The sequence below is a fragment of the Uloborus diversus genome, chromosome 6 (genome assembly GCF_026930045.1).
Source record: "Uloborus diversus isolate 005 chromosome 6, Udiv.v.3.1, whole genome shotgun sequence".
Taxonomy (NCBI): Eukaryota; Metazoa; Arthropoda; class Arachnida; order Araneae; family Uloboridae; genus Uloborus; species Uloborus diversus.
Window position 1 is genome coordinate 158,129,068 of NC_072736.1, and position 72,089 is coordinate 158,201,156.

The window sequence follows — 72,089 nt, forward strand, 5'->3', positions numbered from 1 at the left end:
GTAGGTGTATGTGTTTGTGTGTGCGCGTGTGTGTGTGTGTGTGTGTGTGTGTGTGTAGCTGTGTATGTGTGCGCGTGTGTGTTGGACATGGATGCAACCTGGAGACGGTTTTCGCTATAGGAGCAGCATCGTGAGGAGCCGGTCGACAGTGATGCTGCAGAGGATGCTGGCGGGAAAATAAAATGATAGCACATCAAAACAGTCAAGTGAGAACAATAAGCAATTGTGATTGCTCAAACAAAATGTAATAATAATATACATAGTGTAATATTTCTTCTGTTGTGAACATTAAAAAGGAATACAATTCTTATCTGGCTTTTGAAAATTATAGGGGGAAAACTGATTCCTGGAAATGAGGATGCTACTTCACATAATGTGCACAATATGAAAATAAACGTGTGAATTTAATGAAGTTTTTAGGCAACTAACACAATTATATTGAAATCATCATTAGTTATATAAGTTATGAAACACTACTAAATAAGTTCTTACCTACAATAATGGCCCGAAAAAATGTAAATGGTAATAAGTAAAGTTTTGAAGATACATTTTAAAAAACACATAATTTTTTCAAATTAAATATTGCAAAACGAGAAGAAACCGCGATGATGAAGGAAAAACACGTTCTACAATTTTAAAACATACACAAATAGTATTGGACGGGGAAAAAGTGAAATATAAATACAGGTGTCCCTCGAATAAACACGGTTAATTTGTTCCGTGTGGTATCGAAACCGTGTTACACGAGACCTTTTTAAAAATAACACTTTTACTTATTTTTAATACTAATTATGTATGTGCATGAGAAAAATCAGGTTATATAAGATGTATCGTGTTATATCGAAACCGTGTTCTGTGTTATATCGAGACCGTGTTCCATGTTATATCGAAACCGTGTTCCGTGCTATATCGAAATCGTGTTATACAAGGCTTGGAAATAATCAAAATCAAAGGATGTGTACCGTGTTGTATCGAAACCAAGTTTCATAAAAACAAAGTAAAGTATTAGAGTTATTAGCAAAAATTAACAGATTGAATTAAACGATAGTGAAGTTCTATCTTTTTTAAACATAGCATTCGAGTTACATCAAAACCATGAGGCATTGAATTCAAATTTCGTATCGTGTAATATCGAAACCGTGTTATAATAATCGCAAATACCGTGTTAGACGAGGAACGCCTGTATTGAAAAAAAAAAAAACTTTGAAGATAAAATTGAATAAGTCAATTATGAATATTTTATGCCTTCAGGCATTAGATCCAATCAGTTTAAGTGAAAGAGCAATTCTTTACCCTTTTGCGAAAAAACAAGAAAACTTTTTTTTATTATTTTTATACTTGTTTCTAAGACACCCACACTAAGTTTTCCTTCTTTGACCTTTGTTTGACCGAAAGTTTTCCATTCGGCTTAAAAATCCAATTTCGCATTCTTCGGTTACATAAAATGATAAAAATTTTATTGAGTGAGGCATGAGAATATAAAAGGAATAAAATTCTGCAGTCTTTCAATTTCTAGCTGAGTACGAAAAAGGTTAAAATATTAATTTTAAAATGGTTTTAATGATATTGTTTAACTCAACTATCGAAAACAAATATTAAATGGCATCCTGGAAAATAGTTCTTCCCTTAAGTAGCCCCCCCCCCCACCCCACGCAACAAAACAGAGATATAACAATGTTTCGTTTTTCAGTTTTTATATGTTAAAACTTTTTACGTGTAGAAATTTCAATACAAACCTTTATTTGGAAAAAACATAAATTAAATAATAACAATTACTATTATCTAAAGAAACACAAAACATAAGAACATCTTGTAAGTAAAAGCTATAATGGCAAAAAAATAAATAAATAAATGAATAAATAAATAAAATTTATATTCATTCAATAGCTGAATTTAAATAATATCTAAAATAGAAAATTAAAAATTGCTGACGATACTTCTTAACTTTACGTATTTATAAAACATATGTTACATGGCGCCGTTATTTAGGGACGTTTTCTTAAATAACAGCAAGGGCGCCCATATAGGGGGCAAAGGGGGGGGGGGCTTGGGTCCCCCCCCCCTAGAAATGAAAACTTCCTTGTTTTTAGTACTTTTTTTCTTTGCAAAAATGTGAAAATATTTTTTCTCCAGCCATTAATGAATAAGTAATTAAAAATGTCCAATTTTAATGACTCTAATCTGCCCTGAAATTGTTTTTTATGGGGAAAATATCATGCTAAACCATGGTTAAAATGACTGAACACCCCCCCTCACAATTTTGCATATGGGCACCCATGAATAACAGTTCTGCTTTTGAACAAAACGGAGACTTACATGGAAGTATTTCACTGATCATTCATAGTAAACGTTCAAAAGACGTAGTATTATTTCAAGAGGTGGGCAAAGGGAAAATTACGTTTTTGAAATGATAGGCTATTAGAATATCTGCACATTAGAAAACGTTGGGTTTAAAAATTTTCATTGTAAGGTTAATTTTTAACTTTAAAAAAATGTGGCAGAAAAATAGCATTTTCTTTATTTCATTAGTTTTTGTTGTCTGTACACATGATGATTTGGGGCAACCTCATTCAAGAACCAGCAAAGCATTTTCGAAATGTAAATGGTATTCCATATGACACCATTCTATACTGCTGACCGCCTTTTGTCTTGTTGTCCGAGAAGTCGGACTACGGATGGGGGGGGGGGGGGGGTGTCTGGATTCGAATCAAGGCTCGGGCATGAATGTACATTCCCTCTCCTGTCCTCGTCCATTATTTTAGTGAATGTGTTGTTGTTCTGTGAATGGTTGCCTACCCTTTAAACGGGTCTTAATGGCATGTGTGTACTGTGGAGGTCGGCTTCACACCAAATTACAGTTCAGTTGAAGAAAAGAAACAGCGCACACCAAATTGCCTGCCTAGCTTGAAAGTACAGTCGAAAAAAAGAAACAGCGCACACCAAATTGCCTGCCTAGCTTGCACAAGACAACAACAGCTATCCTGTAATCTATAAATGAACAGACAGATAAAACATGTAGATAGTTACTGCTTAAAATCATTTTAGAAAGTATTCTGAAATTTGAAAGTGTAAATCCCGGACTTTCCCCTTTTTCGCTTTATTTATTTATTTATTTTTGAAATAAATATCAGAGACTGTTGTATTTTCTAGTCTTAAGTATAACTAACACCTTTCTATTTCTACACCAATTTAACAGTGCTAACTGCTGAAGAAGTTTTTTAAAGCCGTAAAATACAATTAAAGTATTATTAAAAACAAGAAAAGAATCATAGATACTCTTGCTATCTCTCTTGTAAGATTAGTCTCACCCCCCCCCCCCCCTGTTTTGCAAAATGAATCACTAACTGATTCAAAAAGTACACAGCTTACTCCACCACACATCATGAAAACAAGTTATACAACTTTCCTAAAGAATGGTTTCGTTCAGGAAGAGTTTAAATAAACATCTATAAACAAAATCAGATTCCAGGCCTAATAGTAAAACTTTTCTTTTGCGCATGGAAAAAAATGGAAATAGCACAGACCATGAGAATAGTTTGATCATGGTTTGAAAATATCATGATATTTTCGACAATATCGAAAATATCCGATATTTTGATACGTATGGGTCATTCTTCAAAAAGTGTAACTTTTCTATCACACGCCTTTTACAGAAAATATTTTAAGGAACAATTCACTTAACAATGCTTTTTAATTTCATCAAAAATATATCTATTTAAACCTGACAACATTTTTTTATAATAATTTTTATTTTAGTATATTTTTGGTTCACAACATGTGAATTCTCACCTCCGTGACATGTCACACACCTTGTGTGACTGTTTATGTTGCTTAATAACTTGTTTAATTAAAAGTATATACTTATTCATTTATTATTCCTTTCACAAGTGTCTCAAATACTAATTGTTTAAATATATTTAATTTTTTAATATTGTGTTTTAGTTCGTTTTAGTAGGGTAAGGAGTCATGTCACACGATAAATTCTCACCTCCGTTACCTAAACACAAAATGCTACTCCTCATTAACACGTGGCAGTAATGGCATCAAATTTTTATTTTCCATGATACAAAGGGGGGCCCCTTGTGTATTTTCAGCTATAGTTGAATTTGTGAGATTTTTGTCGAGAAACAAGAGGATAGATTTTGCTTTAAAAACTTAGTGTGATTATTCTGATTTCTCACCTCTGTGAACTTGAATTTCAGGGATGTAAATTAATGTAAAAAAAAAAAAGTGAACATGCTTTCATATGCTTAACATGAGCAGATTGTAGCAACGAAGAAAAATCATTTCCCTAAAAAATGTATCCATTAGGCCTATATTAATGGATAATTCCTCACCTCCGTGACATACCTTATCAATGTCATTATTTCTGAGGTGAAAATAAATGATGGAGGGGAAATACATCAATAATGAGCATTCTACCAAAATTATAAATTGCCAGTATATCCTCAAATTTACTAAATACTATTTTTTATCATACATATGAAAATTACTAATTAAGCCGTACTTTAATTAAGAGAACTTAATATTATATTCCCACTAATCATTAAAATATTTGATTGTTTGCAAAATTAAACAAAATGACTACCTTGATACTAAATTGGCCTCAATTTTTAAATATTAAAAGCTTTTTTCTTTTTTTTTAAATTTCCGTGAACAAGGCATTTTTTAATTTTTTTTATTTATGAGTAAAATAATTGGAACTTAGCTGGGCCATTGTACAGGTGGTTTCTACCGTCCAAAACTGTCTAAAACTGTCCAAAAGTGTCCGAAACTGTCTTAAACTGTCCAAAAGTATGCTAAAGCTAAAGGGGTGTAATCTAATTAATTCGTAATGCATAAACTTAGATATTAATGAGGTTTAATTAATGAATATTTGGTAATATTTATCTCCAAAATGTTCATTTAGAAATATCTTTAAACAAATTGCCAATAACTCTATTACATAAAAACTTCTTTATGTAATAGTTGGTAGAGTTATGAAAGGAAATTTACAACACTACCAAGACAGCTAATTTCAGTTCTATTTGTAACTCAAAGGAATGTTATTAAACGTGCAATATTTAGGTCCAAAAAAAGTTTAGTTTTTTTAATGGCATTTGAAAATAAGTTTTACATGACATTTTAATGAAAATTATTTTTTAAATCAGATTAAAGAAGAACAAGAAATTGATGATTGAACACTTATATTCTGAAACTTATGCTACTCTTTTTTTAGTTCATATTTTGAATATAATACATTCTGTAAATACAAAAAATTGTGATTTATTGCATTCAAGTCAATTACTGAATTATATTTTGAACACTTTCTTTTGCATAAATGTCGAAAAATTTGGTTTAAGCTCATGGGTATAAATTGAAATTTTTAATGAAGAATTTAGTTTCTACTTAACTAGATTAAAGTCAGCTGTATAGATAAGTTACACATATATTTATACTTGAATGTTCACATTGAATAAAAATATTAACTAAATATAATTTTGGCATTTTGTTCTTTCTGTTAATATTTTCTCATAAAATTTAGTTTCCCAAAAAATAGTCTTGGATAGTTTTGGACACAAGGGTTTTGAACAGGATGGTGAAAAGCTTGTCAACCCTGCTTTGATTTGCACATGCATAAACATAGAGAAATTTAGTTACTACTATCAATTAAAAAATATAAATAAATGAAATCATGCATACAAATTGAAGTTTTAATCAAGACTTCAACTTTTATGTAACTAGATTAAAATCAGCTGCATAAATAAGTTGAATGTTCACATTGAATAAATGTTCAATATAAAACATTACTTTGATACATTTTTTGTTTTTGATGTTTTCTCAAAAAATACAATTTCTCTAAAAATATAGTTTTGGGCACTTTCGGACAGTTTTGAACACAAGGGTTTTGGACAAGACGGTAAAAACCAGGGTTTTTACCGTGGTTTTTACCCTTGTGTCCAAAACCTCGCCAACCCTGTAGGTAACACTTTCATGTAAGAATGAAAAGAAAAAAAAAGAAAACAAAAGATTTCGAAATTAAAAAATATTTGCGTTCAAAAGTTACGTGTTCTGGAGAATGACACATATCCGATAGTTTCATTTAGTCTAAACTAAAGTCCTCAAAATAGTAAATACATCCTCAAACCTCTATTTTCTTGTATTATTATTAAAACAATATGACGACTTAAAATTAAGGTTTCTTCCATTATTAATACCTATTATCTCATTTTTCATTTTCATCAATTTTAATAGAGTTAATTTAGCATTAGCTGTGTTATACTCATTTCTCTTCTGTTAGCTACGTTTACACAGTTATGTGATTCAGTAGTTAAAAATATGCATTAATGAGGGCAGTCATAAGACATTTTCTTCTTTTCTTTCTTTCTTTTTTTGAACAATGTTTAAGGCAATTTTAATCGCAATCAAAATTGTTACATTGCTTATAATTTTACGAATGTAAAATAATAAAGGAATATTACATTAATGATGTATTAACACATCATAAAAATAAAGCACACAACTTTTTGGTTATTTTAAATAATAAATTAACAGTATTAATTTGATAAATATAATTTTTATGATGAAAATACCGTAGTTGAAAAAATAAATATGGAAAATATCATGATATATATCGTGATATATATCGACATATATATCTGCGAACCCTGATTTTGAAGATTCATTTGTTTTAAAAAACTTGGATTCTAGCAAAATATTCTGTTTTACAGGACTTAACAGTATACGATGCGGAAAAATTTTACCTTACTAGAAGATACCAGGCTGCCACTAAAATACAAGCTTGCTTAAGGGGTTACATAACACGGAAGCACTTCATGGAAGAAATTCATATCGCGAACTACGCAGCAACCGTCATTCAGTCAGCCTTCAGAGGATACTGTGTGAGAAAAATGATAAATTTTAAGCTAAAAAACAACGTAAGTAGCTCTTAAATTTTAAATGCATTCTACTAGGTTGAGTCAAAAGTGTTTTCGTATTTTCGCCCACAAAAGAAATGCACAACGAGCCCCAGTTGGGGGAGGTGTCGATTGATGGTACTTTGGGAAGGATCAAGTTTTGCTGATAAGGCTCGGGGGCTAAATCTCGGCCGGTGTTGGATAGTTCTATAGCTTGACCACGAAAAGAAGGCGGATGACTTTGAAGCAAAAACATCATTTGTATCATTTGTAACAGGTTGTTAATTATTATTTTGGGATAGATAGGATTAGCGAGTTCATGCCTCTTGCTATTCGGTGCTTTCTGGCAGATTCTACAAATGGTACCGATGATGTTTCGCTTCAAGCTCATCCGCCTTCTTTTCGTGGTCAAGCTTTAGCAAATCTTCGTTATCGACAACAGATCTTGGTTTCACTTCAAGAGGCGTATCACCTTCCTTGAAACGCTTAAACCAATTTCAAGCAGTGCGCTCATTCACAGTACCTGGGACCTCAACATCATTAATTTCTTTTGCCGCTGCCCTTGCGCTAAGACCTATTTTTCCAGAGGAAATGCAAAATGACACGAATTGCTAGCTTATCATCCGCCTTTTCAAGATACTTATTCAGGGTCCCCCGTACCCAACACTATTTGTGGTTTAACCAGTTGGACGGGACCCTGAAGACAGCTCTGATTTTTTGAACCAGACCAGAATCGAAACCAGACCGAGCAGTCCCTGGTCCAGCATCCCCAGAGGTATCGTTTCACTTGGTGGACTTTGTGACCTCGAGCATATTTAACATCCCCCAGTCACCATTAATGTAGACGGTGGATCTTCCACCGGCTGGGATCGAACCCGGAACCCTCCGGTCACAAGTCCGACGCCCTACTGATCAGGTCACCACAGCCCCATTTCAAGAGACTGCAACGTCTACACATTACGAAAAATCACAGCAACTGATAAGGAATATCAAGGTCAAACTCCGCTGTACCATTTCAGATCAGCTGCCCAGGAACTGTAATTTGCATATGTTACATTCAGGCCTGCCAATCCAGGACGAGGGAAATACGAAAAAACTTTCGACTCAATCTGGTATTAGAATGTGACTGCATGAATTGTGACCGAATAGGGCGGGAAACATGGGGCGCATGAACTGCATAAATAAATCTCAAGGATAGCTATCAATGCGAAAACGTACACGCCCATGTATGCTGTTAGCAGAGCGATAAAATTGTTAGTTAAATTATAAATGCCTGTTGCGTGCGCCCCATATTTTTCTTTTTCAGCAGGCAAGTACTTTGAAAGCTATTAAAAATTCACTATCACGTGTTTTCCAGAGCACTTGCAAGAAATTCTGAAACTGTATGGGACTTTAAACCTACATGAAGTTTTATTTGTTTTATACTTTTTTTAGTTCATTTTAAAAATATGGTACTTTTCTAAAAAATTTTATTTCATTTATTTAATAAATTGATTTCATCGTTCCTCTTGATGGTTCACGTGTTCATGTGCATCACAGGAAAAATTCAAAAACTTCAGACTAATTCCGGGCAACGTTGCGAGAATTCACGGGGTGCACCAGTTTCCAATGAAAAACAAGTATTTTTGCGAAAATGTTTCCTGAATCGCTACAAGTTACATGAATGCTGACTTCTCACCGATGTGAAATATATTGTTACAAGTTCTGTAAATAATAATTATTTTCATGATTAATTTGTCATAATCTGGCTAAATTTGGAGTCATCTATAATGATCGTAGTAATTTAACCTGTATATTGTTTCTTGTAATGAATATACAACCCCCTTACATTCGAATGAAGTATATGGTCCCTCCATTTCTGAATGATAAGATTTGTGAAAGAATAAAAAAAAAAAATGAAATGCAATTTCGGGAATCTCACGTGGAATATTTGAGAGCTCTCTTTCGAGAGTTATGAATAGCCGTGTGGCATTGGAATGAGGCAGAGTCAGTTTGCTTTCTAACTGTTTAGTCTCGTCTTTCACTGCTGTCTGTGAATGTATTAGCGATTGCGCTGCGATTTTCGAATTGCTGTTCTTTTCACGTATTTTGGATTTAAATACGTGGTGTACTGAGTAATGTACAATGTTTGACGATATTCGATTAATTGCTGGATGTTTGCAATTGTTACCTGCTCTATTGTAAATATTTGTAAATAAATTTATTGTGTTTTTATCAAGATTGGAATCGTCATTTCGAAGAAAGTTTAAAGTTGCACCGGACTCGTAGCAATATTTTTAGCTAACAGTCCCAAAATATAGTTATGTTTTTTTTTTTTTTTTTGAGCAATCACGTTTGCTTATTGTTCTCACTTGACTGTTTTGATGACCTTTGATTTTATTTTCCCACCGCCACCCTCTGCAGCATCACCGTCGACCGGGTCCTCACGATGCTGCTCCTATAGCGAAAGCCGTCTCCAGGTTGCATCCATGTCCTACACACACGCGCATACATACACAACTACACACACACGCACACACACAAACACCTATACATACGTACACAAACACATACACACAATTACTCACACATTCATGCATACATACAGACACCTACACATACACACACACACAAACACCTATACATACGTACACAAACACATACACACAATTACTCACACATTCATGCCTGCACACAGACACAAACACATATGCCTACACACACATACACATACCCCCCACACACACATTCATACACACAACTACCCACACACTTATGCCAGCACACAGACACAAACACACATGCCTACACACACATACACATACCCCCCTCACATACAGACACATTCATACACACAACTACTCACACACTTATGCCTGCACACAGACACAAACACACATGTCTACACACACATACCCCTACACACAACACACATACCCCTACACACAACACACATACCCCTACACACAACACACATACCCCCACACACAAACACACACGCCTACGGTGATTGCGAAAAACATAATTTAAATTCAAAATGTCAAAATTCAAATTATTTTTTTTTTCTTTTTCTTTTTTTTTTATTATTTTTTTTATTTTATAAGTACTTCGTTTTTAGTTCAGTGTTACGGCCCGCCCAGATTGGCTGAGCTTACAGTGCCTCCACTAATGATACAAACTTCTCGTATACGAAGTGTACTCTGATTCGGAAACTAACCTGTTTTTTACCCCTCTGCTGACAGATTGTTTTCAAACTCTTCATCACGAAAGATAGTTTTTATTAGACGAACAATAAAATTTCAATACTTTACCCCTGCTTCACTTAATTTTAAGGCTTTGTGTTTCCGGAAGATTTAAAAAAAAAAAAAAATCATCCTTCTCCGTCAAGAGCGTTAAGGATTCCGGGACAGATTTTGAAAAAAAAAAAAAGCAGGTTAGAGTTTTGAAAATTTTTGCACTGATTCACCATCTATTTAATAAGCAAAATCATAAAATAAGTATTTAAAAAAAATTAAGTTGCATTTTTTTTCTTCTTTTTTTCAAATAAGGTTTCTTTAAACCACTAAAACTCAAAATATTGTAATAAATAATTCAATTCCCCCCCCCCTTTTTTTTCAAAAAACTGTACCCAAATATCTTAACTTTAATTTTTATTCGGCAATTTAAAAAATATTAATTCAAAAAAAAAAAAAAAAATATTTGAAGAAAATTTTCGAAACATTCGGAGATACTTTTTTTTTATCTCATATTTTTTAAAGTAAACATTTTTTTCAAATTTGCCGAAAAAAAAGTAAACTGTTTGAAAAAAATATGCTCTTTCATTACTTTATCTTTATCAGTTTTTGACTTGTAAGAGTTTGAATGCAAACGAGCGAGAGAAATTACATCATGGAGAAAAACGCGTTTAAAGTTTTAAAGTTAAATATAATATTAGTTAAATGCATGCAACAGAAATAGTTATATCTTTCGTTATAATTAAGATAGAAACACGATTCCAACGTGCTTTTAAGCAGAAAAAAAAATGAAATTTTTTCAAATGCCAAAAAAAAAAAAAAAAAAAAAAGACGATTTTTGTGTCCCGGACCCCCCTTAACAAATATTTTCATTAACCGAATTAAATATGCAAATGTGGAAGATAGGCGCATTTCAGACTCACAAGTGATTAATTGAATATGTTTTTAAACCCAAGAATGGAAATTTCTCTCTTGTACACCACAGGCAAATTTATTACAGACTGAAAATTGAATAAAGTAAAAGCTGAATGGGCATGAAGACAGCACTACATGATTGTAATCTATAAGATACGTGTTTGTAACCCATTTAAAAAATAAATTGTGATTTTCCAAACTAACTAGCCTAAAAATACTAAAAAGGTTTGAGACAGTTCGGAGCGAAAAAGGTGTCAGGGGCACGTTTAAGAGAGACACAGTAAGAACGTGCGTAAAGGTGCTCCGACGTCTACGCGTAAACTTGCCCCGTCGCTAAGTTTGGATTTATTTTTAATGTGAAAAAAAAATCAATAACGTTTCAGTTCATACAAGTACAATTCTAAAGAAAGGATAAAATTTTGCTATTTTTGAGCAATCACGATTGCTTATTGTTCTCACTTGACTGTTTTTGACGTTCCTTTGATTTTTCCCACCGCCACCCTCCGCACCATCACCGTCGACGGGCTCCTCACGATGCTGCACCTCTAGCGAAAGCCGTCTCCAGGTTGCATCCATGTCCTACACACACGCACATACATACACAATTATACACACACACACGCATACATACAGACACCCACACATACACACACAAAAACATGCCCACACACATACACACAAATACCCACACATTCATGCCTGCACAGACATACACATACCCCCCCCCCACAGACACAAACACACATGCCTACACACACATAACCCGTACACACAAACACACAAGCCTACATACACACACTCGTGATTGCGAGAAACATAATTTGAATTCAAGATGTCAAAATTCAAATTAATGTTTTTTATATATTTGTTCTTTCTTAACTAAGTATTATTTATTCACAATAAGCTTCAAAACGTTTAACTCAAAATTCACTCAACTTGGTAGAAAACAGATTATTCTTTCTGCACGCTAGACCGAAGCTCGACGGATGCTCAAAAACTTGTGAGGATATTTGCTAGGGAGCAGCATCAATCTGTTATGACTGTTGGCTCTCCAGTTATAATTCGTTTTGAATAAAGGGCACTGTTTAAACGTGCCCCATGCGTAAACGTGACCCGGTCTACCCTGAAGGAAACCGAAGTGAGACTCAAATTATTTCGTTGAAAGGTATGTTTCGTTGTATTAGTATTTTTGGTACGGGATTCATTCTGGTGGAATTCGTTGCAAAAGGAGTTGGTTCACTGTATTTTCATCTGAAGGACATTTTCGATGCTGTGCAGTGTTACAATTTATAATTCGGGGGTCGTTCTAAACAATACTTTGATTTATTTCAGAAAAATGGCCGTGGAGGGAAACGCATTTGTTTTCGTAAAGAAGGCATCAACCTTTCTCGCAGTTACTATTTTTCGAGAGTTTCAGAAAAAGCAGAAGATGACCCAATAACTATTTACGCAATGGGCGCTTTCAATGCAGCTGAAAAAGAGAATGGTATGTATTAAATAGCAATTGTTATCAGCTACAAAAAAAAAGAAAGAAAATTAATTTGAATTCGGAAATTTTGAATTCAAATTATGTTTTTCGCAATCACGAACTGCGACAGGACCCCACTCATTGGGGTTATTGTTTCTAGAAACGGCTCCTGTCCCCCCAAGTCTTTCTCTACTCCTGATTGGTTACGTGTGCATAGTTGTGTGTGTAAGTGTGTAGGCTTGTGTGTGCGCGTAGACCTGTGTGTATGCACGTAGGCATGTGTGAGTGTATGTGTGTGAAGTCGTGTGTGTGTATGTGTGTGTGAGCGTGCGTGTGTGTAGAACATGGACGCCTCCGACCAGGAGAAGCGGATAACTCAGGACCGGAGCAGCCGCGCCGCCTGAAGAGGCCGGTGGGCGGTGGTGCTGGTGTCCCTGGTCCAAGCTGAAAAAGGAACCACAACATCAAGGACGGTGAAATGAAAGCAATAAGCAATCGTGATTGCTCAAAAAAAAAAAAAAAAAAAAAACTATTTTAGGGACCGTCCATAATTATGTCACACTTTTTTACAACACATTTGATCCTCCCCCCTCTCTTTTTTGTCAGACTTAACCTTACAACTCCCCTCCTCCTTAGTCACATGTCACGCCATTTTTCACACTTACTTTTTATATTAAAAAAGTAAGGTTAAAGAAAATTTTGAAAGGAAGTCTGTGGTGGATCTGCGTCAAGGAGATCCCATAGCACCTACAGCCTTGACATTTTGTACAAAATTACTTTGAGCACCGGTGGTTTGCACCTGGGGTTTTGTATTTTAAATTTCGAAATAGTTTTTTGTATTATTAATTTTTTAAGCTCAAATTTCGCGTAAATTGCCTATTATTGCCTATTAAAGGGGTGAAAAATTACTTGCACACATTAATATTATATATCAATGAAAAGGGTAGAATTTTTCGCGATCTACGTAATTTGTTTCAATGCTCTAACCTAAATACGGCGGGAGTAATTTGCGTTTTCAGCTCGAACTTTTTTAGCCCTTAGCTAAAACTTAGGCACTATTTCTTCATTAAATCTATCAGTAAAATGTGAAGGAATTACCCCACAGTTTTCTTTTTGACACCACTGGAAAGAACGACTTTTTTTACTCCAGATCTAACTCGACCTATATTCGAAAAACTTGGCTTGTATCTCCACAAAAAAAAAGTTACAAGCAGTTTTAATCAAGTTCGAAAAACCTCATTTCCATTTAAATTGAGTTACATCTTATCTATTCGCAACTATACGCTGCCTTGCGGTGATTTACAAAATTAAAGAAAAAGGTAAAACAATGCGTTCCACGTGTGTCTGTTGGTAAACATAGGCAGTTTGTTGTGAGTATTTATTAACGCAATCGATGTGTCTTAGATTGCTTTCAGCTACAGAAATTGTTTCGTCCCTTAATAGTATTCTCGAGCTTCTCAAAATAATGTTAGTTTTCCTTATTTCCTTCTGAAAAGTGAGTTGATTGAGAAATGGTGAAAGCGTTAACACATGAAAACTCTGGATTAACAAACTTGGTTAACGTTATACCAGGTAAACAAATTTATTGTTTTGTGTGAATTTGTAAGAATATGGGTTTTTTTTAATCTTAAATTAATTTAACTAACCACATTCTACAGCAGCATTTCGTTGGAATAGACAGTATGCAAAATATTTTCTTGACTATATTATTGTAGAACGAAATGAAAAATGTTTAACCGAGAAAGAGTTTACTTTATTGCTTTTATTCTCAGCTGAAAGGTTTCGCTAAATTTGTTTAGGGTTCTAGTTTTAGTATTGTGCTAGCAAAGTACTCTTGGCAAGATTCCGTATGCTTGTTAAACCATTTTTATTTTTTATCATGAGTGGAATAAAATGGTAGATAGATTACAGAATTCGAAAAGTAAAAAGAAATAATGGCAGATCAAGTGAAAGGAAAACTACCACCATATATCCGTGAGAATTTTGTTGATGATTTTCATAGCATGACATAATTTAATCATAACTCAGAAATTAGAAACATTCGAAAGAGAAAAATTTTAAATTAACCGAATCGGGAATTTGAGAAAAATAACTCGGCTACAAATGCAAAACAATTGACGCTAGCCAAGCAAGGCAAAGAAGTATCATCTTCTTTTGATAATAATTCGTAATGTCATATAACTAAATTTTCTAACATTAATTGTTATTCTTGTCAGGCCACAATTATTATTTAGTTTTATCAAGAATTGATAAATATCGAATTCAACATCGTGGAACTGGCTGCTTAGAACTACGAACTACGTAATTTGCATTAATTTCTAACGTTTAGTAATGCTTCTTGAATCCTCCTTTCTTTCTACGTGGGCCAGAATATCAACAGAGTTTGAAAATTAATTTAAAAAGAATTAAGCAAAAAAATCATGCAAACGAACGAAGTTTACTAGGCTTATGAGCATTTTCTACGCTACGGCATGCGTTTTTTTACCTTTTTCATCCGCTATTAGACAGTAGCTGCAGTGCCCCCTATAGTTTGTTGGAGTTGCGAATTCGTTTGTTTATTTTTTCTTATTCACAAATTTTAAGGGTTTCGATTTTAACGGAAAATCTTAGGCTCAACTCAATTCAAGCCTCGAGCAAAAGAGCAAAATATATTACTAGAGACCACGAATATGAAAGCGACTTTTCAAACGTACACAACTAAAGTTTTGCAATGATCAGGAACATCTTAGCCGTTATCGCTCTGTAAGTTGGCACAAATTATTTTGAAACACGTAGAAAAGGTGTTTTTTGACCCAAAGGGAGCTCAGAATGCGTTTTTAATCTGTTTCTTTTTAATTGACGATTCAAATCTTTGCGAATTAAATAAGATTGCGAAGCAATCTTCGGGGGTTGGTGAGCGTTAGCGAGAAAAGGGCAGAGCCCCCTATTATTGCCAAAAAAAAAAAAAAAAAAAAAAATGCGTGACACTTCTTTTCGCCTTTTCTCCCTTGTCAAAATTTCACGAATTCCACTCCCACTAAAAGGTGAAATTTTTTTTGTGGACAGCCCCTTACTTGCAATTTGGATATGTATTACTTTACTTTTTTGCACCGGAATGTAAGGTAAGTTTTAAGGAACAACCAATAAAAAGTTCACGCAATTCATTTTCTATATCATCCTAGTTATGTACTTTTGAATTGGGTTCATGTCCTTTTGAAGTTCATCTTGAAGAAATATGCATTTAGTTCCACAAACAATCGACTATGTCATAGGAGAATTGGTAAATGGGATGTCATTCCGTCCACGTGACTGGTCGGAAATGGCAGGGAAGACCTTCTACTATTACGAGAATCTCTTTTTTTATGATCTCTCAAGTCCACTTTGAGCAGCAATAAACAAACCATTTGCTGGTTCCCCAACCCCCAAACGTTACAAACCCAAACGTTCTCCGATGTTTATGTGCAACTGTGACAAAGCATTTTATTTTATGAAACCCAACTGGATACCATCCCAGGTAGCACACGCAACGTTTTATAAACGTTTAAAAACGGTTGTCGCAACATTGACGAAAAATTATAAATGGAAGTGCTACCTGGGTTCCTTACCTGTTATTTCTATTTTAACCGGATGAAGGGTACCAGTGGCAGTTTAAAAAAAAAAAAGAAAGAAAGAAAAAGAAAAAAAAAAAGAAAGAAGAACGAAAACAAAAAGCGTGCTTGCTAAAGGCTGTGAAATGCTAAAACGAAGCTGTGATTACTATTAGTACTGTACTATTAGAAAACAACACGTGAAAAAGCTGTTGCTTATATGAACCAGAGTTAAAATAATAACATTAGTAAAAAAAAAAAAATTAAAATATAGTCAAAAAAGGAAAAGTTAATTTACTTAAAATGCTGTATCGAGGGTGGGAATTAATTTGGAAAAAATGATTAAAAATATATTACATTCATAAAATAAATGCGTGTTTATTATTTTAAATTTCCTAAGGAAACTTCAATTGACCATTAGTGAAATCTTACAGGTGATGTATTGGTATTCAGAGCCTTTTGAAATGTATTTTTAAGATCTCTAAGTTACAGCTTTGATTTTCAAACACTTCAGCTGAAATTTCATTCTAGGTCATGTATTTTTATTCTGTAATAAATGATTTACAAACGTAAACTAATTTCAACCATTTCTGAGAACAGTGTTCTTAAACTGTTCTGTAGTCTTAACTTTTTCCGTAATACGTTCTTCGTAAAATAGGAGAACATACTAGATAAATATAATCAAGAAATCATTATTGATATAATTTTGATGAATATATATATATCTACATTTTAATATTTTTATTCTAGTAGCCAATCATATGAAAGCATGCTCATTACGCTTTACTAAATTACCGAGCGTTAGTAATTTCCCATGTTTCAAAAATAAAAGTAAGTTGCGGAGATTTTTCAAGCTGCTTGCCAAGAAACTTACCACATGGACGCCAGTTTCACCTCTTCTTAACTAAATTAGATTAATAAAATCTCACTTCGTGAAAAAAAAACAAAAAAACAAAAAAAACTTAAAAATGAAGAAAGAAAAAAAACCTTCTACTTCTAAAACTTTCAACTCATCTGAGATTCAGTCTAAAGAAATATGTATCGCAGATATTCCGTGTTGAAAAATAATTTATTGAACTTGCTAAGAAAGATCAAGTCTTACAAGAGTCACATGTTTACTTCGCACTTTCTCACGTAAACAAATTGCTTTTCAGGCCAAAACACGATCTTTAGCTTCGACTCGGGAACTAATCAATGGAAAAATGTAGCCAAATGCCTCGTACCTCACCATGATTGCAGACTTGTCTTCCATAATGATTCCTTGTTTGTAGTCGGTAAGGATATTTGATTTTGAAAAATTTCCTAGCTTTTCTCTATTATATAAGATATTTTCTCGTGCAGTATTAGCTTTCAAGATTTTTCGGAAATTAAGTATCAATAGAAATGGTTATTTGTGCTTCGAAATGAGTTCGGAAATCTTTTGGGGATTTATTAAGTGGCAACAGGTTCTATATTTTCTTTTTTCTTTCTTAACCCTCAATTGGTTAGGAGGGATATGTTACAACCTTGAAGCTTTGGAATTTTTGCATTCAAATATTTTGTAGTGTTTACACGATAGTTTTGTACGTATACATGCATGTCACATATGCTACTGTTTGAGTAGTACTTTGATACTGCCGTGGGGAGGCAAAGCGCAGTATCTGCGGAAATGAGTTTTTGAGATACGTAAGAAACGCGTTTTGGATTCCATACTAATTAGTAGGGAAAGTTGGAGTTTGATGTTTTTTTAGTGCTTTATTTTCAGCGCAAACCGAAAAAGCAAGATTTTATATAAGCAAGCATTAGGGTGGTTCTAAAATGCATGTAAAAAGAGAAGTTTCTCCTAGATACCAGGACACCCCTCACTATTTTTAGTCTCGTGGATAGCAATATGCTGGAAGAATTTTAGCTTCCTATTTCAACTGCAAGAGGGTGCTCAACCTCCTCCCCCAAACTTCATACGTATGGAGAGGGTGGCTAAAAAATACATTGAACTGAAAAAACAATGCTACATAGTATCATATACACTAGTAATATGCATATACATTGCAATAAAATATTTATAAAAAAACAACCGGGAAAATTAAATGTTTCTAAATTTGTGTCATTTTCGATGATACGGTTAATTTTAATTAAGGGTTCATTGAGCACCCTCTTTAAATCTGAGTAAGAAGCTACAATTTTTACAGCATAATACTATTAGTAAGTCTAAAAAATAGGGGGTGTTTAGAACTCTAGCTCAAAAAAAGTTTTTTTGAACCATCCTATTGTACAATTAAGCTAAAGTATAATAGATGACAAAAATGCAAAAAAAAAAAAAAAATAATAATAATAATAATAATAATAATAATAATAATAATTTGAATTTTGACATCTTGAATTCAAATTATGTGTTTCGCAATCACGTGTTTTTTGCGTGTGTGCAGGCGAGTGTGTGTGTGGGTATGCGTGTATGTAGGCGAGTGTGTTTGTGTCTGTGTGCAGGCATGTGCGTGTGTATGTGGGTATGTGTGTGTGTACATATGTGTATGCGTGTGAGTGTGTGTGTGTAGGTGCGTGTGTTTGTGTCTGTGTGCAGGCGTGTATGTGTGTGTGTAGGCCTGTGTGTCTGTGTGCAGGCATGATTGTGTGGGTATGTGTGTGTATATGTGTGTGTGGGTATGTGTGTATGTGTGGGTATGTGTGTGTGAGTGTGTGTGTGTATGCATGCGTGTGATTGTTGGATATGGACGCAACCTGGAGACGGTTTTCGCTAGAGGAGACACATCGTGAGGCCGGTCGACGCGACGGTGGTGCTGGCAGAGGGTGCTGGTGGGAAAATAAAATCAGCGTAACGTCAAAAACAGTCAAGTGAGAACAATAAACAATCGTAATTGCTCAAAAAAATAGTTTCTGCGCTTTATTTACCCACGGCAATATAAATAACTAATATAAAAAACATTGGAAATACTCCGAAATTACTTTGCTAAATTTTGTGTGAATGAGCTCAGGTCTCCAGGGATAGCTGTTTATATGAGAGAAGAAGGGGCTAATGTTGAGAGCAAAAAATGAAACGGACCAAAGTTTTAGAACTGACCGAAATTTTAGGATCCTTTGCTTTCCGAATGGTATTATCTTAGTGAAATTATTAAACTTTCAAAACTGATGAAAAGAGAACTGTTCTCCGTCGGTAAATTCTGAAACAATAACTAGGTATACACACACATTTGAAAAAAAAAAAAACTTAAAGTTTCCTTAAAGCAAATATGTGTGACTCAAACTTGAAATGATGAATGATGCAAAATGAATTTTTCTTCCAAATAAATAGTTTTCCCAATAAACACGCGTCTTTCTTGGGTTCTAGTTAGTTCTACAATGGTTTTAAATAGGCAAAACTACTTTGGGCCTAAGTAATTCAAACGTAAGGGTAATGTTGGCCCAAATAAAAGACAATTAAAAATGATAATAATACTTTGAAACAAAGTGAACAGTATTCAAAAATTAAAGTAAGAGAACTTTAGATGCGTAAAAAAGGTTTCCACAGGTTGGAAATATGAATAGTTACAAAATTCTTGAGGGAAGATTTTTTTTTCAGAACTTCTATTAGTTACAAGATATTTTATTTAAAACTATGATCTTTATTATTAGTAAAGATAAAACTGAATATCCTTTAATAAAAGTGCTAAATTCAAGATTTTTATAACAGAATCGAAAAAAAAGAAAGGTACTTATTTCTCTTCCACTTTCTTATATGACCCACGGAAACGGTAACTTTATGAAACTCCTTCCCTTTTTTAATAAGTAAGGCTTCACTTTTTATACACTTTGTGACAAATGTGACACGCTTAAATAAGTCTTAGGATAGGTTTTGTTTCAATTTTCTCTTGGAAGACCTAAAATTTTGTCCTCGCAGCAGAACTTTATCATTCCGTAAAAAAAAGAGTAAAAAAGATCTGTCCCTTTATGGAAAGAACCAACTCATTATACGAAAATAATGAGTTTGGCCGCAAGTTCTCGTATTCAAAAAAAAAAAAAACATAACCGTTTTTTTGGAAGCATTCAGATGTAACACACACTAAAATAGTACAATTTTAAAGTAGGAAAATATCATAATAAAATTTACTCTTTTCTAAAGTCCGAAACATAGCACGGAAGAGGAAGCGCACTCTCTCTCTCTCTCTTACTGTAAAATGAATGTATAATTCTAATATTATGTTTAAAGTATTGCCATAGACGTCCCCCAGGACCTAAATTTAAAAATTAAAGGTTTTTTTTTAAATTTCATTTTTGAAATTTTAAAAATACGTGTCAAAATTAACCGAAGTGTTTGCAGAAAAATAAAAGTTTTCAAATAAAATTGAAGTTCAGATAATAAGGATATTTCAGACAAACATACATGAAGAGTTTTATTAAAATTTAATTCCTTTCTCAAAATTTTAAAATCTTAATCTTTATCTTTACTAATAATAAAGCTGAAAGTCTGTTTGGATCTCTGTCAGGATCTTTGTGACGCGAGCCCTAGGCCGTCTTGCCGATTTTCATGAATTTTGGCACAAAATTAGTTTATAGCATGGGGGTTTGCACCTCAAAGCGATTTTCGAAAATTCGATTTTGTTCTTTTTCTATTCCAATTTTAAGAACTTTTCACCGAGCAAATTATCACAACGTGGTCGAATAAATTTCCAAACTATCATAACGTGGAGCCGTAACATGGGCAAGCATAGCAAATTGGCGAGAAATTCACCATACATTATTTGTAAATATACAGGCGAACCAAAAGACCTTTTAGTTTTATACTACAGGCAAAGCCGTGCGGGTACCACTAGTTATTACTAATAATAAAGCTGAAAGTCTATGGATCTCTCTCTGGGTCTCTGTGACGCGCGTAGCTCCAAGACCGTTCGGCTAATTTTCATGAAATTTGGTACAAAATTAGTTTATAGCATGGGGTTTGCACCTCAAAGCGATTTTCGAAAATTCGATTTTGTTCTTTTTCTATTCCATTTTTAAGAACTTTTCACCAAGCAAATTATCAATCACAACGTGGTCAAAGAAATTACCAAACTATCATAACGTGGAACTGTAACGTGGGCAAGCATAGCAAATTGGCGAGAAATTCATCACCCATTATTTGTAAATATACAGTTGAACCAAACGACCTTTCGATTATCTACTACTGGAATAGCCGTGCGGGTACCACAAGTCCGGGAATAAAGTGCAAAAGTTTAAGTAAAAATGTTACACTCGTCACCAGGGCAAAAATAAGTCCCAACAATGTAACAGTCAAATCTTGTTTTATTGAAGCCCCCATTGCAACAAAAATATCGTTTTATTGAATACTTTAGTAATCTCCGACTAAAATTACATATTAACAGTCTCAACATTCATTCTATCTGATTTCCCTGGTCCCTTGGACTTAATTCGAACAGGATTCGACTGTATACAGGGTGTTCCGTTTCAACCTGCAAGACCTTTATTTTCGCAACCGTTAGTCCTACATGTATACTTCAGATTGCAAAAATGTTCAAAAGTTTGAAGTGAAAATAAAAATGAGTCAAGAAATACAAAATTGAACTTTTTATACGAGCCCTAGGTCCCGAAACTTATATTTAGGGAAATAATCTCCATTGAAAGATATTACTAACACAATAAAGTTGACATTTGTGCGACTAAACCTGAAGGTATATATTCGATTTAAAGTTTTAAGGGACTATACAGAAGATAAGATTGGAACTTATCACCCTTTCAGAAGAATAGCAGGTTGTCAAAGTAAAAAAAAAAGGTATTTATATTTTTCATTGTTACTCAAAAATTCATGCAAGTGTTATGCCGTGATACGCAAAAACACTCTACAAAACCTAGAACAGTTTGAAAACCCACACTATGCACGCATATAATTTCAAACACTTGTTAACTGCTACATTTTCCCCCAAAAGGTGTTGTTAACGGCCAGCGTAAACTGGTGTCAGTCAAAAAACGCTGCGTTTCATATCTCAGTGAACATTGATCGTACTAATGTCAAACTTTTTGTGTTGGAATTGTTTTTCACTGGATATTATTTCCCTAAATATAAGTAAGGGGACCTGGGGGCCCGTATATAAAGTTAAATTTTGTATTATTTGACTTATTTTTATTTTCTTTTCAAACTTTAAGTACCTTAACTCTGCATCTGATTTTGAACATTTTTGCAATTGGAAGTATATATCTAGGTCTAACGGTTGCGAAAATAGAGGTTTTGCAGGTTAAAACGGAACACCCTGTATACTAGTCAATTAGTGTGCAAGAGGACATAAACAATTTTTAGAATCCATGAGGATATTCCATGGAAGTTCCGTTACTGTCATAACAATAACATAGTCAGGGTTGCGTTAAGTGACTGCGCACCACTTTTCGTTATATTTTCTTTCTAAATCATCAGTGAGAATGCGTAAAATCTTACTGTCGGAAATTTTGTTGCAGTTGCTTTAGGTCCAAATGTAGAATGTCTTGTATCATTAAATTAAGATATTAATATCATCAAATTAATTAAACCTCTTTATTAAGCACTTTTATTATACTTGGCCTGATTGTCACGGAAAAATCTCAGGCCTGCTTTTGCTTATGTGGTCTAAGGACCCTTAACCTTCAAAGTTTTTGACTTTCTGAAAACATATATGCTATGCATAATTTAATTCTGAACAATTTGATACCTTATTTATTACCATAGGTAAAAAACTTTTCAAGTTATCGTAAAAATGCGTAAATTTTCCCCATGGAGATTTATGTTTACAGCAGCTGTTCAAGCCTTTTTCTCAGGTACCTGTTTCTCGTTTTGCGTGCGTGATGTCTGAGAAAGTTCTTCTCATTCTTATGTATATTCGTAAAACTTTTAACTTTACATGCATGTTTGTCTAATTTATTATTATGATCTGAACCTAAATTTTAACTAAAAATGAAAGTTAATATTTAAAAAATGTATTTTCACCCAAAATTTTGATATTAACTTAAACAATTTCGAAAGAAAAATAATTGTTAAAAATATAAATGAATTTAGGTTCAGCTCATAAAAATAAACCAGACGAACATGCATTAAAAGTTTTACGGAAATATATAAGAAACTTTCTGAGTTATATATCACGCATGCAAAACGGGAAACCTGAGAAAACGCAACCTCAGAAAAAGAGGCTAAAACAGCTGCTGTAAACATAAATCTCTATGGGGAAAGTTTACGCATTTTTTCGATAACTTGAAAAGCTTTTTTGCGTATGGTAATAAATAAGGTATCAAATTGTTCAGAATTAAATTATGCATAACATATATTTTTTTCCAGAAAGTCGAAAATTTTGAAGGTTAAGGATCCTTAGACCTCTTAAATCTCTGTAACTAAAACCACTTAGAAACTTCGGGATTTCACTAAATGATTTGATTAATCTTAAGATACAACTTAGCGCTAAAAAATAAAATTCTAAAATAAAACTATTTATTCAGTTAGGATGGAAAACAGCAAAGTTCATGTAAATTCCCCATTAAATGTTTAAATATAAAACCCATTATTACAAATTTTGTTGCCTTGCAACAGTATTGTTAATAGTAATCATAATGAAAATCTTGAATCAAGGCTTCTCTGAAGCAAGCATGAAATACATTCACTGTCATCAATCGACAACGGGGCTAAGTAAAGAGACATATTAGGATCTTTATCACGAGTAACTTGTATGTTTTGAACCATAAATTAGTTTGGGAAACCTTTAAAATTTAAATGGTTTTAATTAAATTAGCCAACAAATAAATCCTAGAGAAGAACAAAGATTAATTTTTAGTGCCAACTGCTTAAAGTTTTAGACATTTCTGAAAAACATTTATACTAAAACAATAAAATAACAGAATTTTTAAAAAAATACTAAGCACTTTTCATAATGCACTCAAAAGGACAAAATAACTTTTTTGAGTGAGAAAGGACAGTTTAAGTATTCTTTTATTTTTCAAAAAATCGAAGAAAATAACACCAAAAACGAAGAAAGTGCGGTTCTAGTCATTTCAAACCAAACCTTCCCAATAAGAAATATATGCATCTTTCAACACTCAAAGTTATGATTGAAAGCTAGATAATGATAAGAATTTCTCTTCATGACTTGATCCGCACTTTTCCTCGTTTGTGGTGTCATTTTCTTGGAATTTTCGAAACTTGAGTTTAGGAATACTTGAGTTGTCCTTTCTCATCCAGAAAAGTTATTTTGTTCTTTTGAGTGCATTATGAAAAGTGCTTAGTATATTTTAAAAAAATCCGCTATTTACTTATCTTTTCAGGTGGATATAATCCATTGGACAAGGTTACAGCGGGCAGTTTGTTGCCGAATAGTAACTGCTATAAATTAGATTTAATATCTAAAGAGTGGACACTTTTATGTCCTATGAATAAATCAAGAAGTTTGCATGGAGCTGTGATCTTTGATGGAATTTTACATGTCATTGGAGGAAAGGATAAAGCAAACAAGTATGGATAATTCACGAATTCGTATGATATTTTAAACCCGGAAAATAAAATTTTCGCACCGTGGAAACTGTTACCAAATTAAACTATAACTTTTCGGAGTAGGGAGCCGGATGTTTTGTCTTTATACAGGACAAATACAATTATTTTTAAAAAAATCTTACTAGGGAACTACACGAATAGTGTAATAATGAAAAAAGTTCAAATAAGTAGCAATCTAAAGAACATATTTAGAAAGTTTTTCCGCCCAATTGCCCTCTTCCGCACGCTATCGAAATAAAGGTTTTCCATTGCTCACTGAAAGTCGCTAAATTTGGCGACTTTTCTTAAAATTTCGGCAGACTTTAAGACCTTATTTTTCAACGACGGACACACGAGGGCAAATAACTTATACATTTATAAAAATATTTCATAATTCTCTTTCGGCTGTTACTTTAAAATAATATATATATATATATATATATATATATATATATATATATATATATATATATATATATATATATATATATATAAAATTACAGTACAAGGTATGATTCAGAACTTTCAAGACTGATTTTTTTCCCGTAAAGGGGAGCCACGGAGTGGCGCGGACGGGCTGGAGAAGTAGTGGGGGTGTCGGTGAACGAACGGAAGCTGCGACAGTTGGCTTCGGAACAATGGAGAGTGCGCATCGCTTGCTGCGTGAGTGCATGTTTTACTGACTTTTTCCTCTTCCTCCGAATCAAGAGGTCTAAAAAAATTATTAAATATAAACAAAAAACCCGACTGCGTAAAAACCAAAAAAACTAAAAAGAAAAATGTATAAGCCTAGTTGTTTAGAATGTAATACTTTCTGATTCAAGGAACCCCGTAAAATTTGAATAGACCCCGACTGTTGATCCGTCTATTCTGTTTTTGAATTTATGATTTGTTTTATCTATTTACGGTTATAAACTATTTCAACGGTGTGGTTATTCAGTAGTACTTATTACATTCTAAACTACTAGGCTTATACATTTTTCTTTTTAGTTTTTTTGGTTTTTACGCGGTTTTTTGTTTTTATTTAATATTTTTTTATTTTCCACTTTTTAGTTAATTTTCATTGACTTAGTTATTATGATTATAAGACGGTAGATTTCGCAATTTTGTCATTTCATTGAGAGAGTTTGTATCGTGAGGTTTATTAAGTAACTTGCGGTGGTCTAAACTACTGATAATTAATCCCTCTAGGGACCTAACTATAGGCTTAAAGCTACATGTGCTTGATCTTCGGCAAAAATGCGCGAACTTAAGTCAACCACAGCACAGCTATATAAAGTCTGTATAACTCATGATGACGCGAAATCGGAAGCGCCCCCCCTCCCCCCCCCCCGTCAGTCAAATCTTTCTCGCAAAACTAAAAAAGCCTCTCAAGAAAGTTCACTTCGCGAAACTCAATCCTTTGAATCAAGGCAAAAACAAATGCAACATATGTTAGCGATGAAAATCGAATTAGTAGACTTTCTGTTTTTTGGTGCTTGTTGCATGGTTTTATTTTGATGGGGACTACAATCTGAGTTTCTTGCCTTCGTTACGCATGATATATTTTTTATTACAGTACAGAATACATATAAAGAACACATGAAAGAATTTACATCACATAGAGGGGAACATACATTCGGAGCGAGGGTGTCTTGACCCACCGCCTCAAGTGGGAGAAGCAATCGCTTAGACCACTCGGTCACTGAGACCCCAATTAATAGACTTAGTAAACAAAAAAGTCAGGCAGTGAAGACTACCTGCATTTGTCGCACGCAGGTAGCGTTCCGACAAATGCAATGCGCGACACCCAGCGTGCGCCGATCCCAAACTGACGAAATGGCAACTGGTTTTTCAAATGGTACTTTTGATTACTGCCATGTGTTTAGTGACACTCCCAAGGTTAAGACAAATAGATTGACGTAAGAATTACCAAAATTGGCCAAGGCGTTTAGCCTGTAGAACGCCACATAGAAACGGACATACATAGATAGACTGATAAACACATTAACCGCCTTTGCGTCGCGCACGCGCAGTCGGGTAAAAAGGAAGCGATTCGACCCCATCGACAAAAAAACCCAGTCCAGCAGGCTTCAACGAGAGCTCTTGACAACATGTCACCCGAGGACTTCCACAAGGGCTACGAACAATGGAAGAGGCTCTGCGTTGATGCTGAAGGATATTATTTTGAAGAATTTTAATCCGTCGTACATAAATGTCCAATAAATGTCTAGTTCTGAGATCAGTCTTGGAACTTTTGGAATCATACCCTGTATAGTTTGATTTAAATAATTACCTATGTGCTGAAAAGTAAAACAAGAAATAAAAACGTCAAAATGCACAAATTGCAGATTGCTGCAGACACGTTTTTCAGCGTTACGAGGAATGCTTTTTACTTCCTTTTACAAAAAAGGAAGTATTGTATTCGCTTTAAAATTTTCACCCAAAAATCGACTTTAATTTCCATTTTGCTCACCCCCAAATGAATGTTGAGTTTTTTTTTCAACCCGACCACACGTGGATATGTGCCTAGCAACGTAGACACCCGAAATATCCATTTTGACGATTCCCGAGTTAATTACGACGAGTTTTCTCGTGACGTCTGTATGTACGTATGAATGTCGCATAACTCAAGAACGGAATGTCCTAGAAAGTTGGAATTTGGTACGTAGACTCCTAGTGGGGTCTAGTTGTGCACCTTCCTTTTTGGTGTCATTTGTATGCTCCAAAGGGGTCTTTTGCCCCTTTTTGGGTGGAAATCATTGTTAATTTCGATGTAAACTCATGTGGTGTTATAATTTGGTAGACACTTGGCGATATATCGCCAGTCTTGGTCGCCAAGTATTGTCGCCCACTTGGCGACAAATTTGGTATTTTTTTTAATTTTTTTTTTTAAATCTGGTTTTAATTTGACCACTGTTGATGATATTTAGAGAGTAAACTATTGAATCATATCAAAACTGCCAATAATGAGAAGATAACATTAAATTTGAGTAAAAGGAAGTCATGTGATGTACACATCAGCTTGTTTTCAATGTAAAAGAAATCAGCTTATGGACATCTGACAAAAGCTTTTGTCTGACCTGCAATTTGTGCTTCTTGAAGTTATCATTTCTTATTTTACTATCATGTGGTTTCCTCGTTAGAGCTATTTAGTTAATTTGGATGCATTTCTTATCAAATGAAAACATAAATATAGGGCGAATAAAATATATGGATGGTGGTTGGTTAGATAACTCGAAGCCATGAGGGATTAGCTAAAGCCGTCAAGTTATTGGAAGCTTTCGAGTTTTTGGAAGTTCTCACAATCTTCAAGAGTTTGGTTCTCACTGAAAATTTTGAGAAAAAAGAATATCCGAGTTATACGGCTTCGAGTTATTGCGAGTTAAATGCAAATGTGAAAGTAATTGAGCTAAATGAAAATTTAAAAAGTCAGTACAGTTTCTGAAATATTTTTGAGCGTTACTACATTTCGGTAAATCGTTGCCTGATGAAACGGATTATAGAATCAGTTTTCCTGGCAATAGTTGAATAATTCTAAAAATGTATCCGGGATTTAAATTATCTATAAATCTTAAAAAGCAGATGTTAAACACAAAAATATAAAAACATGTAGCGTAGAAAGCGATTGAAAAAGTTTGAAATGATAAACCAATGATAGTACAAACTTCTCTGATGTCTTTTACAAAAATGAAAAACAAAAAAATACACACAAATAGCTATATATATATATATATATATATATATATATATATATATATATAAACACTAGTATGCAAAAATTAAGGACGAAGTCGAAAAATTAGCATATCAGCTCAACGAAGAGGCAGAGCGGACCGAAAGACCAATCAGGAGATTAAGTAAGGTGATGTACGGTAGCACATGCGCAGATATACAGGCAGACGTAATGGGGGAGTGTCTGAGTAGTATAAAGCATGTTGTCGGTGTAAGATCAGTATTTCGGACAAAGAGATTGCACGCCGTATAGCAGTTAAAATCACACCGAGTTGCTGCCTCAGCGAGAAATGGCGAATAATCAATCTGTTAGACGACATCTGGATGCTTTTACCCGAGGTCGAATCATTGGGAAGTTGGAGGAAGGCCGCAGTGTGACAAGTGTGGCTGCAGAGTTCGGAATTGCTCACAGCATCGTTTCACGACTTTGGAGACAATTTCAAACTACAGGAACAGCTATCCGGGGGTTCAGTAGTGGTCGTCCACGAGAAACCACACCCGCAGATGACCGGTATATTGTCTTACAGGCCAGAAGAAACAGGCGGCAGACAGCGGGAGAAATCGCTAGACACACGACACAGGCGACTGGACGACCGATATCGCGTTTTACCGTGGCCAGAAGACTGCACGGTGGTGGTCTGTTTGCACGACGCCCTATACGGTGTGTACCTCTAACGCCTGCCCATCGGAGAAGGCGTTCTCTGTGGTGCCGGGAACACCGGAATTGGAGAGACAATGAATGGGGACGAGTACTCTTTACAGATGAGAGCAGATTCAGTCTGAGTAGCAATTCTCATCGCATACTCATCTGGAGAGAGCGGGGAAGCCGCAACCATCCCTCGAACATCATTGAAAGGGACAGGTATGGAGGTCGCGGTGTTCTCGTTTGGGGAGGCATCATGCTTGGTAGTCGTACAGACCTTCACATCTTCGACGCAGGTTCAGTCAACGGGACCCGTTATCGTAACGAGATTCTTCTTCCATATGTGCGTCTTTTTAGAGGCGCTATGGGTCCGCAGTTCCTTTTCATGGACGACAATGCACCATGTCATCGCACAGTAGCTGTCGAACAGCTCTTAGAGAGTGAGGATATTGAACGTATGGATTGGCCGGCACGATCTCTGGATCTCAATCCCATCGAGCATGTATGCGATTTTCCAGGCAGACGCTTGGCAGCTCGTACCTTACCACCAGTAACGATTCGGGAGCTTCCATTGGCGTTGCAAGTTGTTGAATCATTGGGCAGCAATGATTCAACAACTTATTGACACCCTCATTCTCAGCATGGGCAGACGCTGTGAAACCTGCCTAGCAGTCGGGGGAGATCATATCCCCTACTAAAGACCGGATGTTTCTTGCTGGACACCCATCACAGGGATGTTTCGGCCTTCAGTCGCATTGCGCTCCATGCTACTTTTTCAATAAAGCTTCTTTTTATCCCTCTGATTTCTCTTTTAGTAAGTGTTGCTTACATTACACATGTCCTTACGTATTGGGGATCTTACGGTATTAAATGTGTTGATTTGGAAAGCTTTTGTACAAAGTTATATTGAAAACACCGTCTCGTCCTTAATTTTCGCATACCAGTGTATATATATATATATATATATATATATATATATATATATATATATATTAGCTTTTACCCGCGGCTTCGCTCACGTTGATGCAGTTTTTTTTTTTCCAATTGATTCAAGCTAATTGTCATTACAGGCAGAGGTCAAATATTTACCAAAAAATTGTTTGCCTCGACATTTGAAACTGCCTGCCCCCTTAAATGTATCAAAAGGTATGATTAAAACTGAAAGTCGGGGAAGTGTGGTAAATGAAATGTCGGCGAAACTGGGAAAACACTCAAAAAATCACACAAAATAAATCTTGAAAACGTTCAGGAGTTGAAAAGAAGTTAGTTTGGGTAATTCTCAAAAGATCCAATTCAAGTAAGGTCAACTATTCTTAAATAAAGTGAAACAATTCCCTTATAATCCCGATCTCCGTCAAATACATAACATCCAGCGCTACACCGGCAATCTAAATTATTGTATAATGTATAACTTCTTACCGTAGAAATCGTCCCAAAAAAGGGTCAACAATCACTACAAATCCTGATTCTAATAATGTCCCTTCCGAGTCAGAACATCAAACCTTTAAAATCCCTACCAGAAGGAAATCAACTGTTTCTAAATAACGTAAACGGTCCTGATTACAATACGAAAAAGTTCAGAGTAAAAATACCATTAAAATCAAAGTAAGCACAACAGTTTTTTTTTTTTTTTAAGTTCCCATTTCAATGAGGATAATAGTACAAAAAACTTCTCATTTCGCCAAAGAGAAAAATTCCCAAAAGTCTCTATTAGAACGGTCTCTATCAGCGTTTTCAAATAACATTTCCCTCTGATTTTCTCAGTTATGATTAGTTCCAAAAATCTTCAGCAATACAGGTCTCATAGGAGAAAAAACAAATTAAAAAAAAAAATAAATAAATAAAAGAAAAAAAAAAGAAAGAAAGAATATTCTAAATTGTCGCCATTAAAATAGGGACATTAATTCCCCAAAATTCTACAAAATTCTAATTAGCATCATTAACCCTTAAAAATACACACACAAAAAAGAAAAAAGAAAATGAAAAGTTTCATAAAAGTGTTAAATAATTCGCCAATGCACTAAAGTAGTCACTTGGTAAGACTAGAGATAAAAAATGGATTTGGTGGATTAATTTTACTTTTTAATATTAGTTTTAATGATATTTAAGAGTGTTGTTTCACTAATTTGGCGGATTAATTTTAACTTCAATACCTCATAGTACTTAATGATCTTTTTACCAAAATTAATTTGGCAGAATTTTTACATTTTAATGCAACTTTTGTAATGGCTGTAGCGTCAAAATTTTTGAACACTCGTTTCGAACACGTTATCATAACTCTGCCTATCAAATAAGTTTTTAAAATGTCATTTTCTATTTCTTGCAATTAAAAGCAACGTTAAGATGTAAAATAATAAATCCTAATCCATTATTTATCGCCAAAGGACCACAGTACCATACATTCGGCAGAGACTTGCCAAGTTTATGAAACTGCGTAAAATGTTTGGTTAATCTATATTCATAAGATATGATTTTTAATTCCGAACAGAAGATGCTATAAAAAAAAATGTTTTGCATGTATTTGGCTGTTTTTAGCGAAAAATAAATCTTTCTTATACGGTAACTGGAAGTAGGGGGCAGACTCTATTTCATTACTTTATTTAGTTACCAGATAATTGTACGTAGCAAAAATACCCGGCGTTGCCTGGGTCTGTAATAATTATGAGAAGCAATCGCTACTTTTATTCGTTCTCTGCTGTAACTGAAATAACTCAAAAGACACCGCTTTGACGTGATTAATAATAGAGCTTCTTCCTTACCCATAAAAGTAAAATGGCAATAAGTATAAAGAACAAAATAGTACTCTTTTAGAAACGAAAAAACGATATTTAAGATATACAAATTTGATGAATTTCCAAAAGATAAAATTAAACTTCACTTGTTTAAAAAGAGTTATCTTTTTTTCTTTCTTTTTTAACATAGTCTAAAACCTTTTCCATATTGCTATTGAAGTACAAACTTTTAAAAATTGTCGCTGCCCGTAATCTCTTACTGCGATCTAAAATGTTATTAAATTTGCGTTAATCGTTTTAGGATACCTTAAATGAGGCTCCTCCTCCCTACTTTGTAAAACTGTGTGTTACTCATTTTAATCGAAGAGATAGGGTCGCCAAATACAAAGATACTTCTGGTGATTAGAAAATGATGCTACCCAAAATGTTTGCATTAAGCAGTAAAAATTTGGCAATTGTTTGAAATTGTGTGCAAAGGCAAATTAATGGAAGTTTTTGTGCTGTTTATGGATTTGCTTATTTTAGTTGGCGAATTATTTTTCGTGTACACAAATTTAAAGAAAGAAATATTAAAGAAATGGCGATATTTGGTTACATGGTGAAAACCGCGAAACACAGTATTACTTAGTCTTCAGCTTCAAAAACTGCGACAGTTGAAAAAAATGCCAAAAGCCTTAGCTACGGAAATGATTCCACAAAAAAAGTTTGGCTAGATTCCTGCAGATCGATTAAATATCCAGTCAACACAAGTAAATAAAAAATAATAATAATTTGAATTTTGACCTTTTGAATTCAAATTATGTTTTTCGCAATCACGAGTGTGTGTGTGTGTGTGTGTGTATGTAGGCGTGTGTGTTTATGAGTGTAGGGGGATATGTGTGTTTGTGTGTAGGGGCGTAGGGTAGGTGTTTGGCTAGATTCCTGCAGATCGATTAAATATCCAGTCAACACAAATAAATAAAAATAATAATAATAATTTGAATTTTGACCTCTTGAATTCAAATTATGTTTTTCGCAATCACGAGCGTGTGTGTGTGTGTATGGATTCGTGTGTGTTTGAGTGCGGGGGGTATGTGTGTTTGTGTGTAAACACATGTGTTTGCCTCTGTGTGCAGGCATGAGTGTGTGGGTAGTTGTGTGTGTGTAGGTGTAGGTGTCTGTATGTATGCGTATGTGTGTATGTGTTTGTGTGTGTGTGTATGTGTTTGTGTATGTGTGTAGGCGTGTGTATGTGTTTGTGTGTATGTATGCGTGTGTGTGTGTAGGATATTGACGCAACCTGGAGATGGTTTTCGCTAGAGGAGCAGAATCGTGAGGCGGCCGGTCGACGGTGATGCTGCAGAGGGTGCTGGCGGGAAAATAAAATGATAGGACCTCAAAACAGTCAAATGAAAGTAATAAGTAATCTTGATTGCTCAAAAAAAGAACCCCATTACTGTTTGACCACGGATTGTATGGAATTGGCAAACATCCAGTTTAGGCGACTCCATCTGAATGAGGGGGAAAATAAAAATTTTTTGCGCGTATTCCGCTCATTTGAATGAGACTCTGCTTAATTGAGAGGCTGACATACATCTGCAAAATCTGACATCTCTGAAAACTAATACATGCTTCCATTTCCGCGTGTAAACCGGATGTTTGCCTTTCCATACAATCCGTGGTTAGACAGTAATTGCCTCAAAGTTGCATTAAAATAGAAAATAATCAGCCAAATCCATGTATTATTTGCCAATCTTGTGCAAAAATCTTACTTCAAGATTTGACTTGAGAAAAGCCTTGAACAGTCACGAAAAGCAAAGATAGTCAACAATACAACAATAGTCCTATCGACATAGAGTTGAGATGATACACTAAATATTGTATTGAGTTGAGGAAAGCCTTCGAACATGGAACTAAAAAGCTCATAACTCGTTTTTCATTCTACTTAGAAATTTCGAACAGGTGCCATCTTCAGCAGAAAAATTAGAGCTTTCGATGGACATATAATGTTAATATGTGCAAGCATTTTTTCATCCCCGTATTAGAGAATTTATACAAAAATTGTGTTTTATTGTCCCCTAAGGGCGTTTTGCCCCTCATAACGGGACGAAAACTACCCTATGTGTTATTCTGGTGCATGAGCTATATTATTGTTAAGTTTCATCAAAATCCATTCAGTAGTTTTTGCGTGAAAGAGTAACAAACATCCATACATCCATACAGACAAACTTTCGCATATATATAATAGTAGTAAGATATATATATAATAGTAGTAAGATATATATATATATATATATATATATATATATATATATATATATATATAATTTTAACAGTACCAATTTCAATTTATAGTGGAAACACTTCTTTTGGGAAAAAAATATTATTTCAAATGAGTAAAGACTTTGATTTTTGAAGGATTAATAAACATTTAAAGCAAACTTTTTTTAGGCTTTCAGAATCTCATACTTTTCTTGCTTTGTGAAAAGAATTGATAATTAACATAATACACGTACAGCAAAGATTACCAATCTCAAGGGCGCGTTCCTAGAAACGTGCGAATGTTCTATAAGAGAGGCGCAAGCAAAACGAAAAAAATATATATATTGAAAGATAGGTTAAACAACTGAAATAATATTCTGAAATATTAACCCCTTCAGTCGGAATTATGAAATATTTGACCAAAAATGTTGATATTTGGTACACAGTGTACTATGGTAAAGGGTATCTTATAGACAAAATTTTGAGTTTGTAGGAGAAAAATTAAAAGAGTTATGGCACGTCCAATAATCCGGACTTATATTTTTGAAATCAATATTTCATATACAAAAACGATAAAATACCGAACAAACTTCATTATAAAATATTCTACAAAAAATTATAAAACATAATATAAGCGTTTGAAACGATTAATTAAAGATTATATATTTTTTTAAAAATCAGGAAGAAAACCTCGCATTTACGATGAAAATCCATGGTTTGAAAAATGAGCCACTCTCTATCTCTCAATCCTTATATATCCTTATATATCCTTATATGTCTTGTCAATCCCGAAACGAAAAATTATTTCACAGATTATAATAAGTAGAATGTAAAGAGTCAACTACAAAAAAAAAATCAACTAATTAAATCAATTATTATTTTATTAGCAGCTGTTTAAAGTGTATGTCCGGAATACCGGACACCAGGTCTGAAGGGGTTAAGACTTATAAACACACATCCACACATTCAAATTGACATACAGTGGTCGCCGCTTTTTGAATCACGTTTGTTCAAAACAGTTTTGATTCCATAAAGCGGCTGATTCAATAATGCGGCTAACCCAATAAAGCAGGATTCTATTATGTTTTTGACAATTTAATGCATTAAAGCGGCTGATTCAATTAACCACTGATTCAATTAACCGGCGTCCACAGCACAATATTTATAAAACGTGTTGTATCAGTACTGTAAAATGCAGTTAATAATTACCTTTTTAAAGAGAGCACGGTTCAAAAGTAAATCAGCTGTCCATAAAAATAAAGGAGCATGGGTCAAGCTTGAAGTGGTATGTAGTTTGAAGAAATTATTTATACTAGATTACGCTAAACCGCGAAATTTCTGGATGTGGCAAATAATAACAATACGTCAAAAAAACATTTTCATTTTCGTACATTATACCGTAACATTGTCGGAGTAGATTTTATTTTTACGACACGAATAGTTGATTTACGATCCATAATAAACTGGGATATGTTTCCAAATGGCTGTGGCGTTTCAAAAATGAAATGTTTCAGACATTATGTTTTCTTTGCAGCGTGCTGTCTTCCATCGAGAAATATGATGCCTCGACAGATAGCTGGTCGCCATTTTCACCAAGTTTACCAGACAGTAGAATGGCAATGGGTGTCGCTGCCAATGAATCATTCCTTTGGATTGCAGGTGGGATTACGAATGAAAATGACAGCATCTCAATTTTAGACACTGTCTGGTGTTATGATAAAAGATTTGGCAGGTAAGTTTTTTGTTTGGAAATTTATTCTCTGCGTATTCGATTTGAATGAGCTGTTGTATTGACGTTTCTTTTAAATTTCATAATGTTGAAGCTTGATTTAAGGGAAAGTTGGTACCTTGAAACATTAAAAAAATGTTTTTTTTTTTTTTTAATTCTATATGCTCGAAATATTTGTATAGAGAACTTTCAAGCGAAACAGAATGGGGTCGTTTCCAAAATTTTAAAAGTATTTTTTTCTGAAAGAGCATGCTTAAAAACATAGGATCTGACCATTTTTTAAATAATTCGTTCAAGTTTAATACTTTTAAAAAATTACTTTAATCGGTACGCTTTCGTTGTTTACACTTCTGCCGATGACATCACAAATGATGAAGTGCCATTCAGTGTTGCCATTTTCACGGAGCAAAATATTTTATTCGCATCTTTACTCACGTGTATTGGCAACGATAGGGTTGATAGCAAGCGTAGAGCACAATATTTAATTCGCCTCTTGATTATCATAGCGTGGGAACGCTGTAGAAAGATGCGCCACAAAGTGCATCATGTGACGTCATAAAGGCCGCGCCTTGTTTGAAAAATCAGGTAATTTAAAAAAAATTAATTAAAAAATAACTGTTGGGGAAAAGAAAGTATTTTCTGGGTCCATATTATTATTATTACTATTATTATTATTATTATTATTTTTGATTATTCTATCAATTTCAGTGACTAAAAGTAGTACTTCTGATTGAAGGAAACAACCCCATTCATGTTTCTATGTACATTAAAAGTAACTCAATTTAAATGTTAATGGTACAGGAATCTACAAACGCGTTTTTCTTATAACGTCAGTTTTGAAATCTCATGCTGCTTTTTCTAGAAAACTACTCGACACATTGCTTTGAAATTTTCGCCACACTATTATATGTCCAATATTACACCGAAGTGATAGTTTTGTTTTAGGACTCACACTTTTTCCTAAACAGTTGTTCATACGGTCAAAAAATGTCTTCATTTTTTTTCATTTAAAAAGCTGCTATTGATAAAAATTTAATAAATGATAAAAATGAACATATTTGTTTCAACATTGTATTTCAGTAGACTATTTCATATAATATAAAAACACTGAAAATTGTAAGTTTCTATCATGAAAACGTTTTGAGAAAAATACTTAAAGTTTGGAAATTTAACATAGGCATAGGCAGGGTACGAACTCCCCTCGAAGTTCTTTGTTGAGTTGCAATAATCTGTAATGAGTTTATTTAATAAAAAGTTCCTCGTATAACACGGTACTTCTCCAACACGGTTTTGATTAACATGGTCTCAATATTACACGGTACGAAACTTGAATTTAATACTTCATGGTTCTGATATAACTCGAATGTTATATTTATAACATATGGAATTTATTTTTTGTTTAATACATTCTGTTAATGGTTGATAACTCTAATAAATTTTTACTTTGTTTTTATGACACTTGGTTTCGATAGAACACGGTACATTTACAGGTAGTTTTCAAACTAATGAAAACACCTGTGAATAGAAGTGACATTTTTGGATGTGCTTCGTGCTCAATCTTTATCTTTACTTATTAGTTACTAATAATAAAGCTGAAAGTCTCTCTGTCCGGAGGATGTTTGTAGGATGTCTGGATCTCTGTGACGCGCATAGTGCCTAGACCGTTGGCCGATTTTCATGAAATTTGGCACAAAGATAGTTTGTAGCATGGGGGTGTGAACCTCGAAGCGATTTTTCGAAAATTCGATTTTGTTCTTTTTCTATTCCAATTTTAAGAACAAAGTTATCATAAGATGGACGAGTAAATTACGAAATTATCATAACGTGGAACAGTAACCTGGGCACAAGCTAATTGGCGAGATACGAAATTCTCAACGTGGAACCGTAACATGGGTACAAGCCAATTGGCGAGAAAGTTCACCATACATTATTTGTAAATATACGGGCGAACCAAAAGACCTTTTAATTTTTCTATTACGGGCAAAGCCGTGCGGGTACCATTAGTAAAGAATAAAACTAGATATCTGTTTTTTTATAAATAGCAATGTGCATATTCTGGTAGTATATGGTGGATTAGCTGAAGTTCTGGACGTCTTGGATTTTTTTCAAGCGCGTGAAATATCGGACCTCTCAAATTTTAAAAGAGGCCAAATTGTTGGAGCGCGTCTAGCTGAAGCAAGTGTAACTGAAATATCTCAACTTTTTGGTGTTTCTAGAGGTACAGTATCTGAAGACATGACAGCATACACGCAGCGCGGTAAGACAAGCTCGGCAAAGCAAAATAGTGGACGGAAAAAGAAGCTTAGTAAAAGAAACCAACGTTATTGAAGAGGATTGTAATGTCTATAAAAAGCGAGCAATATCAGCAAAAATGACCAGAGAACCCGTACACCATCTGGATTCAACAGTATGAGTCAGAAGGCACCTTTATCAACAGAACATTTATGGCAAAGTAGCGATTCCCAACATACTTATCACAGAGTGTTTCCATTATTTTGATAACTACCTGTATCTTGATTTACATTGTTTCTAAGTCTCGTAAAATACGGTTTCGATGTAACACGGAACACGGCTTCGAAATAACACGTTTTATCTTATATATAACTTGATTTTTCTCATGCACGTACATAATTAGTATTTAAAAAAAAGTAAAAATGTTATTTTTAAAAAAAGTTTCATATAACACGGTTTCGATGTAACACGGAACACGGCTTCGAAATAACACGTTTTATCTTAACCTGATTTTTCTCATGCACATACATAATTAATATTAAAAAAAAGTAAAAATGTTATTTTAAAAAAAAGCTTCGTATAACACGGTTTCGATGTAACACGGAACACGGCTTCGAAATAACACGTTTTATCTTATATATAACTTGATTTTTCTCATGCACGTACATAATTAGTATTTAAAAAAAAGTAAAAATGTTATTTAAAAAAAAAGTTTCGTATAACACGGTTTCGATGTAACACGGAACACGGCTTCGAAATAACACCTTTTATCTTAACCTGATTTTTCTCATGCACATACATAATTAGTATTAAAAAAAAAGTAAAAATGTTATTTTTAAAAAAAGTCTCGTATAACACGGTTTCAATTCTACACGGAACGAATTAACCGTGTTATACGAGGGGTACCTGTACTTGTTTTTCCATTAAAGAAATTAAACTTGGTTGTTATACATACCGAGGGCGCTGAATCCAATGGTTATGGGTTTAATTAAGTCGCAACATTTCCCTTCTTTAGACATAGGAGACTGAAATATAGCATATTATGGTATATTTTAATCGCGTAATGAGCATTTAATTTTGGATTTTCGTAATATCTTTTTATTAGGGATTTTACTTTAAGCCTTTACTTTAAAAAGTGCATGATTTTCTTTCGGATCTTGTCCGATAAACGAAAATCATGCACTTTTTAAAAATTGGAACTACACAGGCGGATAAAATAATAGAATCGAAAATTGCTGCTCAGTTGATTTTTTTTTTCCTTCAAACAAATAAAGATGAATAATTTAAAAAAATTAGCTAAACTCAATGTAACTTAACAACTAAATTTTAAAAATAACATAATTAAAAATTTGCACATTTCATATTTTATCATTACCTAAAACATGAACAAAGTACATAATACAGGGTGTTCCGTTTTAACCTGCAAAGACCTATATTTTCGCAACCGTTAATCTTAGATGCATGCTTTAAACTGCTAAAATGTTCAAAATGAAATAAAGAGTTAAGATATTGAAAGTTTCTAGTGAAAATAAAAATACGTCAAAAAATACAACATTTTACTTTTTAAATGGGCCCTAGGTCCCCTAACTTATATTTAGGGAAATATTCTCCATTGAAAAATAATTCCAACACAAAAAGTTTGAAATTAGTACGCCCAATATTAATCGAGATATGAAACGCAGCGTTTTGTGACTTACACCAAGTTCCAATCCCCGTCAATAACACTTTTGGAGGGAAATATAGCGGTTAACAAGTGTTTAAAATTATATGTGTGCATAGAGTGGTTTTTCAAAATGTTCGAGGTGTTTTTGCGTATCACGGCATAACATTTGCATTTATTTTTGAATAGCAATGAAAAATATAAATACCTTGTTTTTCTAACTTAGACGAGCTGTCAGTCTTCTGAAAGGACGATAGGTTCCAATTTCATCTTTTGTATGGTCCCTCAAAACTCTGAACTGTAATATCTCCTTGAGTTTTGGTCGCACATGTCAAGTTTTTTGTGTCAGTAATAGTTTTCAATGGAGATTATTTCTCTTAATATTAGGTAGGGGACCTAGGACCCGCATGGAAAAATTAAATATTGTATTTTTTGACTCTTTTTTATTTTCGCTTCAAACTTTCAATATCTTAACCCTGCATCTGATTTTGAACATTTTTGCAATTGGAAGTATACATCTAGGACTAACGGTTGAGAAAATAAAGGTCGTGCAGATTAAAACGGAACACCCCGTATAAACATAAGGGCAAAAATATCAGGATTATGGTAAAGGTTTGGTTGAATAAGTTAATTTCAAGTAATAACATGCGTTGTCATTGTTAAATTCTTTACTTTTGAAAATGAATGTCAAACAAGAAAATACGTTTCTAGACAAAATTACCAACTCAAAAGCTTTTAATCTTGTTATACTCATAACACTACTCAGATTGTTGTTATAATTTTAAAAACGAGATGAATAACAAGATAGTCTAATGTCTATCCCTCAAAAATTTTAAAAAACGGTTATTTTTGTTTTAAAAATGAGCCACTTTGATTTCTTATTATGTGAGTCCTAGACAAAAGTATTTAGTCAAAAGAGAAATAATTCTCTGTTACAGTATACAATTGTTCAAATTAACCCATTTAAATTACGGACATAGTTAATCTCATCATTAGTGATCATCAGTTACATCATTTTTCAAAATTAATGATAACCAATGAAAATATGAATTAATAATGAAAATTACCGAGTATGAAGTTTTAATATTTGGTTCCTTTTAATAAATACGTCGGAAAAGTAAAGCAAACAATTAATCTCGTCGTTAGTTTTCTCCTTTTAACAAAAGTTTAATTCAAATTTTATTGGATGATTCTGATTCAACATAAAGATAATGAGAGAATCTGCGATTTTGGTGAATAGCTATCAAGAATTTATGCGTGCAATCATTTTCTTTTGCATATTTTTAGAAGGGTTCGAAAATATCATGATATTTTCGAAAATGTCCAAAATATCCGATATTTTGATATGTATCGGATATTTTGTTATATATCCGGAATTTATCAAAATATCCGATATTTTGATATATATCGGATATTTTGATACATATCCGATATTTTCAACCAGTACAAACTAAAATCTTCAAAACAGTAAATGCATCCTCAAATCACTCTTTATTTTCTAAAATTATTATGTATTATAATATGTACACTTAAAATAAATTTTCTTTAGTAATTTATATCTAACATTTCATTTTACATATTTTTCATTTTACATTACATTTCATTTTATCAGTTTTAATGGCGTTAATTTAACAATTTAGCTGTTTTACTTATTTTTTTTCTGTTAGCTACTTTTACACAGTCATATGATTCAGAAACAAAAACAATATGCATTAGTCGGTGATAGTGATTAGACATTTTCTTTTTTTCTGATCCAGACTTATTATTTAATTAGGCACTTTTAATATGAATTAAAATTGTAACATTACTAATAATTTTATGAAAATAAAATAAAAAGGAATATTATATTACTTTCTTTACTAATGATGTATTAATAAATCATAAAAATATAGTGCATAACTTTTTGGTTATTTAAAAAAATGAACAGTATTACTATGATAAACATAATTTTTATATTGAAAATACCGTAGTTGAAAAAATAAATATCGTAACTATCAAAATATCATGATATTTTCAAAACAAATATCGGATATATATCGTGATATGTATCATTAAATATATCGACTGATATCTATCGGCGAACCCCGATAACAATAGAAATGTTTTTAACAATTTATTAATCAATTAATTATGATCCTCTAATTTCAAATTTGTGACCGAAGACTAACAATTTGCAACACGAAATGCCAAACAAGTGAAAAATTTGCTTGAAGATTATGTAATGGAAATTGGATAAGCTATTGTTTTATATATCGGATATATATCGTGATATGTATCATTATACATATCGACTGATATATCGATGATTCACTTGCCAAATCGATTGACTCCATAAAACAGAAAATCGAGAAAAGTGATGAAGAAGATGCTGTTATCCATAGGGGTGAATGGACCCACGTGTTACATTTTCTGCCATCAAATGGACAGAAATGTACTGAACCAAAACTTTAACATGAATTCACATGCTAAGCATTGATTAAGCACTATTAAAGCAGAAATGGTGATTTTTACTTTCTTCTATATCTAATATATAGAAGAAAGTATTGGATTCGTGCAAATTTTCGAATTTCGTCGGATTCGAACGTTTTGAGGTGTGCTGAGTCCATTTCGACAATTTTTGGAAAATGTCTGTCTGTGTGTGTCACGTCTGTGTGTGACCAGTTTTTTGTGGCCGCTCTACAGCAAAAACTACTGCATGATATTGAACGAAATTTGGTACACATATGTGCCGCTATGTGAACTTGTGCCCATTGGTTTTTGGCACGAATTCCTCCAAGGGGGTGGAGCAATGGGACGTTTTTTGAGTTATAAGTGCCTGCTATTCCCCAACAAGTAACTGGCGGAATCAAACAAAATTTGGTCCATAGGTTGCCCTTGACAGGTACAGGTGCTGATTTAATTTTGGTGTCAATAGCTCAAACGGGGGTTGATTATAGAAATTTTTTTGTTGTCAATTGTGACTGCTGTATCTCAAGAAATAATGAACGGAATCAAACAAAAATTTATCGACAAGTAGCCCCTAGAAGGTATTAGAGCTGATGCTATTTTGGTGTCAATAGCTGTAAAGGGGGTGGCGCAATCGAACGTTCTTTTTTTTCATTGTAAGTGCCATATCAAGAAGTAATGCTACGTTCTGGATGAAATTTGGAATATAAGTGAATTCATTTGTAAATAGGCGTTGGTTCAATTTTGGCGCCAATCGCTTCATCGGGGAGCTGACTTTCTTTTTGTGAATAAAAATAGCTTTATAAATGCAACAATAAGAAAGATAAATTGTAATAGACTGTCGTCTGCGTAAATCGCGATGATTTAAAATTTTTAACTGTTGCCATCTTGTGTTTGTCAACAAATAAATGTTTGTAATTATTTTAAGCAAGGCTTTTAAAATAATTTTCAATTTTCATTCTTTGCTTTGCTTTTGAGATAAAAGGGGAATTGGGATTGTCGTCAAGTTTTGGCGTTATTAATTCTGTTTTTGTTGGGAATGTTGCTTTCTCGTCAAGCATGGGGGGGAGGCGGAATTTTAAGAAAGATATAGAAGAAAGTTTCGTGATGGACACAACATACTAGTTTTAAATGTGGAGTTAATCGATTTGGCAACTGGGGCATCCATATATCGGCGAACCCTGATTTTTAGTGCTTCCAGTTTTATGGAAATACTCCTTTGATTTTTAACAACATGGTATGTACTTTGTTTTGTGTTCAGGTGGTCAAAGACGTCCAATCTTCCGTACGCAGTGGCGTTTCCGTCTCTTTTGATTTCCCAGAAGCAGATTGTGTGCCTTGGAGGAGCATCAAAACCACCAAATGTCGAAAAAAATGAGTTGGAAAGCACAGCGGATGTGTTCTGCTATGAGAATGGCAGATGGCAAGAACTAATACAAATGCCAAAACCATGCCACAGTGTAATCGGCTGTATTTCAGGTATAATGCACCTCAGGATTGTTGGCGCTCGTTATCGTCCACTCTAAAACTGGTTAGAAAAACAAGCTGATGTGTGCATCACATGACTTCCTTTTACCCCAATTTAAAGATAATAGTGCCTCGGAGTGAGCAAAAAAAAAAACTTTAAATGCTTCCATTCCAAATCTGTTTTGAGCCGAAGCAAAGAAAACGTTTTATACAGATAAATTTTCCCAATATTGGCAGCTTTAATGTGATTCAATGGTTAACTCTCTAAATATAGCCAAATTGAAACCAGATTAAAAATTAAAAAAAAAAAATAAAACCGCCAAATTCGTCGCCAAGTTGGCGACAATATTTGCCGACCAAAAGCTTGGCGATATATTGCCAATTGTTTGCCAAATTATAGCACCGCTTGAGTTTACATTGAAATTAACAATGATTTTACTCCAAAAAAGTGTAAAAGACCCCCTTTTTAACATCCGAATGCAACCAAAAGAGAAGGTGCACAAGTAGACCCCACTTGGAGTCTATGTACCAAATTTCAACTTTCTAGGACACACCGTTCTTGAGTTATGCGAGATACATACACACATACGCACATACATACGTACATACATACGGACGTCACGAGAAAACTCGTTGTCGGGGTTCGTCAAAATGGACTCTTCAGGTGTCTATACGTTCTTAGGCATGTATCCACGGGTGGTCGGGTTGAAAAAAAAAAAAAAGCAATATTCATTCGCTGGCGAGCAAAATGGAAGTTAAGGTCGATTTTTGAGTGAAAATTTTTTCGCGAATACAATACTTCCTTTTTGTAAAAGGAAGTAAAAATGGGTTGCTTTAACCGAGCGTTGGGAAAAAGTTACCTTTTTTCTTCTTAAAAACTGTCGTTGTATTATTAAAATGAGATATAAATGTTAGGGGCCATTCATTAATTATGTAAGGGTCCCGAGGGAAAGGGGTGGTTGGAAAAAACTCTACATACCCTTACTTTGGGGGAGGGGGTCAAACCCATTCTTACTTAATATTTTCCAAGTCGATATTTTACACTAGAAATCGCGAGGTCAAGAGGTTTGGCAGGGATCCTATTTAATTTGCGGTCTGAAAGGTAAAAACGTATTAGGGAGAGCTTATTGAGCAATCACGATTGCTTATTGTTCTCATTTGACCATTTCTGGTGTCCGTGCCTTTTTCAACTTGGACCAGAAGCCTTTGCAGCACCACCGCCCACCGTCCTCTGCTGGCGGCGCGGCGCGGCGCGGCACGGCTGCTCCGGTTTTGAGCTATCCGCTTCTCCTGGTAGGAGGCGTCCATGTCCTACACACACGCACGTTCACACACATACACACACACGACTTCACACACATCCACTCACACACGCCTACGTGCATACACACAGGTCTACGCACACACACAACTATGCACAAGTAACCGCCTAGGAGGAGAGGCAGACTTGGGGGGGGGGGGGGGACAGGAGCCGCTTCTAGAAACAATAACTCCAATGAGTAGGGTCCTGTCTCCGTTCGTGATTGCGTAAAACATAATTTGAATTTAAAATTTCAGAAATCAAATTAATTTTCTTTTTTATTTATTTATTTTTATTTGTTTAACAAATAATGAATAGTGTTAAATACAATAAAAGAATCGTACTATTTATAGCATGTTTTATTTTTAATTAGTATCGCATCATATACAAAAAAAAATGTTGAAAAATCATTCAGTACAAATTCTAACTTTTTAGTAAATATTTCTTAGAAGAAAAAGGTTTAATTTTACTATAGTGAATTTAATAATGATTCCAGTGATGTAAGATTTGTTATTTAATTATTTTGAAAAATAAAATGGAATCTTACAAAAGAATGGGGGGGGGGGGGTGAAAAATCTTATGTACACTTACGTGGGGGGAGGGGGGATCAAAGATTGCCAAAATCATCCTTACGTAATTAATGAATGGCCCCTTACTTGAAAACTATGGCCTTACTCTCATTGAGAAAATCGTCATTTGCTTATCGTGTTTACTGCTCTTCCTATCTGTTGGGATTTCAGTGTTTTTGACTCTTCCGCCGATCGCCAACAATGCTGAGTTTTAAAACGTATTTCTCTTGAAACCTCAGCTCAAATATTATTTCACTACTAGTTACAACTTATATTTTATAGTTGTCCTTTTATTTCTATTTTTTTGGGTTCAGGAATCTTTACTAATAATAAAGCAGAAAGTTTCTCTGACGCGATCTCTGTCTGTCAGGATCTCTGTCTGTCAGGATCTCTCTCTGTCCGAATCTCTCTCTGTCCGGATCTCTGTGACGCGCATAGCGCCTAGAACGTTATGCCGATTTTCATTAAATTTAGCACAAAGTGAGTTTGTAGCTTGGGGGTGTGCACCTCGAAGCGATTTTTCGAAAATTCGATGTGGTTCTTTTTTATTCCAATTTTAAGAACAAAAATATCATAAGATGGACGAGTCAATTACGAAATTATCATAACGTGGATCCGTAACATGGGCGCAAGCCAATTGGCGAGATACGAAATTATCATAACGTGGAACCGTAACATGGGAACAAGCCAATTGGCGAGATACGAAATTATCATAACGGGGAACCGTAACATGGGCGCAAGCCAATTGGCGAGAAAATTCACCATACATTATTTGTAAATATACAGGCGAACCAAAAGACCTTTTAATTTTTCTATTACGGGCAAAGCCGTGAGGGTACCACTAGTCTCGAATAAAAGTAAACAATTTCCATATTGCAGAAAAAAATTTTAGGAACTCTGTCTTCTGCAAAATTTCAAATTTTATTCATTATTTTACGACTACTTAATAACGCACGTCTTACGCATCGTTTTCCCCTGTTATTCCACTAGAATCTGATTTGAATATAAATCTGAATTAGTTTAGCATAATTTTTTAAATTAAACATTAAAAGATTTTTCATTCTTCTCACAAGTAATTACAATCTATTGTAAACTGTATCTGACTTTCTAGTTATTTCAAGAAATACTTAGTTATTGTATGAAATAACTGAATTGTTTACTCAAACGGTAACTGATGCATAAGTTTTCTTGAACTAAAGATGACCAAACGTTCAGAAATGTAAGACCGCAGACGAAAAAGATTTTGTCATTTTTGTTTCTGACTTCCAATTATTATAATAGAAATGATTGCAAGTTTAAGCTTATAAATGGATAGCGACCTACCGATTCGCTAAGATTCTCTATAATGTAACTCAGTTAATTTTACATGTATGCTAAAAAACAAAAGAGTAATTCATTTATAAAGAAATGTATTTTCAACGTAATTTCTTCAATATTGTTGCAACGGATCCGGTGCGACTTCCAACTTTCTTGAAAGGACGACACAATTCTTGAGAAAAATACAGGAAATTTATTTACACTATGTACAGGAAAGATCGTCAACAACTGCTAAATTAATCATCAGCAGTTAGGCAAATATCACACAACACCGCAAACTCAACGGTTACACACGCATTTACTTCCAAATAGTAAAAACAACACAGCGAAATGCCTTGCAATAAACAGAGCTAATACACTCTCAGTACAAATTCTCAGTCGAAACTCACTTTTTATCATGCGCAACGGCTTTTTATACACACCGAAAGAGAACTCTCAAATATTCCACAAGATTTCCGAAAAATCGTAGACCGTTATTTTATTTCTTTTCCATTCACAAATTTTATCATTCAGAAATGAGGGGACGTATACTTCAGCCGAATGTACGGGGGCTGTATATTCATTACAGGAAACTATTTACAGGTTACGTTACTACAATAATTTTAGATGACAGATAATTTAATAAACGCCTAATTTAGCTAGATTACGACAAATTAATCACGAAAATAATTACTATTTACAGAATTTGTAACAATATGATTGAAATTTATCTTTAACCTTTCAGCGGGCACAGGTATTTTGAGAGGTACAAAAAGAGGTAATTTCGGTTTATTGCTTTACACCAGTTCGCGCTTTGAATGTTTAACTTTAGCTATTCTTTCCCCTTACTTCGACCTACTTTCAGACATCATTGGAATTTTCCATTTGTCAGAAGCAGTCTGCACTTCTGCTGCTTGACTGACTTCAAATGTGTGACTGCTTGATTTATTTATATTACTACTAGATGCGTTGCCCTGCTTTGTCCGGCCTACCTTGAGAATAAAAATTTCGTCAAGTGATATATATGCAACAACCAGGCTTAAATAAAAGAAAAAAAAAACATCATGCAAAATTTCCCTTCCAAACAATGACGACAGATATAAAAATACTTATAAGAAATTAAAATGCGAAAGATGGATTTTAAAAGCGAAACTATGGAAACACGAAATAAAATAAGTTTAAGAAGTTAAATGCAAAATAATGAAAGAAACAATGGTTTCAAAACACGTAACCGTGGAAACGCGAAAATGAAATGGTTTACAACTTCAATGAAGATCACATTTTTCGAACTTGATGTAAAAACGCTTGTAACTTTTTTTCTTTGGATATAGAAGATTACATTTTCCGCCATAGGTCAAGATAGATCTAGAGTAAAAAATGACGCTTTTTCCAATGGTTTGAAAAAGAAAACTATGGGACAATTCCTTCACTTTTTATGGATGGATTTAATGAAGAAAGTAAAACCTAAATTTCAGCTAAGCCTAAACAAATATGAGCTAAAAACGTAAATAACTCCAGCCGTAATTAAGTTAGAGCATTGAAACAAATTGCGTAGAACGCGAAAAATTCTACTCTTTCCATCAATACAAAATATTAATATGTGCAAGTAATTTTTCACCCCATATTCAGGAATTTATGTGAAAATTGGGCTGAAATTGAAATAAAAAAAAGAACTTTTCATCGATTTTTTTTTTCGAACTGGTCTGCAAACCTTTTCGGGGCTTAAAGGAACAAACTGAAAATTTCAGCGAAATCGGCCGAGTAGTTCTCGAATTTTGCGAGTTTAAACACACATACGCTTTTTGGAGACTACATTTTATGCCATGTACAGGTTATTGTTGAGCAATCACGAATTGCTTGTTGTTCTCACTTGACTGTTTTTTTTTTTTTTTGGCGTCTTTTGATTTTATTTCCCCCCCTTTCCGCCTTCCTGTTCAGCACCACCGTCTCCAGCGAGCTGCTGGGCGGCGGCGCTCATGTCCTGCACACACATGCCTACTCACACACGTCTACACACACACGTCTACACACACACACGTCTACACACACACACACGTGATTGCGAAAAGCAAAATTAAAATTCAAGATGCCAAAAATTCAAATTTTTATACATTTTTTTTATTATTTAATTTTGCTTTTTTTAAATTTTCAAATTAGTCTTTAATGTTCCCTAAGTAAATAGACGATTCAAGATAATCTCAATGATCTTAATTTTAATTTCATGTAAAGTTTGATGATTTGATTTTGTATTTTAAGGCAAATAGTCTCTGTGATTAAAAATGATTTTTTTAATTAAATTTATCAACTCCTAATTATACAAACAGTATTTTTTATATTTAACGTCTTGAAAATATATTTTACAATAGTGTATCACAGAAATACGCGCGACTTTCCATATTGGTATAGAGGCTGCGCCCGCTGGAGGGTTGAAAATTTCTGTTCAGTATTGAACACTAAATTTCAACAGATCAATAAATAACTCCTTAACAGTTGTAAGTTTTTTTTTTTTTTTTTCAACAGGAGGCAACATCTTCTTGCTTGGTGGTTTCAGTACTCAAACTATGTCTCAAATTTGCGAGCCGTACCAGTACAGATCAAAGGATAACAGATGGGGGCGATTATCGCCCTTTCCAGAAGAGGCAGCTGGCTTCATCGTGGCAGCAACGACATAAAAACTGGTTCGCAAAGAAATGAAGAGGGAGCAGATTAAATGGTTCAAAAGTTTTCGCCCACAGGAACGAACATTTGTCTTAATATGAAATCTGTTTGACTCTATAAAGATTCTGTTTCAGTTCACGAAATAAATAATATGCATTCATAAGAACACGATTTATTCATAAGTATTAAATAACCTTGTAATTAAATGTTTGTGTTTCTGATAGATTAACTAACATGAAAATAAACTTGCTGATACTTATTTTGGGATTATAACAAACAAATTTTTAAACGAAATCAGTTTGTTATTATCATACAAACATGCAAAGTAAATGGTTTACCAGAGGCGTAGCTAGACCCGATTTTCGGGGGGGGGGGGGGGTTTCTTCTTTTATATATATATATATATATATATATATATATATATATATATATATATATAATGTGTGTGTGTGTGTGTGTGTGTGTGTGTGTGTGTGTGTAAATTTTTTTAGTATTAAAAAAAAATAAGAGGGAGGTGAATCTTACATACTTTGGAATGGGGTGCCCCAATTCCGATACTTGTGTCAAACAAAACAAAAGCAAAGAATTTTTTATTTTTTTAATGTTATGGAAAGTTCAACTTTTTTTTCTTTTCCTTCCATTTAATTTAAAGTGAAATTTTCTAGCAACGTCTTGTCAAAACCAGTCTATCCAAATCAGGGGGAAATCAAATATCTGATGAGCGTGTTCCGTTCATTTCAGTGTGACTGCTTAATTTAGAGGCTAACACACATCTACAAAAGCTGGCATCCCTGAAAGCTAATAGATACTTCCATTTCCGCCTGTAAACTGGATTTTTGGCTTTCAATCTCATCGGTGGTCAGACTATAAAGATGTTATATTTATAAAGATATATCTATAAAGATATTTATTTTTATTTTATTAGCTGCTTTAGAATTTACATAAATATCTATTTGAGAGAGCAACAGCAATTTTCGGGTTTTATGAACAGAAGTCTTTTTTATTTTCTACTTTTTAATCCGAACCAAGCTAATAGAAATAATCTAGATTCATCTCGTTTTTAAACATTTTATTCATGTAATGCTATGCAGTTTTTCTTTTGAATTAAAATAAAATTACCTTTAGAAGGGTCCGATGGGACTAACGCTGCTTTGCAGACTGTACTTCGTTTTCTTCAGACGACGTTAACTTTCTCTTTTTAGAGCAATCCTTTTCGTCATTTTAATTTTTTTCTTTGAGTTGAAAAAAGCTTGTTATCGGTCTTGCTCGTTTCATTATGCAACAACTTTCACTTAGAATGTACTACTTTAAACAGACTGTACGTTTCCAAACGAATACGCAGTAAATACTGGCTGAAGAATCAATGTGATTGCAATGGATACTCTGGTTAGCAAAGGTAGTTTTGATTATGACCTATGACACACACGAGACCAGACCAACAAAAACCTCTATCGTCTCGAATTCCGGTTATGCTATCATTTTCGGATTCGAAGCCCAATGATCTTCAAAGCAGCAAACAAGAACATTTTCTTCAACTCAGAAACAGGGGAATTGTCTTCGAGAGCTGAGGAGGCAGTAAATGCGTTCCACAAATAGGCTTTCTAGGAAGATTAACCAAAGGATAGTCGTTTCGCGCACTCTCTTGGAAGAAGAGTTAAGGGGCGAAATTCACAGGTTTGGCATGTTAAGATGAACATTAAAGTTCATAGTTAAAGGTCATTCAAGTTAAAAGTCATTTCGCTCTCTTATCTGGATTAGTACTGTTCTTTGGTTGCTCTCTTTCTTAAAATTGTGATTCCTTAGAAAACCGAAATGATAGGAGTGAAAAGAAAGTATAAGTTTTTTTTCAAGTGATGAAAAAAGGAAAATCGTAGACTACTGGCCAAGTTAGATTTGCTGCAATTGCTAACCTCAAGAGGATAAATAATGAATCCAAAAAAAAAATCAGGTACCAAATAGCGATAAAAGACTTTTTCTTGAAAAAGATATACTTAAAGTTTCTTTTACTGTCAAAATGATTCCTTAAACTCGCAATAAAGCACTTAATAATGTAATAATAGAATAAATACCTAACAAAACTAATAAAGAGGAATTTTAATCAAGAGCCCATATTGTCTTTAGTATCGATTTCAAATTTTCACCATCATATTTCAAATTTCTATAAAAAGTTTCTTAAAGCCTCCGTAATTCAAAACCTCATTATCTCGATTTTTTTAATGTGAAATTCGAAATATACAGATTCGACTGTATGCAATATTCTCACTGCGCGGCTCATAAAATTAAACATATTTAAAAATTTGCAGAATCTATGACAAAGAAAGGCTGCCTATACGTGGATTTAACAAACAATCTAATTTCTAAAGTGAAGTGTCAAATTTCACTCAATTATCCAAAAATTGTCGCAGCAGAGGGAGGCGTCTTTATACTTGAGGGTCACTCATGGAGCAGATTTTCAATGGCATTGGGGGGGGGGGGGGGGAGCGAAGTGAATTTTTGACCTTTGTTACACAGAAAAACGTCGTAGTGATTTTCTTTCTTTTTCTTCTTTTTTTCTTTCTCTTCCCTCTTCTTTTTCTCTTTTTTTTGAGACTAACGTTTCGGGGAGGGGGGTTGTCCCCAAAACCCCCCCTTAGCTACGCCCCTGTGGTTTACCCCCCCCCCTTCTGTTTTTCCGATTCTTTCCCCCTCTTGATGCCTCAAGAGGTAATACTGAAAGATAAAAACGGGGGGGGGGGGGGGGAAACGGCGATTACGCCTATTAAATTGCAGACGCCTATTTCATTCTTACAACGAACATTTTTTTAAGTGCAAGGTTATGATTGCACTATTCTTTGCTTATTTCAAAACTACGTATTATTCTAAACACTGGGGAAAAGTTTCATTGCATTAGTTCAAGTAGTTAAAAAGTTATGAGTAGTTTTAGGTCATGCTCGTTATGTGTTCTTATGGAAAAGTACAACTTTAAATTGCTTTTTTCTCGGTGATCGTTTTTTTTTTTTTTTTTTTTTTTTTTTGTGTGTGTGTGTTTTCAAGTCATTAGAATCCCTGAGGATTTTTTCCTATTAAAGATAAAGCTTTCAAGTAATACGTTTTGCAGTCAGGAGAATATATTTAACAAAACTGGTGCATTAGATAAGCATTTTATAAATTACTCAAATGTTTAGAGCATGTTATACCTTTTAAAACAAATTTAAAAAAAAGCATTACGATTTTTTACATAATTAATCACAGAAAATGTTCTAATACATATGTAAGCAAATGAATGCACAGATTCTTAAAGATGATTATTGTAATTGCTTAGCAAAAAACTTTTTTTTTAAAAATGCAAAAACAAAAAAGCCTTTTTGATTTTAAAAAATTAGAATTGTTGCTATTTTTTTTTTTGATTTTTTAAAAAAATGTGGGCATTTTCTAAGATTTTAAAAATAAACTATTGATTCCGAAATGAGTGTGCATCATATGGTTAAAAAAACAAATTTACATAAATTTAAAAAAAAAAATGTTCAAAAGGTACTGTGACCCCTTATCCAAATTTTTAAGCCGTTTACTTCTATCACGTAAGGTATTCATGCAAAATCAATATTCATGCATAGTGATATCCATGCGCGGTCAAAAGGCGGTACAAACTAAACAGTTAACAGTTTTGACCGTGTAAGAAAAGCTTTCAAGGATTGTGTTGCCAATAAGCAATATGACAAAATATAACCAAGATTTCCGGTACGGAAATTCTGAAGGTGTGATGGATCACAATGAAAATTATTGAGATGTTACAAATCATGATGAAAAATTATACAACTATGGCAGAGTGAGTAATCACACTGTCATAGTACAACTACACACATGATATCACAAACGTTTTCATACTACTTTTTTAATTTTAAGAAGCACATAAGTCACAACAAAAAACGTTAAATTGCTCAACTCCCGTTTGAGGTGATAACCAAAACTGGATCATCACCCGTACCTTAGATATACACACTATGAGCCAATTTTTGTTATTACGCTACAGTTCCGCGCAAAAAATAAATAAATAAATAAATAAATAATAAAATAAAATAAAAAATAAGTAATAAAATAAAATAAAATAAAATAAATGAAATAAAATAAAAAAATAAATAGAATAAAAAAATAAAAAATAAATAAATAAAATAAAAAAAATAAAATTAAAATAAAATTAAAAATAAAATAAAAATAAAATAAAATAAAAAAATAAATAAATTTATTTAAAAAAAAATAAATAAATAAAATAAAAACTAAATAAATAAGATAAAACATAAATTAAAAAAATAAAAATAAGATTAAATTAAAAATAAAATAAAATAAATAAATAAATAAAAAATAAAAACCGACCACACACATCCAGATAGACATTTTCTAAAAATGATCAAAGTGAACTCAGCACCCAACAAAACGTGCAATTTCTTTGAGATTGGAAGAATTTCACGTACTTTGCGTACTTTCACGTACTATTACTTTCTTCTATATGCATCTCTACATAGTACAAAATGAAGTCCCCAAAAAGCGTCTGTTTGTGTGAACGCGCAAAACTCGAGAACTACTCGGCCGATTTCGCTGAAATATTTAGAGAATCTTTCTTTCAGCACCAGAAAGGATTGCAGACCAGTTCAAAAAAGATTCGACGAGTAGTTCTTTTTTTATTCCAATTTAGGCTAAATTCCCAAATATGAGGGTAAGAAACTACTTGAACGTATTAATATTACATATCGTAGGAAAGGGTAGAATTTTCCGCGTTCTACGCAATTTGTTTCAATTCTCTAACTTAATTGCGGCTGGAGTTATTTGCTTTTTAGCTCGAATTTGTTGAGGCTTAGCTGAAATTTTGGCACTACTTCTGCATTATGTCTATCAATAAAAAGTGAAGGAATTGTCCCACAGTTTTCTTTTTGACACCCTTGGAAAAAGCGACTTTTTTGTTCCAGATCTATCTCGATCTATGGTTGGAAAAATAAGCTTCTATCTCGAAAGGAAAAAAAGTTACAAGCCTTTTTAAATCAAGTTCAAAAAATTTCTTGTCCATTCAAATTGTCAACCATTTTCTTTCGCAATTTAATTAATTAAACTTACTTTATTTTGTGTTTCCATGGTTACGCTTTTTAAATCCATCTTTCTGGATTTAATTTCTTAAAATACCTGTCGTCACTGTTTGGGAGGGAAATTTTGCATGATGTTTTTTATTTATTTATTTCAGCCTGATTGTTGAATATACGTCACTTGACACATTTTTATTTTCAAGGTAGACCGGGCAAAACCGGGCAACGCAGCTAGTGTTAGATATAGAAGAAATAAAAACGAATAATATCAAGTATTGAGTTAATTATTAATAAAAGTAATAAATTAATTTCTCGGCTGAACTTAAGGGAGCATAGAACTGTGGATAATGGACTAGTGCTACTTTAGAAACAATGAAATAATCCTGCGTTTTAGAGGTACAGAAGACAGTAAAAATAAGTTATAGCAATGAAATTTAATTGATGATCCAGTTAGCATATTTATCCCCCGACTGAACTGAAGCAAGTAAAAGTGGATAATGGAAAAGTAATACTTCAAAAACATTGAAAACAATCCATCTTTTAAAGGCTTATTTTGTTTTAAGTTTAATAGAAAGGCAGTTTCATTTTTTTTTTTCAGTCATACACTTGCTAACTTCAGTTTGAATGGAGTACTGTAGTACTTCGTACTTAAGGCTAGAAATAGAATTTTTGAGCAATCACGATTGCTTATTGCTTTCATTTGACTGTTTTTGGCGTTCCTATGATTTTATTTTCCCGCCAGCACCCTATGCAGCATCACCGTTGACCGGCTCCTCACGATGCTGCTCCTCTAGCGAAAGCCGTCTTGAGGTTGCGTCCTTATCCTACACACACACACGCATACAAACACACACCTACACACACAGATACATACACCTACACACACACCACCACATACACGCACACACATACAGACACCTACACACACATGCATACATGCATACAGACACACAAACACATACACACACCCACAGATACCCCCCACACAAACACACAACTACCCATACACTCATGCCTAACGACACAAACATACATGCCTACATACACACACACACTCGTGATTGCGAAAAACATAATTTGAATTCAAGATGTCAAAATTCTAATTTTTTTTTTTTTTTTTTTTTTTGCCTATTAGCCGTGCATGCTGCTGCCGACAGGTTTGCAAGTGAGAGACAGAATGAGTAAGCAAGACGCTTGCTTTTTAAATCAAATTCATCACCGTTGCCACACACTCGGTGGTTAAACTTAACAGTTAAAAGTCAAAACATTTGCAAATTCAACTTGATTGCATGAAAACATAAGTCCTCCTCAATACCTATCAGGGTTCGTTGATTTAAATCAGCTTGATTTAAATCGTGATTAAAATCATGATTTATTTGAAGTGATTTTTTTAAAAAAATCATTGACTTAAATCAATTGATTTGAATTAAATGATTTTTTTTAACAAAATCATTAATTAAAATCAGTTGATTTTACTTTTATAACCTAATTTGGCATTCTTAGAATGTATTGCTCTAAATTTAACTACACTGCATTCTACTATCTTAACTTCAACAGGCAAGACTACATAGATCCCTCTTTCTGTGTGTGTAACAGATTTCCACTCTATTGCTTTTACTATAAAATTAATTTAGAACAAAATAAAAATTTGGATTTTTTTTATACACCACTAGAGGACCCGACAAACGTTGTTCTGTTCGAACTTTGTAAACTAAAAAGTTAAAAAAATTCAATAAACTATCAAGTGTTAGAACCGTTTTGTTGAAAAAAATAAGTAAAAAGAAAATGTTTTAAGCTGCTTGGTGTCAGAATGCGTATAGTATTTATTACAACTTGATTTATTTAATGCCCACTGAGCTGTTGTTTTATTAACTATTTTTTCTCCCGTGCTTGTTTGGCGCTATCGTCAATTATGGGCTATAATTGTTTGCTTTTGTCACTATCAGCACGGACATGGACGAAGTACATTGGCCCTTGGTCTTTGGCGTCCACAAATTTGGCGACAATTGGGAAAATTGCTAAGAATCCTAGTTTTCAAACTCTTCCCGAAATTTCTACATTGTCTGGGGGAATTATCATAACGTAGATCGCAAAATATGCAGAATTGGCGAAAACATTTCCCCATTGCTTATAATTCCGTGGCGCCAAGTTTGTGGACCTTTAAGAAATTAAAATGAAGTGAAGCTAAAAGACGTAACCATGGCAATGCGAAACAAAACATCTGTAATTTTAATGGAGATTAGATTTATTCGAACTTTATTTTTAACGGCTTGTAACTTTTTTTCCTTTGGAGATAGAAGGTTGTTTTTTTGACCAAAGATCGAGATATTTCTAGAGTAAAAAATATCTCTTTTTTCAACGGTGTCAAAAAGAAAACTGTGGGACAATTCCTTCACTTTTTATTGAAAGATTTAATGAAGAAAGTATTGCCAGAATTTCAGCTAAGCCTAAAAAAGTTCGAGATAAAAACGCAAATTGCTCCCGTCGTAATGAAGTAATTTTTCACACCTCTAATAGCCAATAGTAGGCAATTTACGTGAAATTTGGCCCTAAAGTGGAATAAAAAAAGAACTATTTATTGGATTTTTTTCGAATTATAGCCTATGTTACTCAGTAAGAAGGCACCTTTCATACGGTGAAAGAATTTTTCAAATAGTTGCAATAGTTCCGGAGATTACTTCGAACATATAAACACACAAAAATTCGTCCTCTCTCTTTATAATATTAGTAAAGATTACTAATATAGTTCAGAAAATTGTTCAACATATTTTACACTAAAAACGTACATGATAGTCGAAACTTTATCTTTAAGCAAAGCATAAAACAAAATTCGGAACTCCAGCGCTCGAATACGCTACCTTGCGGTGATTTATAAAACTGCGAATGCAACTAAAACATTGCCACGTTGCGCTCCACGTTGTCTGTTGACGTAAACACAGGCAGTTTGTTCTGAGTATTTATTAACGCAATCGATGTGTCTTAGTTTGCTTTCAGCTACAGAAATTAATTCTTCCCTTAGTAGTATTCTCGAGCTTTTCAAAATAATGTTAGTTTTCATTATTTCCTTAATAATTGGTGAAAGCGAAAATTCTGGATTAACAAACTTGGATAACGTTATACAAGGTAAAAATTTTTATTGTTTTGTATGAATTTGTAAGAATATGGGTTTTTTTTTAATCTTAAATTAATTAAACTTACCATATTTTACAGCAGCATTTAGTTGGAATGGACAGTATGCAAAATATTTTCTTGAATATATTATCGTAGAACAAAATGAATAACCGAGAAAGAATTTACTTTATTCCTTTTATTCTCAGCTGAAAGGTTTCGCCAAATTTGTTTAGGGTTATAGTTCTATAGTATAGTGCGAGCAAAGTAGCCTTGGCGAGATTTCGCGTTTTTAGTTAAACCATTTTTAATTTTTATCATGAGTGGAATAAAATGGTAGTAAGATTACAGAATTCGATAAGTGAAAAGAAATAATGGTCAATCAACTGAAAAGAAAACTACCACCATATATCCGTGAGAATTTTGTTGATGATTTGCATAACATGACACAATTAAATCGTAACTCAGAAATTAGATAAATCGAAACAGAAAATTTTTAAATTAACCGATTCGGGAATTCGAGAGAAATAACTCAGCCAACAAATGCAAAACAATAAGTGCTAGCCAAGCAAGGCAAAGAAGTATCATCTTCTTTCGATAACAATTTGTAATGTCATATTGAATTTTCTAGCATTAATTGTTATTCTTGTCAGGCCACAATTATTATTTAGTTTTATCAAGAATTGATAAATATCGAATTCAACATCGTGGAAATAGCTGCTTAGAACTGCGAACTACGTAGTTTGCATTAATCTTTGACGTTTAGTAATGCTTCTTGAATTCTCATTTCTTTCTACGTGGGCCAGAATATCCACAAGACTTTGAAAATTAATTTAAAAAGAATAAAGCGAAAAAATCATACGTACGAACAAAAATCACAACACTTTTAGCATTTTCTTCGTTACCATGTGCGTTTGTTTTGGTTTTTAAGTCCGCCATTAGACAGTGACTTCAGTGCCCCCTATAGTTCGTTGGAGTTGCGAATAACATCTTATCTAAGTATTATAACGTATTTATAAATCTTAAAATATTATTGAATAGTTAGAGAACTTATCTTAATTTTAAAAGTAAGTTGAATGGATTTATCTATTGTATAAAATATATTATGTTCTTAAATGAAAAGTAATTAGTATCTACAAATTTTTGAACATTTTTAAAAAAATCTTTAAAAAAAACTGATTTAAATCAAAAAAATCCGATTTAAGTTAAAAAAATCTGACGTTTTTATTTTTTTAAAACATAAAAAAGAACCTCGAACCCTGATATCTATACACTAGCAAGTTATTTACAATTTGTTTTCGTATTTACATTATAAACGATTGTAAAATCATCAAATATGTACATAATTATCTTTCTAATAATAAATATATTTAATTATTCATTTTATTAAAAATATTGTTGGTAACCCAGGAGAGTTACTCATCACAGTTTTCCTTGTTCTGAGGAATTTCTCAGCGAAAAGGGAAATTTTAGTGCTGGCGAAACGGGGGTAAAACATTTTTTTAGGTATGGCTCTACATATACTCTACTCATATTCTTTTACGCACATCTTAAAATAAATAAATAAATAAAAAACTTACGATGATTTTCTCTTGAAAAATATTTTTTCCTCTCCAATATTTTTATCGATAAGCAAAGTAAATATTTGCTTAATGTGTCATTATGTAGGCATTTTTTGTACTACCCAGTTATTAATTATTATCCAGTTTTCTAGTTCATTAATAATACAAGATTCATCGGTTAAAAAATCTTTAACGCCTTATCATACAATGAATTTTTTCCTTTTTTTTTGGCCTAATTAATTTTGCATAACATGACAATGTCGCTGGTAAATGTTTTCTTTGTGCTGCATATTCATGGTATTTGGTATATGATGTTTTTCTTCTTTTAAATAACTACTTAACTGTCAACCCGACTAAAAAGTGAAATAATACTTAGGACATTGTCTACTCCTTTAAGAAGGAAAAAAAAATATATTTTAGCTTCTAGAAGTAGGAAATCCAATTTTCTTTCCTTCATAACTACTATTTTCTTTTCATAAACATATCTTTGTTCCTAAATACGTTTTTTTTTTATTTATTCTTATATTAACAGATGAACTCGGTTAATACGAATGCCAAATGTTCATGAATTTGTTCGTACTAGCCATTATTCGTAACCTCTGTGAACTACAACGTATGTGTTATGTAGATTACAATTACAACTCAAATAGGATGTTTCCCCGTTTCACGAACTACTTGTGCTTTCTTTTTATTGCTTACCATCTTTGATTTTTAAATAATTACACTCAAACCTATTTTTTTTTTTACTGTATTTGTTTGTTTTTTTTTTTTTTTTGTTTGTTTGTTTGTTTCTTTTTTGTGCGGTAGGATGAAAATTTCAATCGGATTGGGACTCAATTGACGAAATATTTATCTTTATCTTTACTAACAATAAAGTTGAAAGTCTCTCTGGATCTCTCTCTGTCTAGATCTCTGTCTGTCAGGATCTCTGTGACGCGCATAGCGCCTAGACTGTTCGGCCGATTTTCATGAAATTTGGCACAGAATTAGTTTGTAGCATGGGGGTGTGCATCTCAAAGCGATTTTTCGAAAATTCGATTTAGTTCTTTTTCTATTCCAATTTTAAGAACATTTTCCTGAGCAAAATTATCATAAGATGGACGGGTAAAATACCAAGTTATCATAACGTGGAACCGTAACATGGGCACAAGCCAATCGGCGAGAAATTCATCATACATTATTTGTAAACATACAGGTGAAACAAAAGACCTTTTAACTTTCTACTACGGGCAAAGCCGTGTGGGGCCGCTAGTTATTTATAAAACGAGTGCAAGGCAGTATCTTCTAGTGACGACTGGGGAAACCCGGTCGGAGGTCACTGTGACTTCCCAAAAAATTCCTTATTCGGAAAAAATTTCTGACTCTTCGGCAAACTTATTATTATTTGGTTATTTTGATTTCGTTTAAAAAAAGCAATTTCTAGTTATTTCGTAAGTTTTTTGGATTATTTTCTACGTGAGACTTTTTCTATGCGGTCCGTATCCACCGCATAAAAAAAAAATATTTTAAACTCTGATGCGAAAACAACTTTTATAGCTACTCGTGAAGTTTCGAACGAGTTTTAATTTTTTGCGATTTTTTTATGCGGTTCCTATCCACTGCATTAAAACAGGTTTAGGGTTTACTAGAAAAACTAACAGTTAAATTATGATTTTTAATAAGAATTTGTTTACTTTCTCGGTGTAATAGGAGGGACTAAATGAAAAGGCCAAAAATAGTGGGACGGTCATTTTTATTATGATGACCTGTTTTAGCAATACTTGTAGAACACTTTCGAAGGCGGCCGTGGTGGCCGATCGGTAAGGCATCGGACTTGTGACCGGAGGGTCTCGGGTTCGATCCTCGCTGCTCGAAGATCCACCGTCGTCATCAATGGTGACTCGGCGACGTTAAATATGCTCGTGGTCACAATGTCCTCCAAATGAAACGATACCTCTGGGGTTGCTAGACCAGAAAGTTATTCGGCTTCTGATCTGGTTCTAAATTATCGGTTCGTATATGGTGCTGCCGTCTATCGTGTTGTCTGAGCCAAATCGGACTTCCACCTAGAAATAGGTGCTAGATAGAAAACGGAAGTCGTAACCCCTCTGCCTTAAAATCGAGTAGCATTGCTATTCGGGCTCGGGTTTCCGAATGGCGTAAGTAACAATAAAAACACTTTCGAAGAAACATGACAACGGGAAGACAGGTACTAGTACCTGTCCTTCTACAAGTACTAGTACCTCAAAGGAAAATGTAGATTCCTTTATCCAACAGACTTGTCCAAAGGTAACAGGTGAATCAGCTTCTTTCTCTAACGTAGTCTGCCCAATAAATACGCGAACTCGTGCAATCTAGCGGCCATGACGCGGATTATAGTCTTGCTAACTATCAGAGATAGTTACTTGACACATAATGAGCTGTTAGTGCTTGGCAGATCGCCAAACTGCGCGTAAGTTGCAAGACGTTTCTGTTGTCCTTGTTTTTACTGTTCGTCGAAAATGGAAATGGACAGTATTCATTCAACGTCACTGCGGGTCAAAACAGGCACTGCAGTTTATTGTGGGAACCGTAGCAGACGAAAATCCGGTACTACAGCGTATAATAACACTTGCATTTATGCGGCTTATAAACTCTTCTTTCTATTCAAAAATGAGAGGTTCTTAAAGTTTTTTTTATTAAAAAACGTTGTAAAAGAATGATAAACGATTCATTTAATTCGAAATACTCTCTTTACTATCGTATTTTCATGGGTTTAAGCCTCTTTGGTTCCTCATCAGAAGCATGGTGAAAACTCGAATTCTCGTTTAACTTTTCCCTTTTCTTCGCCTTTTTCATGCAGTCATAAGTCTCTATAAACCCTAAGCACGTTCATGATGCGTACGATATCCAGTAATCCTTAAATAAAACGAGTTTTTTTTAGCAATACTAACACTGCGTAGTTGGTCAAAATACCCACAGACCGACAGCTGAAGGGACCGTTGCCAAACCTTGAATAAGGTCCACTGATGAAACCACGAAGCATTGAATGACAGAGTTCTCAAGCGACCAAATTTGACTCAAGCCGATGGATGGATCCTTCACCATGACAATGCACCAGTGCATTCAGCATTGATCGTTCGCCAGTTCCTGGCAAAAAGCTTAGTCACCATCCTTGATCATCCTCCATTTTCACCAGATCTCGCACCCTGCGACTTTTTCCTATTCCCAAAATGCAAAAAAAAAAAAATGGGATGAGGGAACATCACAGGGAAGATTTGGACTCAATAAAGCGAGAAAAGACGAGACAACTAAAGAGCCTTAGTGCTGAGAACTTCCAAAGTTGCTTCAAAGAATTAAAAATCGATGCGGACTTAATTTTGCGAAATAATTCTTTTATGGCCTCAGTTCACGTATTTATTGGACAGATTTCGTATTTATAAAGATTCAACATATGTATTACAATACACTAATCCTTTTACAATGGCATAAGATTGATGAAAATTGAAGTCGTAATGTAAAATGGGAAATTTTCCCGCGAGATGCTAAGAAATTTTGTTCGTCTAAACTGAAACATTCTTTTTAATCTACGTAATATGCGTGATATTGTTTACGCAATTAGAAAAAAAAGGGGGGTTGTTTCCAAAATTTTAAAAGTATTTTTTTTCTGAAAAAGCATGCTTAAAAACATAGGATCTGACCTTTTTTAAAATAATTTGATGAAATGCCATTCACTGTTGCCATTCACAGAGCACAATATTTAATTTGCATCTTTACTCACGTGTACTGGCAACGATAAGGTTGATAGCAAACGTAGAGCGCAACATTTAATTCGCTTCTTGATTATCATTACGTGGAAACGCGGTAGAAAGATGCGCCAAAGAGCATCATTTGTGACGTCATGAAACGATACCTCTGGGGGTGCTAGTACTAGGTAGCTATTAGCTCCTGGACTAGTTCTAAATTCTCATTAACTGTTCGATCCGGTGATGGTGCTGCCATCTATCGGTATATAAAATAATGGAGGCAAGGCACTTAGTATGCAGTCCTCGACATAAATACAGTTGTAGTCAGTTGTGACTCTGAATAGAATAGAATAGAATAGAATTTGTGACGTCATAAAGACCACGCCTTGTTTGAAAAATCAAACATTTAAAAAAATAATTAAAAATGGGAAAATGAAAGTATTATCTGGGTCCATGTTTCTTTCTTTTTTTTTTGCTTACTCTATCAATTTCAGTGATTAAAAGTAATACTTTTGACTGAAGGGAACAACTCCATTGACAAAATTTTTGTTTTAACCATAATTTTGTATTACATGTTAAAGTCTTCAGAGAGTTCAATTGTATTTATTAATATTTACTAATCTTAAGGAGTAGTGTCACAACTTTATTTCTTTAATTTTCATGTGGAAACTAATTCATTCATGTGTTTAAAAGGTTTACGAATTTAAAAGCTAAGATAAAAATCGAAAACAATTAAGCTGTAAGCTTAGAATCTTTAAATATCAAGATAGTTGGTATATGACCCAAGGATGATTGCTTAAACATAATTGGAAGAAACCTGTCGTCTGCAAAAATGATCATTAAAGCATACTTTGAGTACTTTCGAGAAATTGCATTAATAATATCCGGTTGTTTGATTAAGGTGGTTGAGTTAAGAGCAATCAGAGAGACTGAAATTCAACATTCCTTCCGGGCAGGTTTGGAATAAATATCAAATTTCATTGATATCAAACTGCAAAACTTGACCTCGTTTTGTGATCTGCAAGTCTTTTGAAAAGAAAGCAAACAAATTATTAAAAACAAGTATTTTATTAAATAACTAGCGGCACCCGCACGGCTTTGCTCTAGCAAATTTCTATCTTTAATAATAATAAAGCTAAAAGTTTCTCTCTCTGGATCTCTGCCTGTCAGGATCTCTGTGACGCGCATAGCGCCTAGACCGTTCCGCCGATTTTCATGAAATTTGGCAAAGTTAGTTTGTAGCATGCGGGTGTGCACCTCGAAGCGATTTTTGGAAAATTCGATGTGGTTCTCTTTCTATTCCAATTTTACGAACAAAATTATCATAAGATGGACGAATAAATAACGAATTTATCATAACGTGGAACCGTAACATGGGCACAAGCCAATTGACGAGATACGAAATTATCATAACGTGGAGCCGTAATATGGGTACAAGCCAATTGGCGAAAAAATTCACCATCCATTATTTGTAAATATACAGGCGAACCATAAGACCTTTTAATTCTTCTATTACGGGCAAAGCCGTGCGGGTACCACTAGTATTTAATAAAACGGAAAAAAGATAACTTTAACTCGTTTAGGAGCAAAGTAATAACCGAAATCTGTATCTCAGAGCCAGACTAGCGAAAGTTCAAAAGGTACGATTTTCCGTTTATTATAAGCTGCTTTGTATGTAAAATCCAATTCCGCTTCAAGTCATTTTAGCTAAATTCTAAAAAAAAAGTTCTTGGTAAATATTTACCTGTGTTAAAAAAAAGCGCGCGTCTCATCATTTGAATGAGCCAGACAAACGTTTTCCCTTTCTCCAGTAAAGTAGCGATTAAGCTACTTACGTCAGTCAGTCTCCCTCAGAAATAGCTTCCGATGGACTGTCTATATCTTCTATATATATAAAAATGAATGTTTGTCTGTATGTCATCCATGAACTCAAAAACTACCCGGCAGATTTGGCTGAAACTTTCACCGTTTGTTATTTTTGGTACTGGGAATGTTTATAGACAAGTTCGAAAAAAATCCGATCGATAGTTCCTTTTTTATTCCAATGTAAGTCACAATCCATTGGATAAATACGAATAAAATGATCGGCTGCAGAAATTAATTCGCGTGAAAGATCTCATTGATAAGAAGTTAGCTGTTGCCATTTTTCTTGAGTTTGAACAAATAAATTCTTTCTTTATTGTTTTATGGCTTTTCATGCAACGGGGGGATTTAAAACTTTTTCTATTTGATATTTTTAGCGATTGATTGATCTTGCAAACTGCGTGAGTACAAAATTTGAGTATAGTCACGGCTTCACTTGATACCTGGACCGATTATTATGAAAATTGTTATATATATGTATTTTTCCACGGAGAAGGTGCATAATATGCTCATTGAAACCACTCGCCACCAGGTGGCACTGCAGAGTAGCAACTTCTGCCCCGTTCAACCGATTGTCATGAAAATCAGTATAATGATGTATTTTTTTGTTGGCGTAGCAATGCGCGTCGGGTACAGCTAGTAAATAATGTCAGACTTTTTTTCAACAATTTTGACGCACCTCCCTAATGTGCCCCAAATGCTCAAACTTCACCCTTTGTCCCATGCCCCACCCTTTTTCATAAGCATATTTTTATTCAAAATATGTGTGATGTCACAATTACTGCTTCTCCCTCGCTCCCCCCCCCCTGTCATAGTTCCCTCTCCCTCAAAGCATAACATCATTTGTGAACGGCGCCCAGTAAAATATTTTCTATTTGATATGTTCTTTGAGTAAATAAATAATTGAATAAATAAACGCGAATAAACTATTTTAGTTTATAAATTCTAAAACTTGATACTTTAAATAAATAATAGTAAAATAAATTGTTTAGTATAAAAAATTTATCAAACAAATACGTTAAATTACTTCTTTTGTAACTAATAAATTAATTACTTGACTTGCTTAACAACATAATAATAATAATGCCGTTTTATATTAATTGTTATTGAAAAATAAAATTAAACGGAACATTTATTTTATTTTGTATTATTTTTATAACATTATAATTATATTTTCGGCATTAGTATTTTTTATTAACACGAACAATATAATTATATATTATTCGTGTTAATTTGTACGCAAAATATAATATTATATATCCATATTAATTTTTATAAATACGTAAGGATTCACGAAAATAATACCTAAAGCAATTAATTTTTGATTAACTAAATGTCTCATTAAATTAGCGAATAGCAGTTATGGCAACTATTCTACATATATTGTCATAGAGATTGCCTCTTTTCAGTAACTAAATCATTTTCCAGCATTTTTTCATTATCACGAAAACACTGCCACATATAAGACACTTTGATATGAGGCAGCGAGAAGCAAAGGAATGTCAGTGGACATTTTCAAGGCTCGAGTAAAACGCGTTTAAAGATAAGGTCCTAGGTATGCTTTCATTGTTTTTTTCCCCAAATCATGCTGTATAGCAGCACTTACTAGAGCTACTAGTTCTGTCTCTTGCCCCAAGACAGAGGAGAGGTTCACCTACCATTTATACTGGTTATCTGCAATTTTCTCATGTTGCAGGTTTGGCAAAAACTTGGGTTTTTTTTTTAAAAAGTCCATGGACCCAGGGTTTTTTTGGGTTTTTTTAAATAAAACCCAAAAAAACCCAACTAAAGCTGGGTTTTTAAAAAGAAATGTCGGTTTTTTTGTCTTTTTTTTTAGGCAAAATGTGGGTACTTGTAGCATGTTGTAGCGGATGTATATGGACAAAGCACAAAAATTGTCTTGGGGTAAAAAAAGCTGAAAAATTCAGCGTTTTCTAAAAAAAGTATAAAAGACGACGAAACCCAAGAATGGTGAAGTTTCAGATTTTTTAGTTTCCATGATTATCAACAGTTAAGGCAAAGTTAGTTCTCGAGTGATAAAACTATTGTTCGTTTGTTCGTTTTTAATTACTACATTTTTTTTTGAATTTTACTTTGTTGTATTTCATTTTGTTATGTAAAACTACTGTAAAACCTCAAGTAGTGTAAATCCCTTTTTACTGAATTCCAGCTTAATCAAGACATCTCTTTGAATTTTATGTTGCCTGTTTTTCTATTTCTGTGTACATTGTAAGAAATATTAAACTTTTTCGTAAGATAATGAAAATACTGTACATCCTATTCTGTTTTCTATCCGACCATTTGTAACACCTGTTAATTTCTAAAAAATATACCTTGTTTTGTGACGTGTTGGTTTGCAGAAAAAAAATTCACATGAAAGCCTTTTAGCTAGAGTATTTTCCTCTGTACAATCTACAAATATTAAGAAAATCAAGTGTGACAAGACTTAGTGAAGATAACTTGAGTTATTTAATGACCAGTTAAAGAAAAAAGTTAAATATATTTATTTAAAACCTTTGAAGTATTTTTTTAATGCCATTAAAAGTTAAGAAATACTATTAAAGTTCAAAATTCATTTTTTATGTCCATTGTCTGTGGGGAAGAACAAATAAAAAGAAGTTTAAATTGTGAAAGTATTTAAATTAATTAATTTTTTAAAAAATTCTCAGAAAATTTTAAAAAAACCCCAAAAGTGGGCTAAATAACGGATTTTTTTAAATGGTTTTTTTCAAAAAAACCCATTGGGTCCAACCCAATTGGGTCCAATTCGGCCAACCCTGTCATTTTGCCACTTACATCCCTTTGCCTCTCACTGCCGCATATGTGAAAAAAATATCTATTTATCTTTCTGCTCGAGAAAAATTGATTAATTGGGTAAATTATTCACAAGCAACATAACATTTTCAATATACTTCAGGCGTAAAATAACCTAACTCACAAACTTCATAAATGTATTGAACCTAAACATTTTTTTTTTCACTAATGCTTCAGAAGAGTTACTAGCAACTGAAATATTCAAAAGAAATCCAAATCAAGCGCTCGCATCCTAAAACAAAGGAAATCAGTCCTTTGTTATTAAATTTGGAGCGCATTTCGGTTTCCGTCTGCATGTTATTGTCAGATCGAAGTGATTTCTTTTCCTTCCGAGAGACAACTTCGTTTCTCCCACTTATCGCTTTATTCCACATTTTCTAAAAGGGAGGCTGTGTTCTTGACATTTTCATTTAAATATGTACCGGGTGTTCCGTCTTAACCTGCAAGACCTATATTTTCGAAACCGTTAGTCCTACATGTATACCTCCAGTTGTAAAAATGTTCAAAATCAGATGCGGAGTTAAGATATTGAAGGTTTGAAGTGAAAATAAAAATAAGTCAAAAAAAAAAAAAAAATAATTTGAATTTTGACATCTTGAATTCAAATTATATTTTTCGCAATCACGAGTGTGTGTATGTAGGCGTGTGTGTTTGTGTGTACGGGTTATGTGTATGTGTGTTTGTGTCTGTGTGCTGGCATAAGTGTGAGGGTAGTTGTGTGTATGAATAAGTGTGTGGGGGGAGGTATGTGTATGTGTGTAGGCATATGTGTTTGTGTCTGTGTGCAAGCATGAATGTGTGGGTAGTTGTGTGTATGTGTGTATGTTTTTGTGTGTGTGTAGGTGTCTGTATGTATGTGTATGTGTGTTTGTGTGTGCATGCGTGTGTGTAGTTGTGTATGGTATGCGCGTGTGTGTAGGACATGGATGCAACCTTGAGACGGCTTTCGCTATAAGTGCAGCATCGTGAGGAGCCCGTCGCCGGTGATGGTGCGGAGGGTGGCGGTGGGAAAAATCAAAGGACCTCAAAAACAGTCAAATGAGAACAATACTGCCGTGCTAAGCACAGATGTAGTATCTGCAGTAGAGCTCAAAATGAGAAATTGATGATTAAAGTTTTACAACTCGTTTCTTATGATTTATGACTTAATTAAATGCTCAACTTGCGGTAGTTGTTTCGTAAATAACTTATCTAAAAGCCGTAAGAGAGTATTTTTGTAAAAATCATAATTTAAAATTAATAAATGTAGTTACGACAAATTTTCTTTTCAAAAATTTTTCATATACTAAGCTATTTTCACCGTAAGTGACAATTAGTAGGCATTTTTAGGGTTATCTGCACAGATACGACAAAAATAGCTTCGTCAAACGTGCTCAATGTATCATTAAATAATACTAAAGACATCTGCTTTCTTTGGACTTAGCTGTTTCGCTTTATTTTGTTAATACAAATCTAACAGAATTTACCTTCTGAAAGGTACCATTTTCAAAATTCCGGAGAGTTAAAACTGTAATCCATAACAATTTTCTGTTTTTATATTCAAAGAATGTGTTTTTTATAATGTTTTATTTTCTAGATTCATTTTTACCGAGCATGAAGATAATTTTGACAGCAGGCAATACTTAAATAAAAATATTACTGGCCGTAGAATGAATTTTTCTTGCATGAAAGAATTAGATATGAATATTTTACATGCGTTTCATTTTTAGAATTTGCATTTTAAATAAACATTTCAATAGAAAAAGCTGAATATTTACTTTAGCAGTTATGCAAAGTTGTATTAGTTTTTATTATCAACCTGTATCAACTATTTAATGATAAACTAATTTTAGTACTCTGTTACAATAAACTAATACGTTATTAAATATGCTGCTTTACTAAGGTATAAAAGTCTTATCTACAAATTACTAAGAAAAAAAGTGGTAACTGCGCAGATACCACTTTAAAGGCTTAGTATTTGTCACTTAACGTTAAATCCCGGTTATCACAAATTTGCCATTTCAACCGCGCTTGCGCGCGGACTTAGCTTTTTGGGCTTTCTGTTTTAAGATTTCGTGTTGCTTGTTTATATTTAAGCTGAGCGAGAGTCCCACCAAATTAATGAATGCGATTAGAATATTTTCACAGCGACTTCGTGATATATTATATGAAACTATGGATATGAATAATTGATAATCTTAAGAGAAAAATGACACTTCAATATTTATTAGTTTGGAAATATTTATTTAACATAAGTGTAAAACACGTTGTGTACTTCAAAAATGATTGGAAAATTAGTACAGAAATTCGTCTTTTGCGGATATTTTACGTTAGGCGTAAACAGCTTAGTATTATACATTTTTATTTAGGTTGTTTGTATTAGAAGTGATGCTGAAATTCTAGTACGCTCTTCTGAGGTTAAAAATTTGGTCCTGAAAAAGGACAGACGATTCAAACACCGAATCCATTAATAATTAAGACGCAAAATTCAATCTTTACCGAGGCCTAAAAACTAAATCAGAAAAAACTTTGTGATTTCTAATTTTTATCTCTTGCCATCTCATATTTATTACCAAATTTAAAATGTTTGTAATTAATTTAGCAAGAGTTTTGAAATCAGCTAAGTCCGCGCGCAAGCGCAGTTGAAATGGCAAATTTGTGATAACCGGGATTTAACGTCGAGTGTATTTGTCACTTATGTTCAAATTGCCTTAACAAACTAAGCAAATTTGCAGTTTTCTTCAAGTTTTTTTAATATTTCTCGTTAACAAATCGCCAAAAAACTTGAGATTTAGGTAAATTAAATTACTAACGACCACCTGGTGTCAATAACTCAATTTTGATGAAATGTGCAGATACCACGTCTGTGCTTAGCACGGCAGAATAAGCAATCGTGATTGCTCAAAAAAAAAATAATAATAATAATAATAATAATACAGTTAAACCCCTCCTAACGGACACCCCTCTGTTGCGGACAATTTTTTATACCCTGGTTCCAAGGCAAATAACATTATTAAACCTCTGTCCTGCGGACACCCCTCTACTGCGGCCAAAAAAACTTGTCCCGTTAGTGTCCGCATTAGAGGGATTTTTCTGTAATAACTTTTATACGGGCCCCAGGTCCCCTAACTTATGTTTAGAGAAATAATCTCCATTGGAAAAGAATTCCAACACAAAAAGTTTGAAATTAGTACGATCAATATTCACCGAGATATGAAATGCAACGTTTCGTGACTTGCACCACTTTTCACTCGCCGTCAATAACACCTTTAGGAGGAAATATAGTGGTTGACAAGCGTTTAAAATTATATGTGTGCATACAGTATGATTTTTTAAATTGTTCGAGGTTTTGTAGCGTGTGTTTGCGTACCACGGCATAGCATTTGCACTTATTTTTGATAAAAACCCTTCCTAACGGACACCCCTCAAATGCGGACACATTTCTTATGTGGACAATTTTTAATTCCCCGATTCCAAGGCAAATAACAACCTGTCCAGCGAACACGCTCTTTTGCGGACAAAAAAAATGTGTCCCGTTAGTAACCGCGTACCTTGTTTTTCTTACTTTGACGACCTGTCATTCTTCTGAAAGGGCGATAAGTTCCAATCTCAACTTCTGTATGGTCCCTTAAAACTTTGAACTGGAATATATCCTTGAGTTTTGGTCGCACAAACATCAAGTTTCTTTTTTTTTTTTGTCGGTAATAGTTTTCTACGGAGATTCTTTCTCTAAATATTAGTTAGGAAACCTGCGGCCCGTATAAAAAGTTAAATTTCGTATTTTTGACTCAATTTTAGTTTCGCTTCAGACTTTCAATAACTTAATCCTGCATCTGATTTTGAACATTTTTGCATTTGGAAGTATACATCTAGGACTAACGGTTGCGAAAATAAAGGTCTTGCAGGTTAAAACGGAACACCCTGTATATGAGCCGGCGCATCAGCTTAAGATCAGCCATTTTGGATCGGAGCGCGTGTTTGAGTGGTTGTCTTTTTTGACGAGTTATGGTGTATGGTGATTGTTTCCTGTAAGCGATTACACTAGTCAACACCAAGATAGCATCCGACTCAAAAAAAAAGCTGTTTTCGAAGTATTTTGTCTCACCAAACTCGAAAATCACCATTAAAAGTTGAGATTAGCTCTGGTTTTTAAGATACAGGGCCAACTAGGATAGTGAATTCTCACTAATGCTCTTTTTTCTTTGCAGATAGAAACACCCCCCACGGGACTGACTGTCCTCTAAACTTCGACCTTAAGTAGGATAGAAAATCTCACTACATAAAAACCGAAATGGACAGCAAGAAATATAAATTCTGAGAAGAGAAATGCCCAAAATCAGCAAAATTTAGAGTTCTGGGGTAGATTCACCCATTTCCGCTTCCACCCATGCTGGGCGGTCATTCCAAGCTCGTCAGCTTGCGAGATCGAGATTTTCGCTCACGTGATGGGTTGTGACGTAGAAATGTCACAAAGTAGCACTTTAATCTACTCGAACTTAGCTTGCGGCTAGGTTCGAGTAGATTAGAATACTACTTTGTGACATTTCTACGTCACAACCAATCACGTGAGCGAAAATCACGATCTCGCAAGCTGACGAGCTTGGAATGACCACCCTGATTCTGCTTGGAATAATGAAGAACTTCGCGAAAGCTGTGAACAGAGACGGTTGTTCAATGCCTTAGAGCAGCGTTTATTAAATTCTTTGATTAGTGGAACTCTTTTTAATGCTCACTTTTTTCGTGGAACCCCTGGTGTTTCAGTAGTTTGCAATGCGTAGCCAGTATTCTGTTTCGGAGAATGCCCAGGTTTTTACCT

General features: G+C 33.8%; 1 protein-coding gene across 1 annotated transcript; it reads left to right on the plus strand.

Moving 5' to 3' along the window:
- The first annotated feature begins 35,392 nt into the window (after positions 1-35,392).
- LOC129224071 (kelch-like protein 41b) lies at positions 35,393-49,317 on the plus strand. Its single transcript, XM_054858473.1, has 3 exons — positions 35,393-35,568; positions 43,164-43,381; positions 49,055-49,317. The coding sequence occupies exons 1-3, from the start codon at positions 35,450-35,452 to the stop codon at positions 49,204-49,206; spliced, it is 489 nt and encodes a 162-aa protein (XP_054714448.1). The 5' UTR covers positions 35,393-35,449; the 3' UTR covers positions 49,207-49,317.
- The last annotated feature ends 22,772 nt before the right edge of the window (positions 49,318-72,089 follow it).

What these genes read in the sequence shown, in the direction of transcription:
- LOC129224071 (XM_054858473.1), top strand. Translation starts at nt 35,450, where the DNA reads ATGGCAATGGGTGTCGCTGCCAATGAATCATTCCTTTGGATTGCAGGT. An exon ending in TATGATAAAAGATTTGGCAG is followed by an intron (nt 35,569 to 43,163) that starts GTAAGTTTTTTG and finishes TTTTGTGTTCAG; the next exon opens with GTGGTCAAAGACGTCCAATC. An exon ending in TGTAATCGGCTGTATTTCAG is followed by an intron (nt 43,382 to 49,054) that starts GTATAATGCACC and finishes TTTTTTCAACAG; the next exon opens with GAGGCAACATCTTCTTGCTT.